Below are 72,089 nucleotides of genomic sequence, written 5' to 3' on the forward strand. Positions count from 1 at the left end.
CCACGTCAGCTCAAAGTCCATAATCTAGACCAAGCCCTTCCACACACACCTACCCGCACACACATAGTACACACATACAATACTGAGTAGTGAGCAATATTGATACTAAGCAATAGTTTGTGTCACCTATACGATGTGTCGATGGAGACACAACTTGCCTCTCTCTCTCTCTCTCTCTCTCTCTCTCTCTCTCTCTCTCTCTCTCTCTCTCTCTCTCTCTCTCTCTCTCTCTCTCTCTCTCTCTCTCTCTCTCTCTCTTCTCTCTCTCTCTCTCTCTCTCTCTCTCTCTCTCTCTCTCTCTCTCTCTCTCTCTCTCTCTCTCTCGGGTTGGAGCCATATTAGGCATTGAATTAGAGCACATTCGCATGGTGAAGAAGCAACATTTTGTTGATGCAATCAATTTTTTTGTGTGCCCATTAAATTCATTGTGAGCTTTGTCTTCTTCTTCTTTGTTGCATGGCAAAGGATGAGAGAAGGTAGAGAGAGTGGGGCAACATTTTTCCCACTCTGTCAAAATTGGCAGAGTTGAGGACTTTCTCCCATTGTTTCCATAAGGCAACAAGAAATGCTCATGTCAACAAAATGCTACCCATGGTAGTGTGCAAATCTGCCCTTTTTAGAGTTAGATACCCACCAATTTAGGTGGCGGGGGTGGCTCTTTGCAATTACCAAAGTGCAAAAACAAAATTTAGAGTTTAAATTTACACAAATACTTTACTTTGTTGAAAATTGCAACATGTGGAAAGGCTATTGTTATATGTGAAGTTGAGATTACCTTCACCTTGTGTGAACAAGGCAAGCAGAGGTAGCAAAAAGTACATGCAATTTTATTGGGCTCGTTGGAACCAACCTTAGCTATCTCCAATAGCTTAGTTTGAGTATGCTGATGTTGCAAGAAAACTTCTTGTCATTCTCGAAAGCCCTTTGTAAGGGCCACTTTGTCTGCCTTCTAAGCCGCTTCTCTAGTTGTTTTTCATCTTGTATGGTCATTTCTCTTGCCACTTTAGGCTCATGATTTTATCATTGATAAGTTCGCTATGCAACTGGCTTCTTTATCTCTTTGGTTTCTGTTGTTTAAATGCAATACCTGTCACTACTATTCACAAAAAATGGGTTGTTAGTTTAATCGGCCAAAATCGTAAAATCTAATGAGTTTTCCTTGAAGAAAACTGGTAAAATTTTAGTGTAAAAACCAACAAACCCATCAAATTTTGACCTAAAAATTGGAAGAGTTTTAAGTATGCTCTTTTTCTCTTTAGTTTTTATGAGAAAAGTTTTTGTTGAGCTCTAATCCATATTAATGCAACCTCAAAGGCGATGTTGTATGCTTTGGGTGCATCTTCTTAGCGTGTGACTGGCTTTGGGTGCCTTGGTGTGCTTGAAGCCAAATATGCTAGATGATAGGTGTTCCTCCTATCACAAAAGGATGTATCATGCCTTGACCTTGATGTGTGTCTCATGACCATGAGCTGTAGATTTTGTGCATAATTTGCATGCTCTCGTTGTCTTTTCACCAGTGATTGTTCTTTGCTTTCTCCATTTCAATCTTTTCATCTACTAGATCCTATCTATCCTTTGGCACTTGTAATCGCGAGGTAGTTTTTCTAGTAAAATAAATTCTTTGCCTTGTATCTCTACTCTTGCATCAAATGGCTTTGGAGAGTCCTTGTTTCCCTCCTCTTAACTCACAGAATCTTGCTTGTGGTTGAGAGATTGCGTTGATCAATTGGGAGAGCTAGGTTTCTTGTGTATTTTTCTTCCATACCTTGACTTGTGTGGATTTGATAGCTATAGGAGGTTGCAAAACTAAGGTAGCAATTCATGGTCTTTCTCCAAACATGGTCATTTTCACCCCCCCTTGCCACCATAGGTTTGTATCTTTAGACATTGAGCCTCTTGTAGTGATGTTGTTATTCCATCTTGAATGAGTTAGTCCTCTGCTTCTAAATGCTTGCAGAATTCACTTTAGACAAACCAATCTCTAGGTTGAGGCTTGAGCACTAGACCTTTCTCTAACTTGTCAGCCACTTTTCCTTGTACAAAGATTTCTTGCTTGGTGCACAGGTCTAGTTCCTTTTTCATTTTTAGCGCTTCTTGATCTCTAAGTTTTGCCACCTCATTCGATCATATACTAGTAGTGCCTTGCCCTTATCTTAGGAGGGGCCATGCTCTCCATCAATGTACTCCAAATAATCTTTACTCATAAGGAAACTGATCATTCTAAATTTCCAATCATGGAAGTTGTTCTTGTCCAACTTCTCATTGACAATCTGGTTAAGTCCATTATTGTTGGACGACATGCTTTCAATCCTTCACCAAGTCCCTAAGTAGCCTACTAAAAATAAGAAATTACCACTTGTAACCACAATATGCGTATACACTCCTCTTCCATAATATCAAACAACATTTGTGAACATTGTAGACAAGTTGGAGCCTTCTGCACCACCAAAAGTTAGAGTTGTAGAATCTTGAACCTTAGCCTTTCTACATACAAACACACTCTAACTTCATAACGGGTCAAAACGCACCCAAAATAGAGATTTGGGTGCAAAAAATCACCCCAAAGGGCTATATAGAAACATGAGATGCACAATCTCCAAAAGGAAGCCCCTTAACAATTTTATCACCAAAATTAAGACCATGAACTATACATTTGTTATCCACAAATTTGGCAATAAGACCAAGTATTGTAAGTGCAAATATAAACAAAAGGTTCTTCTGATTTGTGGTACATAAACTGCATCAAAAAGTGTGAAAGAACCACCACTTGTAGCAATTAGCACAATCTTTCCAAATCCTTCAATCGGATAAGAGGCATTGTTGCCACGTGACCGTATTCCCATGAAAGACGGCCTCAAGAGATGCAATCAAATCATGATGTGCAGTAATGTGCTTTGTAGCACCACTATCAAATTACCAAACATGTGACTCTACAACAATGACATACATGCATCATGTATAGAAGGATCATAAGTACACTCTACCCCTCTACATCTACATCAACATCATAATGTCCATTTATAGTAGAATATTCCACAACAGTTGTAATGTTAGTAGATCCAAACTCTTTTTTCTTGGTTTCTTTTTCCTTCACCTTCTTAGGACATTGTTGTATGAAGTGATCATTAGTCTTGCAATAATGGAAATGCATCTTCTTCTTGCCTTCTTCACTAGAACTTCTAGACGAGTTGCTCCCAACAGAAGCACTAGATACATGTGATTTGCTACTCATAGAAGAACCATGAGAAGTGATTGCATTTCTATCACCAAATTTTCTTTGATCAACAAAAAAGGTTTGTTCAACAACATGCTATTGAGCCCTACTTTTTCTTGGAAGTGACTCCTATAAAAGAAAAGTGCATAATCCATCAAACATGATAGCTTGAGGGTTTCCTTCGATCATAAGTCTCCAAAGTAGTGGCAAAAATATGGTAGTAAGAGTTTGCCAAAGCACCCCAGGACAATCTACACAAGTGAACTGCCAAAAATAACTTCACTTAAAAAAATGAGTTGTTCATTGATATCCTTGATACCAGTAAGAAAAGTGTCCATGTTATCTTCCTCTTGCATAATCTTTGACTCCAGATCTTTATACAAAAATTCAATACTAGCCTCATTGCGACTTGCATAAAGACCAGCCAAACCTATTTTGTTGATTTTTTTCAAACAAAAGTGAGGAGTAATAATGTGCTTCAAAAATAATTCAATCAATGCATGAGCTTGTGTGTCTCTAACATCTCAACAAGATTCTTAGCTATAGGCAAAAAAACTCTAGCAGTGGAGATCTGCTAGAACTTACAACATCCTCAATAGAACTTGTATCCACAAAAGGTGGGCACACATCAATGCCTTGCACAACATCCTCAACAGAACTTGTATTCACGAAAGGTGGGCACACGTCAATGCCTTGCACAACATTCTAGACACTCTTTGAGATAAGAAAATGTGTCTTCATGTAAGCCCGCATTGGGTAATTATCCCCATCCATTTTTTCCTTAGCAACAAACATCTTGAAAACATCTCTATTGTTGACAGCCATGGTGAGCGGCTGCATCTGATGTGAAAACTTCTCCAAAGGAGGAAATTCAAAGTAGGACTAATGCGTGCTATGTAGAAAAACCCAAAGAGGAATATAAGGGACCTATTCCGCAAACAAAAAAAATTCACTAATAAAAATACTGCACAAAAGGATGAAATTGCATGCACAATATTGTATGTAGCAAGAACGGAGGTCGAAATGAGCCCAAATCAAAATTTTGAGCACACGAAGCTCTACAAGCCTTTCCAAAGTATTAATTGATGTTCTAGCACTCACCAAAGCTCATTCAATTTGGAGAAAGTGAGCAAAGGGGTACTAGCAATGCCAGCGACTATGTCAAGAGGATGAAACTTTGATATCAATTGTTGGAATTAGGGTTGCACAAAGGCACACAACTTGAGAAGATGAAGAAGCTCAAGAAACACAAGAGAGAGTGGATTTCTTGATGCATAAATAGAAAGATAAGTTAGCCCTAGAATGATGGGTGTATATACAATGGATGGGGGAAACATGTCCTAGTGAGGGAAAAAGTGCTCTGGTGGTCCTAAGTGTTTTCACACACATCATACCACATATAAGGTAACATGGTTGAGCTTTGAGAAAGATTTAGATTTTTTTCTAGCAAACCCAAAGAAGACACCGGAGGTGAAGTCAAAACAAACATATAAAAGAACGATAATAAGAGAAACCATCATTGCACAAGAGGAAGCTATTGGCCCACGAAGCTGAGCAAGTCCAGACCTCGGTCTAGATGCACTCCAAACCACATATACGCCTAGCTTGGACTCACATGGAAATATAGAAGATTCCAAAGAGGATCTCTATCAGCCTAAAACCATTAAAAGCTCAGGAATAAGTGTCATGGGTTGTACAATCTCATCTTGTATGTGAAAAATGTGTAATGAATTTTGCAAATGTAGTTGTGGATCTAGAGGCTTTTCTAGATGCTAAATTTTGGCATGCATGTTTTGGGCATCCAATTTTTTTCAATTTGTTGCATTTACAAGAATATGAAATGGTTGCTTCTTTGCCGCCTATTGAAGTACCTTCTAAGGATGTTTCTGAAGGTTGTTTTTTGGATAAGATGCAGCGTTCAAAGCTTCAAAATATGGTTCAGTAAATGCTACATGAAAATGGTAATTCTTTTACACTTTTTGATGCACTTTATGTATCAGAGATCAAAAGAACCTTTTTTCTATATATGCACTTACAAGACTTGGTCTTGTTATCGAATTTGTGGATGACAGATGTATAGTTCATGACCCCAGTTGTGGTGATAAAATTGCTGCAATTGACATTTTGTGTCATGGATTGTACAATATCATTTTGTATGTGACAAGTGTGGGAGAAGAAAAATCTCAACCATAAAACCACATCCAAGATGCCAAAGGGGGAGTAGCTCTGGACCACTACAAACTGACAAAAAATTGTCAACTAAAAGTATGGCAAAGTGGGAGTAAACCTCAACCACCATAGCTCCAAAAGTGGACTCTAAACCATAAACCATAACATTACTCAATGCCAATGAGTATAAATGCCCAAATGGATCCACAATCACACATACAATGGCAATTCACACTCAACTCACATCCACAGAGTGACCGCGCATGAACAAGTGCCAAAAGAGTTGCAATCCAAAACCTTGATCAATGCAAAAACAATGCTCTCAAAAGAGCTCACCAGCACTCAAAAGTGCTTGCAAAAATGCATGTATAATGGGAATCAACCATGCACCATAACCATATGAAATCCATTTGAAAACCCAAAGCACAAAATCACTGCCAAAGTATCTTGTGAAAGAAGATCCACCTATATGCTGCAAAGAACCCGCGTCTCTCAAGAGGCTGCTTCGATAGTGTGTAAATGCCTCCATGCTTTGTTGCCCAAATATACCAAAAAATCCTCAAACCACAAGCTTTGCACAAGCTAAAATTTCATCTTCAGCTCGAATTTATGCATCCAACTTTGAGCACCTGTCGTGCTTCCAAAAGTGCATCAAATTCACACACTGTGCAAAAACTAAAAACCTAAAAATTTTGTATACAGTCAGTTTGAGCTAAATATCAGTAAAACGGTGAGGAGTTTGCATAACCTTTCTTCTACAAAGTTGTAGACCACATCAAAAGAGAGGGAGTTCATGGGAGAAATCTTCAAACCTGCATTCTACAAGGAGAAATACAAATCTTAAAATAATGTTGTTGTGCACACAGTTTTATGGCAACACTTTCACCTACACACAATCTTTTGCACTATCTTTTGATCTTCCATAAGGATATGCATCACTCTCAGTTGAGCTCACAAGATCCCGTTGCATTCTCACAAAGCTTCCAAGATTTCTTGATCTCTCCACCACTCAAAGCGAGCAAGCTATTGCCTCAAAGCTCTCAAAATTGGCATCGACAAGCCATAGCTCTGATACCTATTAGGGTTAAGGTGGATAGGTTAGTGTGTCATTCATGGCATAATAATGCTTGGAGAGGTTAGTGTAGATCTTGAGAGAGAAAATATTGCACAACACAATATGGTATATTGCAAATGATAAAGGGTTACAAATATTCAGCAGAATGTGCGTCTATATAGGCTTTTACAAATAGACATCCTTTTGACACATGAGCATAAGAGGTGGCTGTCTATGCACAAATACAAGTGGTGGTGCTTTACACAAAGTTTGTAAGAGGTTCTTCACATGGCTTGAAACATAATATGGAAGAGTTTGTTCACACAAGAGATGCAACAAAACTTCGCATCCCAACAATCCTCCCCTATGTGGGTTTTGGTTGCATATCACTCACACAATCCTTCCCTCAAAACACACTAGGGCGAGGCACATAATGCACAAGCTCCCCTTGAACGCAAAGTCGCCTACCCTAGACACGAAGTGTGTAGGCATACAAAACATCCGGGTGTAGGCACACACAAGCCTCCCTTGGCACAAATAGAGGGTAAGGTACACAAGAGAGAATGCTTATCGACATTTTGGTTGTTGTTTGTTGAAGGATTTTCTCCCCTGCACAAATCTGCAAAAGGTGTTGTGCTTTGTTGTCGATATTCTTCCCATATTGTGATGTTGTTGTTGTCGATATTTTGATCCAATGCAGAATGCAAGGGAAGATACAATGCACATATGTGTACAATGGAGGAAAAAACCACGTGGGAAAAAGCCCCCGAATTATTTATGCTATGCAAAAGGATTATTTTGAATATGTTGGTGGAGAAATTTCTCCAACTTCTATCCCTTCATCTTGATGTTGTGAGCTTTGTCGTGTGTCGAGGCTTTCCTCATCAATTTTATGTTGATGTTGATCTTCTTCATGCATGTTGTTGGTCCGTTTTGACAAAGATGTAATGTCCATGGAGAATGGAGTAAAATACACATAGATAGCATTTTGTGCACTTGTGTGTGTGCTCAAGATGATTGTGTACAAGGAGCTTTGATCCATCAAAGAAGATTTTGATCTTTGTAGAGTCAAAGTGAAGCACCTCTTCACCAAATACTCTTCACGTGGTTTGAGGTTCAGTGGCTATCTATTTTCTTTACTTTGTGTTATTGTGCTTGGTATGTTGGAGCCAATACTCGGAGTTTCTTGACTTTTGTCTATGTGTAAACTACCCCTTGTTGGCAGAGCATTAGAGCTTTAAAGCTAAGGGCGTGTGAAGGGAGTCCTAAATGGTGGGAGGTTCGAGAACAAGCTTGGGCCAGCGTGGGAGCAAGGTAGATTGTGCAATTGGCTACGCTCAGCTCGAGCATCGAGGTCACTAGGGTGTTGATTCCGGGGCAGGGTAGCAGACTATGGTGGTGAAGTCAGCACAGTCGGGTTGGGCTGCAGCTGTCAAGTGCAAGTTGAGGGTAATCGGGTAGAGAAGGGGAAGACCTTAGATGACAAGCTTGCAGGAGGCACCAGGTGGCGGGGGGTGAGCAATTGAGGGCCCATTGCACAGGGTGAGCAGTAGGCTTAGGGGCTCAATGGCAGGAGCGGCAGCAGATCTTGATGTGTGATGTAGCGACTCATGAGGTGCCGAGCTAAGATTTGCTTGTATTTCAGTGCCTTGATCGGCTGCAGCTACGGAGTGGAAGCGGGTTCGCAGGGGTATCAGGCAGCACAAGCTCCCTGACGTGGCTTGATGAGAGCAGTAGCTATACACACACACACACACACAAAGGCAACGATGCACTTAATCATTAAAAAAATTGTCTGACTAATTGCTTGCACTAACAAAGCCCACTTAGAACAAGGTGATGCTAAACGAAAAGCTTTCAACGAACACCTCCTTCGCACAAAAGTAATGCAAGCATGTTGTGATTTCAAAAGAGCTAATTTGAAAATCGAGAGTATGTAAAAACTGACACTAGAATGCAAAAATATTTGATAGATTATGCAAAACGTGCGGAATTAACTCCCTCTCTTGCATCCTCATATCCCGGGTGATAATTAGAGAGTGAGATTTATTTTAAGAGTGAAAGAGAATAAGTGCAACCAATTGAGGTACTGATGATGATCAAAAGGAAGAGTTCAGTAGGCTTAGGTGTGGAACCATCGCACTCCGATACCAGTTGTTAGAGTTAAGGTGGATAGGTTAGTGTGCCATTCATGGCATAAGAATGCTTCGAGAGGTTAGTGTAGAGCTTGACAGAGAAATTATTGCACAGTACAATATGGTTATTGCAAATGATAAAGGGTTACAAATATTTAACAAAATGTGTCTCTATATAAGCTTTTACAAATAGACAGTCTTTTGACACATGAGCACAAGAGGTGGATGCCTATGCACAAATACAAGTGGTGGTGCTTTACACGAAGGTTGTAAGAGGTTCTTCACATGGCTTGACACATGAGTTGGAAGAGTTTGTTCACACAAGAGATGCAGCAAAAAACCTCGCATCTCAACAATACCAATTGTGAGTGCACAAATATGGTGCGTACAAAGAGAGAGAAGGAGAGAGACAGAGAGAGAGAGAGAGAGAGAGAGAGAGAGAAAACAAAAGATTTGGGTGGAGCAGCTCAACACTATGTGTCTGAGAGAGTCCCATATTTCTTTACCTAGTAAAGAATAAGGTGTGTACAAGTAATGGGAAGTCAATGGTCTTTGACGTATCCGATTAGTCTAGCCTCTTGCATAAACCACCGCTTCCCCATATGACACAAGTCTATCCTCTTTGATTTTATCACAAACATCCTCATACGGGTGATCCTTAAACTTGCTCAACTTCAAAAATTAAGCATTGTTTGCAACAGTTACCTAGATTAGATATCCCCAAAGGGCTTCAAATTCCCTTTTGAACTCTCAAAAGTTGCCATCCAATCTCTTCATTTGACTTTCTAGCTTGCACTTTACTTCATCCAATTGTGGCCCATTTGCAACCATTTGCCTGCCCTTGAACTTCATATCTGCTTTACCACTTTGGCATGCACTTGTAGATGCCCATAGTCCTGCTTTGGCCTCTTTATGGCATTGACTGACATTGGCTCCACCGCCTTTGTCCAACCCCCTTTTTGAACATTTTTGTTCAACCAGAAGCATGTTTATTGAACTCCAAAACGAGGAAACACTATGAGCACACATAGAAACATACAACCATATGTACAATTTTTAATTCTATTGCTTGTCGTCTCCTCTCAAGCGGGTTGGCCAGCCCCCTTCTTAGTCAAACCACCTGGATCAAACACCTCGCATTTAGCATATCCATCCATCTGCGATGACTTCACATAGTGTTGCATCCCAACACGTAGTCATTCATGCATATAAGAGGCACACAACATACCTTCACCTTTATGAGCATCACCCTACATCCAATCTGTTTCAAACAAAGCACCACAATTCACATCATCCTACTTCATATACATACATGACCCTCCCTCCCAACCATGTAAAGTAAAGATCTCCTCAAGAAAGCCATGTACCTAACAATCGGATGACCCACTACATAGCTTCTTACAAGCATACCCTTCAACCACGAAGCACATACTTATTCAAAAAGCTTGTATAAATCTACATCCTTGGTCTCTCCTCCATGCACAATAGGACACAACTATGGCATTGATAACTCCTCTACCGTAGGCTCCTTGTCATAATAACTAATATCTAATTCTCCTAAATGATTTTCTCATGTTAAACTGATCATTTAATATGGGGAAGTACCAAGGGAGAAAAAGCTAGAATATTGGTTAAGCTGGCAAACCGGCCATAGTAGACATCCAAAGGAGGGAAAATAGGGATCCAAAGGGGGGGGGCATCTGCAAAAGAGCAATATGCAACAATGGGCTCCAAAGACTTTAGGGTTCAGCCCATTAATACTTCCAAAATGGTAAGGTTCCAAAATTCAAAGGTAAGTCCAAATGGTCAAGCTTAGTGGAATTGGATGCTTTATGTGTGTACAAAAAAGTCTTAAAGACTCCTACATAGGAGGGGGCAAGCCCTGTAAGTAGGGGATAAGAGAGAAACACACACACACACACACACACACACACACACACACAAGCTTCCTTTACACAAAGGGAATAGGGAACACATGTCAGCTCCCTAGTCCAGTTGCCCACAAGGTGCACTCAAATCCTATTGGATGGCCATAGAGGTGGACCAATGAGAATTAGGCTAGCATACATTTAGTTTAATTTATTTTAAAACACTTGATAAAAGAAACAATAAGAATTAATCTCTATAGAAGACTATTGGACAGTCTCCCAAGGGATCCAATGAGCACTTAGCAACCCAATGGGTTGCCTACTTTCTATTGGCCAAAATAAAAGGCCAGAAGACAAAGGGTTCCAATGAGAGTTTAGTTGCATTATTTAATTACTTAAAGTTCTGACAAAAGGGGAAATGGGAACACATGTCACAAGGCTATCACTTATGCTTTCTAATTTTCATTGGCTTAGCTTTGCAGGGTCCAATAGGGTGTCAGCATGAGTATTTTGCAAGAGGGCTCAACCAAGAGAGACAGGGGACTTGATTTTGGCAAGCTATTATCACACACACACTTAACAATCTCATGTGTGAATCAAGAAGACTCTCTCTCTCCTTCTCAAGCTTTAATGGAAAGCTCATCACCTACTTACAAATTGTGAGAAGGGAGGCCTACACCAACAACTCTTGGCTTTGTGATGCAACTCCAACCAAGAACCAAGCTTCAATGCATGTTCATCTCCTCTACCATGCTAGTTACTAATCTATGCTATGCTAATATGAGTGATTATGTGAGGAGATATACATCTTTCTCGTAAGACTACTCCTTCTGCCTCTCAATCTACTTTCATACCCCGCTAGCTCTCACCATCTTTGAAGGTGTGTTAGGTCTTGGGTCTGAGACCGTGAGGGAATTGATGTTGTGTTTTATAAGTGTTTGCTTAGTGCTTGAAGTTTCCATCGTCATTGCACTGGCTAGTTATTGAAGGAACACAAAGAATTGTATTGTAAAATGTCTCCCTTGATGGGGGAAGCCTATAATACAAAGCCTTTTGGAGGGGGGACCGGCTCCATGAAATAGCTTAATTTCTCTCTCTTTTGAAGTATTGTTCATGCCTATCTAACTAGGTGTTATGCTTTTTGTTGCTCTCTCCACCCAAGCACTCTTACTATGCTCATTAGGAATCTATTCTAATGAAATGCTCACTATGTCTATGCTATTTTCTGCTACACACAAGTTACTAATCCAATAAATGTTACATTGGTATTAGAGCACAAGGTTTCTCTTTCTCTTGCTCAAGAAGGGAGGTCCTCAAGCTAGCTATAAATGGTTGGTATTATTAATTGCAATTGAGTAAGTAGAATAGGGATTTTTCAGCATTTTTTGCAACAGGTTTTTTTGCAACAAATATGGTGCGTACAAAGAGAGAGAAGGACAGAGATAGAGAGAGAGAGAGAGAACACAAGATTTGGGTGGAGCAGCTCCACACTATGTGTGTGAGAGAGTCCCATATTTCTTTACCTAGTAAAGAATAAGGTGTGTACAAGTAATGGGAAGTCAATGGTCTTTGGTGTATCCGATTAGTCTAGCCTCTTGCATAAACCACCGCTTCCCCATATGACACAAGTCTATCCTCTTTGATTTTATCACAAAAATCCTCATGCGGGTGATCCTTCAACTTGCTCAACTTCAAAAATTAAGCATTTTTTGCAACAGTTACCTAGATTAGATACCCCCAAAGGGATTCAAATTCCCTTTTGAACTCTCAAAAGTTGCCATCCAATCTCTGCATTTGACCTTCTAGCTTGCACTTTACTTCATCCAATTGCGGCACATTTGCAACCATTTGCCTGCCCTTGACCTTCATATCTGCTTTACCACTTTGGCATGCACTTGTAGATGCCCATAGTCCTGCTTTGGCCTCTTTATGGCATTGACTGACATTGGCTCCACCGCCTTTGTCCAACCCCCTTTTTGAACATTTTTGTTCAACCAGAAGCATGTTTATTGAACTCCAAAGCTAGGAAACACTATGAGCACACATAGAAACATACAACCATATGTACAATTTTTATTTCTATTGCTTGTCGTCTTCTCTCAAGCGGGTTGGCCAGCCCCCTTCTTAGTCAAACCACCTGGATCAAACACCTCGCATTTAGCATATCCATCCATCTGCGATGACTTCACATAGTGTTGCATCCCAACACATAGTCAATCATGCATATAAAAGGCACACAACATACCTTCACCTTTATGAGCATCACCCTACATCCAATATATTTCAAACAAAGCACCACAATTCACATCATCCTACTTCATATACATACATGACCCTCCCTCCCAACCATGTAAAGTAAAGATCTTCTCAAGAAAGCCATGTACCTGACGATCGGATGACCCACTACATAGCTTCTTACAAGCATACCCTTCAACCATGAAGCACATACCTATTGAAAAAGATTGTATAAATCTACATCCTTGGTCTCTCCTCCATGCACAATAGGACACAACTATTGCATTGATAACTCCTCTACCATAGGCTCCTTGCCATAATAACTAATATCTAATTCTCCTAAATGATTTTCTCATGTTAAACTGATCTTTTAATATGGGGAAGTACCAGGGGAGAAAAGCTAGAATATTGGTTAAGTTAGCAGACCGGCCACAGTAGACATCCAAAGGAGGGAAAATAGGGATCCAAAGTGGGGTGCATCTGCAAAAGAAAAATTTGCAACAATGGGCTCCAAAGACATTAGGGTTCAGCCCATTAATACTTCCAAAATGCTAAGGTTCCAAAATTCAAAGGTAAGTCCAAATGGTCAAGCTTAGTGGAATTGGATGCTTTGTGTGTTTACAAAAAAGTCTTTAAGACTCCTACATAGGAGGGGGCAAGCCTTGTAAGTAGGGGATAAGAGAGAAACACACACACACACACTCACAATCTTCCTTTACACAAAGGGAATAGGGAACACATGTCAGCTCCCTAGTCCAGTTACCCACAAGGTGCACTCAAATCCTATTGGATGGCCATAGAGGTGGACCAATGAGAATTAGGCTAGAATACATTTAGTTTAAACACTTGATAAAAGAAACAATAAGAATTAAGCTCTATAGAAGACTATTGGATAGTCTTCCAAGGGGTCCAATGAGCACTCAGCAGCCCAATGGGTTGTCTGCTTCCTATTGGCCAGAAGACAAGGCCAGAAGACAAAGGGTCCAATGAGAGTTTAGTTGCATTATTAAATTACCTAAAGTTCTCACAAAAGGGGAAAGGGGAACACACGTGACAAGGCTGTCACTTATTCTTCTTAATTTTCATTGTCTTAGCTTTGCAGGGTCCAATGGGGTGTCAGCATGAGTATTTTGCAAGAGGGGTTGACCAAGAGAGAGGGGGGGCTGATTTTGGCAAGCCATTATGACACAAACACTCACACAATCTCATGTGTGAAGCAAAAAGAATCTCTCTCTCTCTCTCTCCTTATCAAGCTTTAATGGAAAGCTCATCACCTACTCCAAGCTTGTGAGAAGGGAGGCCTACACCAACAACTCTTGGCTTTGTGATGCAATTCTAACCAAGAACTAAGCTTCAATGCATGCTCATATCCTCTGCCATGCTAATTACTAAGCTATCGTATGCTAGTATGAGTGATTATGTGAGGAGATATACATCTTTCTTGTAAGACTACTCCTTCTTCCTCTCAATCTACTCTCATACCCCGCTAGCTCTCACCATCTTTGAAGGTGTGTGAGGTCTTGGGTCTGAGACCGTGAGGGAATTGATGTTGTGTTTTATAAGTGTTTTCTTAGCGCTTGAAGTTTCCATCTTCATTACACTAGCTAGTTATTGAAGGAACACAAAGAATTGTATTTTAAAATGTCTCCCTTGATGGGGGAAGCCTATAATACAAAGCCTTTTGGAGGGGGGACCGGCTCCATGAAAATCCGGTCCTTTACTGTTATCAATAGCTTAATTTCTCTCTCTTTTGAAGTATTGTTCATGCCTATCTAACTAGGTGTTATGCTTTTTGTTTCTCTCTCCACCCAAGCACTCTTGCTATGCTCATTAGGAATCTATTCTAATGAAATGCTCACTATGTCTATGCTATTTTCTGCTACACACAAGTTACTAAGCCATTAAATGTTACATTGGTATTAGAGCACAAGGTTTCTCTTTTCTTGCTCAAGAAGGGAGGTCCTCAAGCTAGCTATTAATGGCTCGTATTATTAATTGCAATTGAGTAAGTAGAGTAGGGATTTTTCAGCCTTGCAGTGTGTCTGCCTTCGTGCAGATAACCGGGCATCACCATTGAGGTCTATGGTCTTAATAGTGGAGTCCTATGGGGCTTGCCTACGGCTTTACCACTATTGAGCTGTTAGAATCTTTACAGGAGCCGCTACTGTTTTGGTGTTGAACAACCCTCTCTTCTATTCCTTGTAATTAATGATATTCGAGCCATAGGTACAGTAGCTTGAGTGTTTTTCTAAAGGGGTAAAGAGGAGCAGGAACTAGGGCTTGAAGTACCAAAGAGCACATAAAAAAATTGTTAGAATGGCTAAAAATAGTAAAGAGAGTGAAATTAATGTTGATAGCTTTGATTTGGTAATGAGCAAGCTACTAATGATGCCCCTATGCTTGTTAACTACCTTGTTTTTAGGCTTCAACAAGCCATGGGCAATCCATCCCTCTAAAGTTAAGTGCAATGGCAGCTACGTGCTCATGGGATTCTCCAAAATTCCCATCATGAAGGGAGAGTACCTAGGAAGCCTCCTTGTGAGACTTCCAAAAGAGGCCTCTCTCCGATTTAGGAAGAAGAAGAGGATCCGTACGAAGGGCTCAAAAATCTACTACTTGACGACACATCTCCTTCCCAAAGGAGAACTCAAGAGCCCCCACCAAAGGAATAAGAAAGAAGTGAGTCTCCTACCACCTCGGTGGAGATGGCTCCACAAAGACGGCAGGCAAAACACTCTCCATTACCTCCTAAACGGAGAAGACCATCACACACTTCTCCAAACCATAATTGAAAGAGGGATGACAAGAAAAAAAGAGAAGAAAAATAAGAGAAAGAGGTCACCCTCTTCTCCATCTTCTTCAGCATCTTCCTCTTATGAAGAAAGTGATGGTGCAGACAAGGAGGAACAAGGGAAGAAAAAGGCAAGAAAGAGGTCACCCTCTTCCCCATCTTCCTCAAATTCTTCATCTTTTGAAGAAAACGATGGTGCAACTTTTGAACCATCAAAGGGAAGAGGCCATAGGAAATCCTATGCCTGTGGAAGAGATCGTCCAAGCTCAAGAACTTCAAAGAGGGAGGAAATAGCATCTCTTTCCTTAACTACGATGGCACCTTTGGTGCTACAGACAAAGTCTTGGCTTTCATCCAACAATTTGATGCAGCGTTTTGAGATGAGGGCTTCATGGAGTCCTCTAAGCTATGCCATGTAGCTATGCATTTTCAAAAGTCCACCCGGCAATGGTGGTCTAGCCTACGGGCCAACGGTGAAGCTCCATGAACATGGAAAGCTTTAAGAGCTTCCATTATGAAGCAGTTTTAGCCACCGATGCCAAAGACAAAGTACTCATTGAATGGCAAAGCTTGAAGCTCTCTCCCTACAAATGAATTCACAAATATGTAGACAAGTTTTGAGACTTACATCTCAAAGCCACTGTCTTCAAAAAGATGGATTTTGGAGAGCAAAAACAAAAATTTGTGTGATCTTAACTGAAGAAATGGCGGAGTATGTTAACTCCCAAAGGCCACACACCATATATGTGTCCATACACCATACTATAGTGGCTTCACAAATCAATTTCCAAACAGGGGCTAAGAGAAATCATAAGCCCACAGAAAACAAGGGTTCCAATGAGCCTAAGGGGAAGGACAATGTCCAAAAGTCTCCTAAGGGCAATTCCAATAACAACAAAGCTAAGGAGAAGGGAGTTTACAAAGGAAAAAAACAAACTCTCTCTCCTAAAGATCTTGAGCGTTATCACAAGAATAACCGTTGTTTCAAATGCGGCAAGCAAGGACATGCCTACCGTGCTTGCCCCCAAAAGAACACCCGCCATGAGCTTCCTAGAGCTACCTTGGTTGAAATCCAAGAAGAGAAAGCTCACCACAAAGGATCCCCTCTATGCCATGCTTGGGGAAAGGTAAGAGAACATGATGCTTTTATTCTCTTTGACCCTAGTTCTACTCACAAAATCATATCCACGGAGTTGGCCACCAAGCTAGGCATCCAAGCCTATGAGATGGGAGATGTCCTACCCGCAGATGGTGCTTTCATGGGGCAAGAAGCTTCAGTCACTTCCTTAATTGGGAAATTGAGGCTCCATGTCCAAAGCTATGTGGACAAAGAGGACTTCTTTATCTCTCCTCGCAAGCACGAGGATGTAATCCTAAGGGCACCATGGTTTGATCACATGGCTGCCAATGTTAAATTCCCTGAAAGGAAAATCTACTTTAGGTTCAGGGAAAAATATATGTACATAGATGCCAAGGAGATGGGTAACACCATACCCATTGTACATACGCAAGCTTTCAATAATTCAATAAAGAGCTCTATTTTTGTGTACATGATTTTTGTTCAAGACTCTCAAAATGAACCTAATGCTTTAGCAAAAGAAAACATAAACAATTAAAAGTAATTAGAGTTATCCAATTTTCTCAAGGGATTTCAAGATGTTTTTATTGAGGACATCCCTTGTGAACTACCTCCTGAACGAGGCAATGATGACCATGCAATTGAACTCCTTCCAGGAAGTTCACCACCTAATAAACCTCCTTAGAGAGTTTATCAATCTCAACAAGAGGAGATTATGTGGCAAGTGCATGATTTAGTTGACAAGGGCATGGTTAGGCCTAGCTCATCTCCATTTTTTTCGTCCGTGCTATTAGTGCAAAAGAAGGACGGCACATATCGTATGTGTGTCGACTATAGAGCACTAAATAGGATCACTATCAAAAAAAGGTTTCCCATTCCACGGGTAGAAGACCTATTTGATAAGCTACAAGGGTTGACTAATTCAGTAGAATTGACCTAAAAAGTGGCTACCATCAAATAAGGATAGTTGATCAAGACATTGTAAAGACCGCATTTTGCACTACATTTGGTCTTTACAATACATTGTCATGCCTTTTGGCTTAACCAATGCACCAGCCCCATTCAATCGCTTGATGGAGAAGCTATTCATGCCTCACATAACCTATACTGGAGTGTTCTTTGATTATATCATCATCTACTCTAATTCACTAAACGAACACAAGAAACACCTCCAGGTAACATTTCAAGTTCTACGAGAGAATAAACTTTATATTAATCAAAAGAAAAGTGAGTTTTTCTTACAAGAGATTCAGTTTTTAGGTCACATTATCCGTCAAGATGGCATCCAAATGGATCCATCAAAGCTAGAGGTAATAAAAGGATGGCCTAATTTAAGGAATCTTCATGAACTAAGAAGCTTTATAGGTATGTGTGCATACTATAGACGCTTCATATAAAAGTTCTCAATAATAGCAGGACCATTACATTACCTAACAAAGAAAAATGTTATGTATACATGGACTGCCAAGGAGAACAATGCTTTTGAAAAGCTTAAAGAAAATCTTATCTTTCAACATGTGCTTACATTGTCGGATCTCTCCAAGCCATTTGAGGCCCAATGTGACACTTGTGGTGATTGCCTTGGAGCTGTTTTGCTCTAAGAAGGGCATGCCATAGCCTATGAAAGTCGAAGGCTTGACCCTATTGAGCAATCTCTAGGCATATATGAAAAGGAACTTCTCACAGTTCTACATGCCTTAGACTCATGGAAGCATTACTTGTTGGGGACTCCTTTCATTCTACAAACGGATCACCAAATTCTTTAGTACTTCATGACGCGGACCAAGCTTTCCGGCAAACAAATGAGGTGGACAAATTTTCTTTTGCAATTTCATTTTCATATTGTTCATGTTGTTGGCAAGCATAATCAAGTAGCCAATGCACTCTCAAGATAGCCGAGAGTGAATGCGGTTTCCATAGCAACTCACAATGATCTATCTTCTATGATAGATGATATGTTGTTGATCTAGATTTTAGAGATGTGATTTCAGCCCTTGCATTAGGGAAGAAAGAAGAACCATTTACTTTACATTATCTTCTCTATGGAAATATACTATGCGTTACTAACTCACTACATGAGAAAGTGATGTATGAATCTCATGCTCCTCCTTATGCGGGGCATAGAGGGATTCAGTTTACCCTAAACGGGATTGAAACATATTTATATTGGCGTGCCATGAAAGCAAACATACAAGAGTATGTTTCTAAATGTGTGGTATGCCGAAAGGCAAAGTTTCATAAGAGAAGCAACCTGGATTGCTTCAACCTTTGTGAATCTCTAATTCACCATGGGAGAGCATATCCATGGATTTTATCTTTGCATTGCATAAGTCTCATGGGAATATGGGAATATGGACGATAGTTGACAGGTTTAGCAAACAAGCTCGTTTTATGCCTATCAAAAAGACTATCAAAGCCCATCAAATGGCAACCCTCTTCATATCACAAATCTTCAAGTACCATGGCTTGCCGATGTAGTGTTGGATAGAGATTCTAGAATGACCAGTAATTTTTGAAAGGGTCTCTTTGAGAATTTAGGGACAATGCTAAACTTCTCTTCGGCCTATCACCAGCAAACGGATGACCAAAGTGAAATAGCTAACCTAACAATTCTTGATCTACTAAAAGCCTACGTAACGGAAGTAGATCAAAGTTCCTAATGGGAGAAGTACTTACCCTTAGTGGAGTATGCCTACAATAACACTATACATACTTCCACGGGAAAAGCACCTTTCAAGGTAATTGAGGGAATATCCAAAAGTCCGTTGATACTTAAAGTGCACGGGAAGATATTTGCTACAGATGAGTATAGCCAAGACCTACAAGAATCTTTCCAAAAGATTAAGGATGCTATCTCTATTTCACAACAAAGGCAAAAGGCTGCTACTGATAAGCACAGAAGAGCCCAAGTCTTTAAATAAAATGATTGGGTCTTACTTAAATTTCCCAACTCTCGATTAAGGCACACAACGGGAAAGAATCCTACGGGACACCAAAAGTGCTATGCTAAGTTATCAAAAAGGTACTATGGTCCCTTCCAGATTCTTTGACCAATCAAGGAATGGCCTATCAACTCAAGTTGCCTAGCCAATGGCTCATGCACAATGCTTTCCATGTGAGCCTACTAAAGCCTTACAAAGGAGAGCCACCTAAAGAACCAACTATTGAGGACCCACCAAAGATCAAGGACCAAGAAGAGGTGCTGCATCCCGAGTCCATTCTCCGACATGAAGACAAGGTATTAAGAGGCGATAAGACTATCCGACGGTATCTTATAAATTTTAAGAATTATCCTTTTGAAGATGCTAGATGGATGTAAGGCATACAATAAAAGGATAACTTAAACCTTGTCAATGCTTACAATGCTTCCCTAGAGTAAGAAAATGTACAAATGTTTAAAATGAACAAAGTTTTTGTCTTATTGAAGACTCTCTTTTTCTTTATTGTGCACAAATGTTCAGTAGTATGCATGCTTAGAATCAAGTTTGTGGAGACGACATCTTCCAAACACCAAGTAGAGCTTGTCACTCTACTATAGAAGATTGATAGGACTAATGCGCAGACATGCTTGCAACCTTAGGCTCTCAAGTGCCAAATGGATTAGTCATCCATTCTAGAACGATGTCGTAGGGTAAGATAGGTATCCTCTATCCACTAGAAAAAGGACTAATGAATAGGCTTTGTCTTCTCACCCCATAGTCAAGGAAGAGTATGATTTCAAGAGAGAGGTAATGTCATAATAACTAATATCTAATTCTCCTAAATGATTTTCTCATGTTAAACTGATCATTTAATATGGAAAAGTACCAGGGGAGATAAAGCTAGAATATTGGTTAAGCTGGCAGATTGGCCATAGTAGGGATCCAAAGGAGTGAAAATAGGGATTCAAAGGGGGGGGCATTTGCAAAAGAACGGTGTGCAACAATGGGCTCCAAATACCTTAGGGTTCAGCCCATTAAGACTTCCAAAATGCTAAGGTTTCAAAATTCAAAGGTAAGTCCAAATGGTCAAGCTTAGTGGAATTGGATGCTTTGTGTGTGTACAAAAAAGTCTTCAAGACTCCTACATAAGAGGGGGTGAACCCTGTAAGTAGGGGATGAGAGACAAACACACACTCACACTCACAGGCTCCCTTTACACAAAGGGAATAAGGGATCCTATTGGATGGCCATAGGTTATAGCTTGTCTCATCTTCCTCATCCTCTACAAGATCTAGAACCTCATCTATATCTATCGCTTCTATCTCATCTACAAACCTTAATTTTTGACATTTAGCACAAATGATAGGAGCTTGACCAACCATACATAAGCTTGATCGCACATCCTTTGTCTCATTTGGCATCACTTGAACCTCTTCCATAGATGGAGCCTCTCTAACCAATAACCTAGGTATAGGAACAACTCCATCCTTTGACAACCAAAGAATCCTCCACTCCTCCTACACAGGTAGACTTATTTGCATTGGCTTTGTCTTTCCTTCCACCACATCAATTGGCCTTGGCACCACCGGATTTGACAAACCTTTCCTTTCTTGACGGTTCTCAAAATCTTCTTAGTTTGGCCTCTTTCATAATCCATTGCTTCCCCATATGACACTAGTCTATCCACTTTGACTTTATCAAAAACATCCTAATGCATGCAATCCTTAAGCTTATTCAACTTCAAAAATCAACATTTTTTGCATTAGCTACCCAAAGGGCTTTGAATTCTCTCTCGAACTCTCAAAAGCCACCTTCCAAGCTCTGTTTCAAATCGTCTAGCTTATGCTCTACTTCATCAATCGTGCATCCACCACAAAATTGCATCCAAAGGCTGCTTCCAAGGCCACCCAATTTGGTTTTCTTCATCACATAACCCGTTGTCATGTTGTGGCACATACATAGTGGGACGAATGCTTAGAGATTTATTTTGTGACTTTTTAGATGCATGAGTATATTTCCCATAATGTACATATGCATGTCTAAGTATAAGAATAAGCTTTCTATCTCATCCTTGTATTTATATGAAGGATAGCATATTTTTACTTAACCGTTATAATGTATAATGGGGAAAAAAGTCAACAATTGTGCCTCTTTGACATAGGGAAAGAAGCATTAGTGTTATCTTTCTACTATCCCATTGGTGTATAGCACTCTAGCTAGGTCCTACAAATAGTGTGATTCCAAATAGATATATTTTCTATGTGGTTTTCATTTTTTTTCATATTCTATTTTAATATCTACTAGGAAAATATCAAATACTAGTGGAATACTAACTTGCATAATTTTCAAAGATGCACCTATTTTAATTCATTATTGAAAGGATTCTTTCAAAACTTTGTTAAGGAAAAATTTCATGCTTTCATATTGCATGAGGTGTCCATTGGAATCAAATAGAAATCTAGGCTAAGGGGACCACGAGTAGGCTTTTGCTGCTAAAAAGATACCCTATTAAGATGATTTTTTTACACATAGTTTCCAACCGATTTGCAAAAAACATATAATATGAGATTGTAGCCCATGAGCTGAGATTTTTGGACCTAATTTTTTATTTTATTTTTGGAGCCATGATTGAGGAGATATGTTCAAGACGGTGGACTTTAGTTTGCCCACATCATGTAGGAACAAATAATTTCAAACTTTGCTAGCTCTTATTCACACTAGCTCCTCTCTTGGGGGTTTTCTCTACCTATAAAAAGGGAGCTCTTCTTCTTTGAAAACCACTCAATAGAGGATGAAAGGATTAATGCATAATTGTACTTAGCCATCAACATAAACTTAAGCCCTTACACTTGCCCCTTGTGAAAGACTAGCCGATCTTATAATCATTCCTTGCAAGATCAACTTTAATCAAAGAAGGACTTGAATTTGGTGCATCAATCAAGGCTTAAGTATTCCTTGTCCTTATCTTTCCATCAAACTAGAAAATAACTCCCAAAGGGTTTGTCAAATAAGGTGTGCTTTGCTTGTAATTTTGTTGGTTTTTTGTTGTTTTTTTTTCATCTTATATCTCTATCTTTATCCCCAAATATAATTATTATCCACTTAAAATTCTATACCCACCCTTACCTCTATCTCTACTTCTACTTCTATCTCTATCTCTATCTCCATCTCCATCTCCATTTCTCTTATGTCCAAATTCTTTTTATTGAAGGCATTCAAGCAACGACACTCTGTCAAAGCAACAAGCAGCCTTCGTGGGAAGCTGTGCTAATGCACAAGATAAGCAGCCATATCTTCACATATAAACACTCTCACAAATCTCTCCATGAGCTCTAGGTTCTCCTTGCTATAGGTACAACTCTCCCCACAATATCTTTATTGCCCAAGGGTAAGAATAGGGTTTGGGAGTGAAACTTCTCTTCATTTCACTTCTCTTGCATCTACATTTTGCACATACTCAAGATATTTTAGATGAATAATGGTAATCCACATGATGTGAATTTCTTTCACTTCCACTCCGTGCGATCTTCTCTAACAATAACATATGGATTAATCATAAGATCCACTTCCAGCAACCCCTAGGGATTCACTTATATTTGGGGGAGATGTCACATGTGTGCAACCATATGCAAAAAAACCCTCTATCTACGGACCCCATAGCACTAACCCAACCCCCTATCTAATATTATAAAGAATCCATATACCCCTCTTTCCCTTTGTAATATATATATCGGTTGTAAAATTTGTCGTTTTTGAAAATTTTGATAGTTTCTTTTGTACATTGACACTAATTTTAAAATTTTAATAGTTTGCTTTATACATTGACACTAACTTCAAAATTTTGATAATTTCCTTTGTACACTAACACTAATTTCAAAATATTGTTATTTTTAGAATATGTGATAGTTTCCTTTGTACATTTTAGAAACCCTTTGTAGATTGACACTACTTTCAAAATCTCATGCATCAATGATGGGGAGCAAAAACAAGAGAGAGGGGAAGAGTGACATTTCCAAGGAGATTCCAAGTTTTCTATGCCTCCCTAAACAGCTAAAATATTGAAATGGTCCCCCTGTGGCTAGAAAAAAATTCTTTTTTGTAAGTCTCTGCCTATTTCTCTCAAGGCTTGTCTCAAATGTTCTCTATAGATAACATTGCAATAATTTTTGAAATCTGATCATTAAAACCAGAAACCATGCTAGAAAAATTGTTCTCCCTTTTTGCTAGTTTGTGCCTACTTCTCTCAAGGCTTGTAGCAAATGTTTTCTATAGATAACATTGCAATAATTTTTAAAATCTCATCATTGCAACCAAAATCCACACTAGCAAGTAACATTATTGATAAAAGAGGCTCCAAAGGAACATCGATAATCTTCATTGCCTACTTACCCTGGAGCAATGCAACAAGCAACGGCAACCCTAGCATTATATGATTGTTGGCTAGGCTAGGAAGCCAAGGAAGGCACATTTGTGCTGATAGATTGATGATCATTGGATGAAGACCTACCTCCCTCCCTCTTGTGGAGTTTTCAACATGGCCCATAGCAAAGCCAAAGTTATGGCACTTAGACAAATAAGAAGATAGTAACAACTAGTATGTTGACTTTTTTTGAAATTTTTCATGTCCATGATGATGAGGGGATGCCCCTTGCCAAGCGTTGGGTTTAAAACTTGCTTTTTTTGCGTTTTTTTCTATTGATTCTTCTAAGTACACTTATAATTGCACAAACAAACTACCTTAAATTTTAGTATAGCTAGAAAGCATTCTCAACTCTATTCATTCTATTCACGCAAGAGTTTAAATTCAAATAAACCTCATACTTTGTGCAACTTATGAATCTTACTTTCCTCTTCCTCGAACTCCTCTAGAAATCAAAGAGTTTTGAACGTTTTCTTTGAAGAGTTTGATAACATCTAAGTTTCAAATTGTAATGTCTATTGCCCGCAGAGGAGCAATCAGCATTACGGGAATGATTACCCGCACACTGTCTTACATTATATGAACAGCAAAACACAGGAAGGCAGAACATAAGATAGATTACAGCCAATAGAACATTGCCTTCTTCATTGATATATAATTGAACACAAACTACAAGAGAGAAGATGTATTTGATAACATGAACATTAGAGATATTCCCAAAGATAGGTATGCCCCCCCATATACAACCGCTGCTCCAGCGTAGATTAGGAACGGTGCAAAACCCTCGTCCTGTCTTATGATATCCTGTGAATAACTCCCCTAAAGCCGCATGACTCCTAGTCCGCAATGTCCATACCTCCGCAGGACCACAGGACCGCACTGTGCGGCTTATGCCGTAACACCTAGCACGCATGGTGGATTGCGCAAACCCACACCTTAGCCCCTCCGTGTGGAAGGTTCCGGTTGTTGTTCTTCGACCTGCTCTGGTGAGGAAGAGATGTCCATATAGCCAAATCCTCAAAAATCTTCACGATGAGCCCGATACACCTCGGCCAATAGATGTGGATCTATCTCAGTGTGCTCCATTCCAAGGATCCCTTGAAATAAATTGTGTTGGAAAAGAAATAGACTGAGGTGCCTGCGGCAAAGGAGCAAGAGGCATATGCAGAGGATAATATCGAGACAGGTATCTATTTAGTGCAGTCCAAAAATGAGGACATGGTGGAAGACTGAGGGAGAAGGAATGAGACAAAGTCTCCACCCAGAAACATAACCTGCGCCGCTCCTTACAAAGGCGATGAATCACTCGCTGCAAACAAGGGACGTGAGCCTGGGCCTCAGCACAATCTTTTGTAGCTTGCACCCAATCAACAATATGAAAACGTTCTGGGACAACATTCTTACCTCTATCAATATTCGATGGCTCAGGTTGCCTCATCACCACCTGCTAAGTTGGTCGATGCGCTATCACCTCAGCAGACAGCCTTGTTCTCCAACTCAGTATTTGATTCTCCAAAAAATCGTGAAGGTCCTGCTGCATCTCCACTGCTAAGGCATCCAGATCATTCATGTTGATCATCACATCACCAGGATGAGATGCTAAGTAAGTGGCAAGGCTATTCTGCATTCGCAATTGGAGCAATTCATCTTGAATAGGAAGCCACAAATGCAGAATTAGCCTCCCTGAGTACTTGTATTTCTTCAGTTTGCCGCCGAGCTGCCGTAATTAATTCAAGATTTTGATTTGTTAAATCGGCAATGCTAGCCTGCAAAGCCGTTACCTGCGTTTCCAGCTCTGTGACTTGTGCCTCAGTTGCGGGAGCTAGCCAGACCGAACGAATAGACTCCGCAAGACGCTACAAAAATGTGCCGCATGCCTGGAGTTGGTCAGAGGGGTTTGCGGTCGTCGCCTCCCAAGGCAAAACTGCAAGAAGGGTGCCTTCTGTCGAAGCAGCTGTGTTAGTGACTCCAAAATTTCCTAGTTACGAGGAAATGTCCATCCCCACAGAGACAGTCCCAACGGGAGTGGAGGTTGCTGCCCTTTCCTGCATTCTACATCTTCAGCGTGCAACAACAGAATCCTCTGGCACGGTGGATGTCGAAGTGGGAGGTGGTGTGGAGAACAAGTTCTCCTCCCGACCTCGCTTCCGATTCCGGTTCGATGTTCGTGCAGTGGCCATCTCCTATGCACTAAGGGCTACCACTGTAGTCGATTGTCCCGAGCATATCCACAATACGAGAGGGGTTTGAGTCACCCAAACATCAGGCACTTCTTGACTCTGATTTTGTGGCAAGGGTGTTGCAGTACCACGTACTACAAATCTATCATCTTCAAAATGACACAGAGGGCACAGGGTGAGCTGGAAAACTTCTAATCTTTTGATCCCGTCAATTAGAGCTATGTTGAAGAAGTTATGACAGTTTGAAGTTGAGTGGATTGCATATCCGTACCAAATTGGATAACTATAGATGAAGGGTTAGGGTTGAAGTGAATGCATTGCCTTGAAGTGCTCATCTAGAGCGCGTCGATCTTTTGAGATCGGAAATCAGAGTTTTGGTTTCCAAGATATTGCCAGTTAAAGTTTCATCAGGGGCTAGTGCTGTGCTAGGTTGGTCACCTCGATCAGTGTGCCATCTCAGAGTTTTTGGATTGTCAACCAGGTTTTGGAATGCGGTGCACTTACTAGATCAATAAGTGCTCAAGGAGCATCTTGTCCAAAATGTCATCTCCTATAGTGCATTGATAACTGGGTATGCTCAGTTGTAATTGAGTTCGGCACTCGTTTAGTCAAGATTATGCCAAATAGGGCAATGTCATGGGAGGTGCAGATTGTTTTACACCAATGCTAGAAGTTCTTGGAGCCAAATGATATGCTTAGCATTGCCTTGGTCATTATGTATGTTAAATGAGGTGCCCTTAAGAAAGCACATAAAGTTATTGATGAGCTTTCAGTGCAAAAAGTTTTCTATTGGGAAGCGTGTTGCACCTAGTTATGCTTCATCAAAGGCAAGGGAGGAATTGAAGCCCGTGGGTTAACAAGCAAGGCTCGAGGCCAAGAAGGGAGGCTCGAGGGCAAGAGAGGAGGATCGAAGGCATGGGAGAGGGAGATCTGTCTTTATCTCTCTCGACTAAGCCTTGTGAGGAGCAAGGGGAGGTAAACCCACGAGGTTAAGCAAGGCCCATGAAGAAGCTCAAGGCTTGGTGGGTTCTGCAAGGACATGAACGTGATGAACGAAGAAACGTGAAGGCTTGAAGGAAAAAAGAACAAGAGCCTGGGTTGAAGAGGGAACAAGGAGGATGGAGGACAAGGTGAGGAGATCTCTCCCCCTCTCTCGACTAAGGCGGACTCTCGCTCTCTCTATCTCTTTTTCACTCAACCTTGGGAAGAGAGAAGGATCTTGTTCTCTCTCTCTCTCTCTCAGCAAGCTATCTTAGGACTTCAAGGCAAATCCCTTTCTTGACATCGAGACTGAGGGAAGTACCAACATCAAATAGGGCATGAGGGTAAAGAGGGAAGAACGAAGGAGAGAGGCGAAGCTCTTTAAAACCTGCAAGGTATAGCAGGGGAGAATCTTTTCTCTATCTCTTTCTCGGCATGAAGAAAGCACAAGCTCTCTCTCTCTCTCTAACTCGGAATTTCAAGACAAATTCAAGGGCTACATAGGAGGTCTTGAAGCCAACGCGGCGGTGGAGTGTGACAGAGAAACTTTGCCACCATCTTTAACATCATCAAGGGGAAGGGCAATACTAAAAGAAGAGCTTTGAGAATTTTTGAAAGCAAAGAATGCAAGAGATTTGAGAAGCTTAAGGGGGATTGAAGCAGGAAAAGAGCAACAAGGCATCATTGTCATCAATTTAAGATGTTAATCATTTTGATAAGTCCTAGAGCTGTTAACCATCCACTTAATCTCGTAAAGGGATCCTAAACTCCTTGTTTTTAGTTTATTCAAATGATGGTGTTGTTAACATCCACCTTGGTTAATGATTAAGTTGCACTTAAGGCACTACTCAAATTAATATTGATTATGGTAATTGCCCAGGATTTCAGTGTCGGTTGATCTCTTTCTCCCGCGCTTCCCACAACAAGGGGCCCTACGCCTTCTCGGTTCACGTTGCAACTCTATATTGTCGAGGAAGACGTCCATGGGCTCTTTTGTAGGGCTACATCAGCTCTTTCACAATGACTCCTACATCACCATTTCTTTATTAAAGGGCACCACATAAAAGAAAAAGCACACACGCTTTTACCATAAAGTGATCCAGCTTGGGGTACGCTTCCATATTGGTTGTTGGTGAAGAGGCTATGAATTGAAAATATGGTACTTCCTACTAACCTCGTCCAAACTTGTCACCAACTTTGTCTGCCGGCTTCTAGAGTCCGACCTGGTGCAGCCCACACACCCTTGCCCATGTCATTACCATGCTGAGCAACCATCCTCAAGACCCTTCTCTCTCTCTCTCTCTCTCTCTCTCTCTCTCTCTCTCTCTCTCTCTCTCTCTCTCTCTCTCTCTCTCTCTCTCTCTCTCTCTCTCTCTCTCTCTCTCTCTCTCTCTCTCTATCTATCTATATATCTATCTATTTAGCCCTCCCGAGTCCCAACTAGACAGCAAATTGTGAAATAGCCTTGCAAGGTAGGCTTTGCCAAGACATTCAGCTCCCACTAAAGGCTTCGATATCAGACCCTTGTCACACTCGGATAGGGAATGAGCGGCCAATTGAAATGTTGAATTCTAATTTTGCAATTATTTCAAACATGGCTTTACAGTAGGTACATTGACTACATTCATCTAACTTGTGATCCCTAGATTTTCACTTTGAACACTAGGTCTCAAGTTTGTTGATTGGGGTTCTAGCCTTCTCCATTTTAGCAAGTTGCTTGGACATCTCCTCGAGTTTCTTTGTCCAAGATCCTTTCTTTTTTCTCTTGCCCTTATCATATCAATTGCTATCAAATAAATTGGAGCTAGAGGTGCAATCAAACTCCTCAGTTTTCATTGTCAATGTCCTTGAGCTCAGCATATTGTTCAAAGGCTTGAATATGGACATCTGGCTCGCCTTTCTTTCCTCCTTTGAGCACATGAAAGACAATCTTTGAATCAGAGGATCTTTCATGGTGCCTAGACTTTGCTTTTGATATTGACTTGTGTTTTCTAGTCCTTCTCTTGATGTAGTGATCAGTATCTACATCCCACTTGTCATTATCATCCGTTTTAGTTACAATATTTGGGTCTGGTTTCTGCTCTGTCTTCGTGTGTCCTAACTTGTGACTCTTTCTGCTTCCATCACTCTCATCTATATGTTTTTTGCTTTTTCCCTTTTCTTTCCTCTGAGACTCACCAAATTGAGAGTATCTCTCTACTCTTTCCGACCACCGATACCTCGATCTTGTAGAGTACTGGGATTCATCCTGTTTCTCCGCCTCTAGCTAATCCAAGGTTGGATCGATTTCATTGCCACCCTATGTGTTAGTGTCAAAGTCTCGCTCTCACTCCTTTGGGATTGGAATAACATGATTTGGATTGTCTACAAATATGGTTGATGGTCTTCTGCCATAGCCAACTCTTTTGGGCAGCATGACTGAATTTGGCTAACTCGGAAATCCGATTGGGAGAGAGATTCCTTATCAAGAGCAGTTCATCTCACCACCGTGATTGTTAAAATGGAATGAGTTGGTCACTTCTGACATTTATTCGAGGTTGAGTTAGTAGAGTTAGCTAAACCAGTTCAAAACAAAGACAAGACAAAACTAAAATGGAAATTGAAAAATGATATTGAAACTAGAATATATTCAAATAAGTACAATTGGTAATGAGTACAATAGCATGAGCCAAAAGGATGCTCTGAGATTAATGATAAAAGAGAAGAGTACAAGAGCACAATGTCCTGATGTTGTGCATCCAAAGGGGGAAACTCAGAGAAGATGCCGCTTGCTAGGTGTTGTCAGCTTGAGACAAATTGTTGGTACTTCCGTTGAATTGGCATGCTAATAGAGTGGAGCTCGGCAGTGGTTTGGTCGATATCATGCCAAATATGGTGCACTTAAGAGAGCAATAAGTGCTCCAGGAGAATCTTGTCTGAAATACGCATTTGTGTCGTATTGACAACAAGCTAAACAAATTAGGGAGCAACATGTTTAAATTTGTCCTTGGCTTTTAAATTTCACAAATTCTTCTACTCATTCTACATTCTACATCAGTATCTGTATTATAAACATCAAACAGTTTCACTAGTATATATAGTTCCATTCTCAATTCACTTATGTTCTTTCATGTTGTTAAATGAAATGGTCGTCAAATTGTGTCAACGTAGCTAACGAAGCACTCTAGTTTTCTTGGTGCCCTAGGCGAGCGCTTTTACAGAGGCGGGCTTGAAAATGCTCCTTTTTGCAATCGTGAAGTGCTGCTTTCTAAAACGCTTACATGTTGTAGCTTGTTTTGTGTAGCAATTGAGAGGCAACCAATCGGAGCTAGCCCTAGTGTCTCGAGACAGAGCTTCAAAGGGTGTTTAAAACGCTAGGACCCAAGGGAACCCCAATCGCCGGCATTTTGATGGCATCTTGATATGTCATCCCAACAGTGCTACTGCATGGGTAGGAGAACTTTTCCATGACCTTGGTGGTGTTTAGAAGTGCTCCAGCAGAGTGAGCATCTTGAAACACTGCGAGCTTGAGCTACGATACTGGACCTTTGACAGTTTCGATGGTAAATCTTGTACCAAGTTTTGAGGGCCATTACCGAGGGCCTCGACGAAGAAGAACCAGAATAACATCAACAATCAACTACGGAAAGTGGATCTGCCACCAACACCACTAGCAGTCTATGCATGACTGAAGTTCTTAAGGGAGATGAAGATGTTTGTTTGGCTTCAGAATGTGAAGCCAAAGGCAAATGCATGAGTTCTCTAGAGGACAGAGGCAGAGGCAAATTTGACAAGAACGGCAGGGCGAGTGTTCAGTTAGTTGCCTCGGTACCCATGAGGTCCGAGTCGCTGTAATAAATGAGAGAAGACACTTTTTTTGCTCGAGAATACAAAAACAAAGGCAAAAGCAAGAAGTCACAAGCGGTGGAAGGCAAAGGCAAGCTTGACAAAGATATCGGTTGATAAAGATTTGACAAAGGAGATCGGCATGGCGTACATGGTGGGGCCACAGTGGCCACGACACCAGATTTCTAGTCAGGTGGTCATCGTCGCAAGTAGCTTCAACCAGGGAGAGGCTTGTGAGCGGCAGAGAGGGGCAAAAAAAGCTCCCCTACAAATGATGTGGACCTATGTGTGTTGGGAGTTCAAGTTATTGGTGTTTGAACCCGTGGATCGAAGTTCAAGGCACATGCATTTGGCAAGTAACCATCACGACGTATAAAAACACAATAGATGTGCATGCCAATCCATTGTTATTGGTGGGACTATGGACAAGATGTGTTTTCAAATTTCATTGTCTAGGAAAGTTTGGACGAGATGCGTTCACAATTCACGAATGGAAATTTTTGGACATAATGTGGTCTACATTTCAATTTTTTATGAGGCAAATTGTGCTCAAACTGGTATTTTTCCAAGGTAAAAATTTGGTCAAAATTACCGAGGTGTATCCAATAGTCCAAGGCCTGTGCTAGGGTGTCCATGGTAGCTTCTTCATCGACTTGGTCTTCATGCATATGTCGATTGAGGTAGAGGGGCCAGTACAATGGCATCATATCAAAAGCAAGCGGATTCTTCCATGTCAAAGGAACGAGTCAGGTCACCTATATTTTTTATTTTCGCTCCAATGTGATGAATCGCCCATGTAAAGATACGCTCTCAACTGCGTTGCAAGCAGCTACTTGCTTTGTAAAATTAGCACAACAAAATAGTGTGGCAGTCGGGGTCCGGTAGAAGAATGATTTCGAACTCACGAACTCACAGCAACAAGGCGAACACCTCAACAGTTAGCTATCTGCAACCACGTGATGCAGAATCGAGATGTGTTAATACTTGCTGTCTAATACTTGCTCCCTTACCTTATGACGTCCAAACAAGGTGTTAAAGTTATAGCATTTAAAGTGAATAGCCCAATATTTATTTTGGCTTTATGTATTGATTTTACTTATTTGTCAAAGTCTTGGGTAAGGAGATTTGAGAAGGTGAGTATAGAAGCACTGCCTTCTAATCAAATTTGTAGAGGTAAATTTCACATTTTAAAACCATGGTTTTTCTTAGCACACTAGTGTAAGGGTCTTACCATAGCACTAGGTATCACAATTGCTACCTGGTTGGTTGACTGGAGGCTAAGGGTTTGTTTCAACATGAGGAATTGATCTTACAGGGGTGGGTGGGTGTGTGTGTGTGTGTGTGTGTGTGAGAGAGAGAGAGAGAGCCCTTTTTCTTATATTTGGTGATGGATTTGTCATGTAATTATGTATGTCCTGCATTTAATCCACTCACAAGATATCAAACTTAATAACTTGCACCTTTTACAATGCTGTTGTCACCTTTGTTCATCGGTTGCCCACCAGCTTGCAATCACATTCCTCCAAATGAGCTACTACTACATATGCAAGAAACAGAGCCCCTTCTATGCTTGATGCTTACTGACACCAGAGCTAAATAGGCCCAATGCTGCAGCTTTCACTTGGCGCCGAGCGGCTGCCAAGCAATGTTGCTAATTGATCCTAATGACAAGATCAGTCTGTATACAAAGTGATGCCATTCCCCAAATGGACCTCCCCTCTTGGAGGCTGCAAATCGTCCCATTCAGACATCATGAAGTCTGTTGACACAGAACTACTTCTGCGATGCCCACCACGGGGGCTCTCAAATGGAGAATATCCATGCTCTGAGGTAGGAGAAGGTGGGAATTGTACGATTGGCGCATGGCTGCATGACCGCCATATGTCGCGTTGAAACTCAGGAGGAAGTTGCTCACCAGAATCCCCATGGAGATACCCTCTCTTAAGCCAAGCATCCACTGCCATCGGTGTAGGAGGTCCCATAAGTTCGTCTCCTTGCACATGCTGCCTTGCTGTATCATTTGCCATTAGAATACCTCCAAGTCTCCCATTTCTCTCATCCATGACTGAAGCAGCTTCATCGTTATATGAAGAACAGTCCTTCAATTGTTGCCATGGCACAGCTCTAATCATAGAATTTCTTGGATCTCTTTCTTGGTGAGAATGTAGTATGCTATGAGGAAACCGACCTTGAAGATACATATTCTGATGATTGTAACCCTGTTCCATGAGGCCCTCATTGGTGATGTCATTAAGTGTATAGCCATTTGGGAGCATAGCCCTAGATTGTCTGTCTAAACTAGCTGGAAACCATGCATTCTGCCCCTCAAAGCCTGATAATGCTCTTGCTGGAGACCAGACATCATCATTGTGTCGCCCATGTTTGGGCCGCAACTTATCCCCAACAGAGAGCACATCAGAGCTCTTCGGACTCGGAACTTCTACCAAATATGAAGACTCAAATCCCATGTGACTGTTGCTTCTTGAGATAGAACCCCAATCAGCCATGGATGGCGGATATGTTATCTGCAAATGTGGATTGTCATATTGAAACACGTGTGGAGCCAATGGCCCCCTATCCATGGCCCAACATATGCATCCCTGTTGGCTCCATTCAGCAAGTCACAAGATGGTTTTCACTCATAGAACGCATTGCTCTCCAGAAAAGTGTTTTCCATAGAGGGTGTAGAGAGTGTGCTTGTCGAGGACATTAAAGGCCTACGTTGCAGCTGAGCTTTGGGGCTTGAGAATAACCTCTTAGCCAACCTTTCTCTTCTGTCTATCCCTTCCTCCATGTGGGTACAGTTTTTGGCCTCCGGGGCAGTGACCCTTTCCGATGAGCTATTGATAATCTCAGGCTGGTTGCTGCTCTCTACGTGATAACTCTCCAAACCTGCTTCTTGGCCCCTATCTAGCATATTTGCTAAGTGACCCGCAACCCCCTGGAGCTTAGCACGTAGTGGCTGCTCCTCAGGAAGAGCACCCACCTCTTCTTCTATCTGCTGTAGCAATGCTTTTAATTTTGTTGTGATACAAAGCCTGCAAAAAAGTAAACATTAGGAATGATAATAAGACAATTTGGCATACAGAACAGAAGCTTCAGCCTTGAAAAATTGTAAATCTAAAGCCTAATTGGAACCATCTAAGCATGAAAAAGGATCGTCAACAATAAGATTGACAAGTATACCCTTGTTGGATGCTTTGCCCTGTCCCTATATCACCCTTTACAATAGGGGTGCCATCAAGCATACGATGATCTTGGCAAACTTCTTTCTTATCATGGTCATGCTCCATCAAGCATCGGTGCGGGTGCTCAGCAATGTCCCTCAAAGGGACACGTGCTTTCCTCTCAACTGGATTAGCACCAGGAGCATCGCTGGTGCCATTTGTATCTTCAGTACCCTCCACAACGGATAAGCTCCCATGCAGCTCAGTCACACATTCCAAAATGCCCATGCTCTGGGTGCTGCTTTCATCTCTTTCCCCTTTTCCATGTTGAATGGGGGAACAAGGAACCTCTCCAGACAACTCTTTTGCGCCTTCGCCGTAATCTGATGGTGAAGCGTCACCCGTTGAATTCCCATTCAAATCTGTAGGGAACAACAAGACTCTGTCCATAAGAACGCCCTTTGCTTTCAACGCCAAAAACACCTTTACCATTGCAGCTTCAGCTTCTTTCCTGTGCTTAATCTCTGTCTCGAGGCGGATATGCAGGTTATTGACCTGCATAACAAAAGAGGTTACTCCTCGCAAGCACTTTGTGCACTTCACAAACCAAAGCTGGTGTACATAGATGCTGAGTATCCTTTCTCATCAAGGTCAAGCTTGCCCAGGGAATGAGGTGAATGCAAAGAAAAGGGATCCGTTGGAACCCAAGATACATGGATTCAAATGATGCAGAAAGAGGTAACCAAGTTCTAAAGGTTATCATTTGTCTACACTGGTATGTCATTATAGAAGACATTTCTTAAACTATTACTTCTTTAGTCCCTGCATCTGTTTTGCAAGCCACTTGTTTACCCCACCTCTGGCATAGCTACAAATGATACAAAAGCTTGGTACAAATCAGCGAAAGGTAGAGAATCAGAACATAGTGATGCCTCTTGATCACATTAAGTTAACACTTACAACAATGGAGCCCGTAGCAGACAAATTAGCCACTCCTTACAGCCACCGTCAACGGGGATTCTACAGTACCGCTGGCATTCATGCAATTCTCTAGGATTAAGTGTAATTGCTAATAAGATGTCATTGTTGAGATACCACCATTCCTCATGCAATTCTCTTATAGGTTTAGTGAAATTGCTCATAAGATGTCGCTGTTGTCTACGGGGATTCTACAGTATCATCACTCCTCATGCAATTACTTACATTGAAATACTTACCTAAAAACACTTAAGGAAGCTGTCAAGCATTTAACACTGCTTCAAAAGAATCTAACAATCAAACGTGTAGATGTGCTTTCAAGACTTAGCATACCTTCTCGGACATTTCCTGAGCTTGTTGTCTAGCATTTCGATGTGGCTCGATCTGCCAGCAACCTTGCCCTGAGAAATTCTATGGTCTTAGCTGATAAATCATCCATCGTAGCCATATTACTGCCCAAGTTGAGAAAACTAATTTACACAGCATATCTGCTGCCGATTGAGCTACAGCACAGCAAAAGAAGCACAAACAAGAGAACCCCGTGCACCGACAGGGGTTTTGATAGACACCCACATTAAGAAAGTTACCTTTCAACAGTTTGTGGATTGAAGACATTGTCTGCCACAGCTTCATGCTTGACTTTCATTATTGCCATTCACTGTTCTCCACTGAAGTGCAGAATAATAAAATGGCTACATGGTGCAAGAGAAAAACTATCTCTGTTGCCTGAAAACTGAAAGAACATGAATTGGACAAAGCTAAGCTAGTTTTAGTCAGTCACACCTGTGTGTGTGTGTTTTTTTAAATATGAAAAATCCCCTCATAATTGAATCATACTTAAACAATTGAGTTAGATAATATATTAAATAACAATATTTTTAAAACCAAGATGTCATAAATCATTTCATATACACCAATACAACATTCTGTATCTAATGGATAATACAATCATTTAAATCAAAAATATGATCTTGGATCACTACAATATAATATTCGTATCATATGTGCCCATCCTTTGGGATGAGCTTCCACTACATCCACATGTAGAAGAATCCAGCTGGTACATTTGTTGGTACATTGGACGATCTTCCATTACTGCTGTAGTTTTTGTTGTAATCCCAAGGAAAGAATCTCTTACCTACCACCATCCAAGAAACACAAGTCTTTCAGAACTAGCATTACTTGGGAAGACAGGTGTCAACGACTCCCTCCCCTTGTTATTGGTGTCAAAAATTACAACACAAACTACCACCATAACAAAGATCTAATATCAAGTTTGAGCCATTTATTTATGCTATTGTTTACATCTTTTAATTCTAGAAAAAATTGGGCAACATCTCCTTTGTAAATTGGATCAATTTTCAAAAGTCCAGTCTACTACCATCTCTTGCGAGACCCCCACTTAAGGATTAAGGCTCTTTTAATTTGAATGAATTTCAAAGTAAAACATTTGTGTTAAAAATTATGTACTTATCCAAGAGCATCAAAAAGTACTTTGTAACTGTGAAGTCACCACTATATACTTACCTTCATCAGAAGTGATTTCCTGCATACAAATATAGAAGTACATATCTATAAGGCCATTTTGCTAGGTGGATGTTTAAAGTTGGACAGCATATTACTTACATACAGATTGTATTTCAAAAGTTTGAGTCATTACCACTTCCTCAAAAATCTTTACCAGAGGCATAAGCCTATTTATATAATTTGCTTGAGCTCGAAAGATCGATAATATCTTAAACGATTAAGTAAAAATCCAAAAATAACTTAATCTGTGTAAACTAGATCTGAGTGTCGAGCTAGAATCCATGGAGGTAGCGCAATGGAAGTTGTATGCACCAATAAGGCTAATGCTTAATTTCTTCTGTAAAGTCAACCTAAAAAGTCTGCAATCATTATTCTATACTATGTATGCAATTTCGACAGCATTTCCTTTGTATATGCTCAATCATTTCAAAAATCCAGTCCATGCCATCTCCCATGAGACCCTCACATGAGGTTGTATGCAACAAATAGTGATACTCATTTTCCCATACAAAAAAGGGGATTTAAGAACTTCTGTCACAATGGATTAAGAACTCGCATTTGTTACCATTACCAGTTCAGCACCCATCATAGTACATACTGAAATTCTTCCTTGCAAAGAACATCATGCAAAAAATTCAAACGATAAGCCTGCAAAGTCTGTAAAAGTCATTGTGCATCTGTCTATGTACAATGCTATAGTATGCCAAAAAACTGAACCAAATCAAAACCGAAGTAGAGATCGTATCAATAAAGTGTTAAGTAGGTGCAATAGGTTTAATTAAAAGACCAGAATTTCCATTTATTAAAAAACCAAAAATCCTGAGTAGGTGCGAGGTTCGTAAATCTGATGTCAATTCTAACATCCCAAAGGTATTATGTATAACCCAATTTTTATTAAGTATTAGCTGAGCATGAGCATTGCCACCATTTGACCGTTTTTCCCAAAAAAAACCATAGATCATCTTTAAAAGACATTAAAATCTACAACCAGTTCAAGTTATACATAATCCAAGCCCAAAAAACGAGTAGGTAGGTTTAATGCACAACATGATGCGCATCCATAAGGAAGCCATAACCATGTAGCCTTTTTTCAGTGTATAGATTAAGAAGAAACAACCCAGATTTTACATATAATATAAGCTTCCACACAGCTACTAGTTCAGCTTTCCAATCATTAGTGTACTTTATTCATGTGTTATGCATATAGAAAAAACTGATGAAAGGATATCTTATGATCACATTATCAATCTGTACTACACAAGCATTGTGAGTATGTCCATAAGACCCCAAGTTATTGATGTGTCAATGATGTGTCAATCTGATCTATGTAGAGGTAGGTGGTCAGATAAACGCCCTCAAACAAAGGGAAAAGGTCTTCAAGCATCTTAAACAAATTTTACGTGAATAACTACGCATAGGTAGAAAATTGAAGGAGAACGATACTTTAGCAGAAAGATAAATTCTAAATGAGCTGAGTAGGTGAAGATGCACCTACCTGAATGTTGTTCTTCCATTTTCTCATATATGGCTCTGTAGCAGTTGGGTTCTATTCATCGCAAGGGTTGCAACCTCATGTTGGTGAGCGGATATGCTTCCATCATAGAATGTCAACTGGGGACTGCATGTACATATCGGAGGTTCATCTCAGTCCATCACACCAAAGATAAACCATACCAAAACGTTTTTATGCAGGATCTACACACGATTCTTGTGGGCAAGACGTAGCAGTATATCAACGTCAGATAGAGGGTCTCCATGAGTGTGTGTGTGTGTGTGTGTGTGTGTGTGTGTGTGTGTGTGTGTGTGTGTGTGTGTGTGTGTGTGTGTGTGTGTATAGGCAAAAAAACGGATTACCAATATCAACAAGCCAGGAATGCCTTCACCACGCAGTAGCAAATCTTCAGCCAACGTGAGTGTATGCATACTCGATAGAGCAAGGGAGAGAGAGAGAATGAGCACTCTTGTTGTCTGTGAGCACGAGAGAGATATCTCGGAATTCCCTTCGATTGGGTAAGCAAGGAGAGAGTGAAATGCATCCACAGCTTACGTGTCATGCAGGATACATTTATGTATATGTAACATGTTAGGGTATCCACAGAAACTCGGTACTTAATGCCCATGTGCAAGCAATGAAGGCATCCACATGTCCTTAATTAGAGGTGGGTTATGCATATCTAACAAGATAGGGTATCCACATGTTCACAGCTCCAGCTAAGCCAAAGGACACATCATCCCAAAGCCCAAGTTCCGTAAAAAAATATGTAATGCATTCAGTAAACCAAGCTATTATCAATAGTGCATGTACGTGGGGAAAGAGAAGGGGCTCGAAAGCAGTTCCAAGAGGGATAATGCCCACTAATTCAGTAAATTATAGCTACTATTCGCTTTATCGATCGTGCATGTGTGTGGGGAGAGATAAGGGGCTCGAAAGCAGTTCCAAGACAGATAGTGCCCATTAATTGTCATTGAGACCTATAAATCAAAATATCTATTTATTAAGGGTGAAGTGGGAAGCACTAATACACACCAACACACCCATTATTATAAACTAGGTAGTGATTGGAGCAGGGCCGAAATAGAGAATAGTATCTTTATCTAATAAGCAAGGGTGTGTGTGGGTGTGGTAGAGATTTGGTACCATGCACCATTACCTGTGGTCTTCTATAGAGACACAGTGGAACTTTTCTAGAGAATAGCGGCTCTAGGTTAGCACACCAGAAAGGGAAGCTGTCAGCCAAGGGTTGGCCAAATACTTGCCAGGTAGATAAGTGTATGTGTGTGTGTGTGTGTGTGTGTGTGTTTTACCTGGCGCCTGTGTGTGTGTGTGTGTTTTTAACCTAGCGAGGCGCCATAGCCGATAGAGGTTGGCTTGGTGTCGGTACTCGGTAGGTCGAGTCGAGAAGAGGAAACCGTTTTGGAGTGGAGCGGGGGAGAAGCTGGAGAGGCATGCCACAAGAAAAGTATGTTCTCACTGTGCTCTGATAAATGAAGCTCAGACGGTAAACCCTCCTGATTGAATGCTTAAAATTGATGGGCTTTGGACCAAAAGTGGTCAGATTTGTTCTAACGCTACTGGGAAATGCCAAAGCTACAGTTTCTCTTAACAACTCCTCTCTGACCCGTTTTCCCTTAATCGATCGGTCACACAAGGATGCCCACTGGCCCCTCTCCTCTTCGCCACAACAACTGACTCACTAAACTAGCTAATCAAAGCCAAAGTGGTTGAGGGCAGCATCAAGGGCATCTCCCTTCCCAATGGCAGGCGCAGATGACACCAATTGCTTTCTACACAATGATGAACAATCACTTCGGAATTTTTGGGAATGTTATCAACCACTCCGAAACTGGCATCAGAGCTTCACACTCCCCCCTCCCTAGCTGGATCATCAAGCAAGGCTGCTCCGTTCTACGAGACGGAGTTATCTTCCATCTGCTAGGAATTCCATTTGGGTTCAAAGTCACCATGAAGCAAAGGTGGAACTGGGTCCTGGAGAAATTCGCAGCCAAAATGAATCGATGGCTCGGATTCCAAGCTAACCTAGCAGTCAAGGCTCTAGTTATCAAGAATTACATTACTAGCTATGTGCTTTACTTCCTTTCCTGTTGGAGACCCCCCGATAATCACTTAAAAGACTTTATCAGGATCTGCAAGAACTTCCGATGGACAAGTGACCCTCTCAGGAAAGGGATAGCTAGAGTTAAGTGGGAGTTTTGTTGTCTCCCTAAGGAGCAAGGAGGGCTAGGATTAACCAACGTCATCGACTGGGCAGACAAACTAGCAGTAAAACTCGTTCTTAGAGCCCTCGACCAACCTGAAGAGGAATGGGCCTCCCTACTTTTTCGGCACATAGATAAGTTTCAACTCAAAGGAATCCAAGGGGTCGACAACATCCCATGGTGTACCCTTTTCTTTGGTCCAATCGAAGTAATAGCAAAAGGCTCTTACCTCCTCAAATCTATTTGGAAGGCCTGGAACAGATATAGACCCAAGCCTGAAAGTAAATTGGGAATCAAAGCACAACCTCGATATCAGAGCCCAAGAATATTTATGGTGGTCGTTCCCCCAATCCCCCCCCTTACCCAATCTCAGGGTAGGACAGCATACGTATCCACAACAAAGGATTAACCTCCTAGAAGGACCTTTGACACACAGTGAAATCAAGATGGCTTACGCACTATGAACTCCTCAAGCACCATCAACTGCAATCGTGGGAGCTAACACTACTAGATGCAAGAAAAACTCTCTTCCCGAAAGGTATGGAGTGGTCCCTCTCACCCGCACACGACCCTTCCCCCAAGGCTCTCTACTGGGGCAACGGCAGTTCTCTCCACCACCCCCCAAATCTCCCCCCCATCTTGCAGGCCCCTGTGCACACCACCCTCAACAAAAAATGGAAGGTAAGTTTAACAAAAAAACAATGGATTTTCAAGTTCCAGAACATCTGGAGTAAAGAAATCTCGGCGAAACACTCAGTACTCCTTTGGCTCATCCTGCACAAAGCAGTATGGACAGGAAGCAGACTGAGGGTTGTTGGAATGGGCCCAGAAACATGCAAAAGGTGCTCCCAAACTGAGGAAGACATCCCCCATCTGTTCTTGAACTGTCCAGCCAACACTAATGTATTGCTCCCCTTATGTAATGCCCTGGGCTCCACCCCCAACCGAAAATAATTTCTGCTTGGTGACTCAGTTTCAATATTTTCTGTTATTTAAAACAGGATCAGAGGAGCATTTTTCTGGTTAATCTGGCTTGAAAGGAATGATAGCATATTTAACAATGCTTACCAGACTAAAAGTCTGAGGATACTCTTTTCTCACTTCTCTTTGCATGCCAACCAACTCAAACTTGACCAGTGCAAAATTTATGAGGCTAATCAGAAAGTCCTAACTGACTGCATGGGATTCTACAACAGTGAAAACATAAACAAACAACATGAGGTCTTGCTTGACGGCTCCTACACTCACCTGTAGCGGATGATAGATGACTGCAGAGCAGAAGAAGAAAAGCTAAGGCAACATCACTTCAATGGACTGCGGCTCATAGCACACCTCCAGGAAGTCCTTAGCTCACTGCCTAATAGAAATAGCTAGTGAATGAGAGTGTTTGATTGTACTAAGCAACTAGAATATGCCAAATGTAATTTTGATCAAAGGAGTATCTCCCGATGTGTACCGAACAGTATATCCCTACTTGTACCTCGTTGTTTTTGTAATCTCCCCCAGGATATTGTAACCTTGTTACTTATCTAATATACACTCCCACCACTTTTTATGGGGGGGGGGAAAAACGCGATCTGCCACCGAGCCTATCTCGGAGAATATCTTGTAATTTTGACTATCATGTAATTTTGCCCCTCTAATTTAATTCACAAGCGCCCCTCTTTATGGTTTTTAAAAAAACGTGATCTGCCAAACTAGGAGTGGTTTAGGCCCCAGGGGCTCTGTCAGGACTCAGTGTTGCCACACCAGGGCGGACGGAGAATTTTGCTTAGGCCGGGTTCAGACGAGCCCGGTGGCAAAGAGCTCGCTTTACATTTTCTTCCTCCCCCCTCGTTCACAAGAGGCAGTGGCAAGATATATGAACCAAGCCTAGTGGTGGTGCTGAAGCCTTTGCACGCACTCGCGCCGATTCAATCTCTGTGGAGCGCATTTCACGTTGAAAAGTAGGCGGTAGCAAAGGCCTTTCAAGGGAGGAGGGGGGTTGCCAGATTTTAAGTGGGTCCAAAAACGAGCCATAATCTTTCTTCCGAATAAGAATTCTCCACACATGACTCACGCCACTTTGGTTTTAGTTGTCGCCGCCTCACCTAAACCCGCCCTTAGTGACTTGGGCCAATGAATATGCGCACTCTTCACAAAGCCAGTCACTCATGTCCGGCGGATTACCATGGATTCTGGATAGCTCGCTTGGAAGATCGAGGGACCCTCCAAAGAAATGTTCAAGCTGCTAAACTAGTGTGCCGGGTGCTTCAGTTCAACTCATGGGCAATCATGAAGTGTAAGTACGATGTAAAAGTGAGATACAAATTCCTACGTGCTCCTATAATTGTGATGATGTATATACACTAAGCAATTATTGTAAGTCATTCAAGTAGCTCATGCCTCTTCTACGATGTGTAATGACACAATTGTAATTGATGTTTTCTCAAGATACATGAGGTACCCAACGATCATTACACGAGAATTTTTTTTTTGAGTTTAGTGATGTACATGTCTTTTGTGTCAAAGGTAGATCCCAAATGCACATATTGAGTTTATTAAATGTCCAAACCTCATTAGATTGTAAAATTTGGGAGTTAGCACATGTCAATAGTAATTAATATTTGGTTACTTGGTTTCTATAATATCATAAAAAATGCAATTGGTGCACACGTGCTTCTGCACACACAAAAAGGAAGAAACCCTACATGTGTATGGCGGTGGCGTGGCATCGTCCTCTCCCAATTTATGAACCGTAGGGAACATGCCCTTCCCTCGTATACTTCTTTTCTCCTCCAAGTGTTGGAGGGTCATAAAATACTTCTCCTCCCATGTGGAAGGGATCAATATTCTCTCTTCAAGTCTTGAGGGTCTTCTTTATAGGATTTGTGATCTATGGGGATAGAGGAGGCAACCCCATCGGCATGGACTTGGTGTTTACAGCTGAGGGTAGGAAAAGAGTGAATGAATGCGATGACAACGTCTTCGGTTTGAAGAAAATCTTAAAGTCGTCTCCCTTCAGAGTATGTATCCTGACATCGGAGATCTTACACACAGGGTGAACATGCGCAATCAGAATAAGGTTGAGGATGGGTATGTGATGCAAGAAGACGTCAATCATGATCTAGCGCTGCAAGGATTAGAGATTGGTTGTGTTCGCTCAGTGGTCGTGTACTTTATGGGCCGGCGGATGTCTTCCCATAGCTTATGGGACTGGGTGGCAGCGGAGACAAGCAACAAAAACTTGTCATTTTATAGCTGTTGGCAAAGGATTTTATGTAGCAAAGTGCTCTTTCGAGAACACAGTCCAAGATCTGGTTATCATAGGTGCTAAATATGCCTATTTCAACTAGAAATCCAAGATGTGTTGCTCCTATGGTGATTTTCACAATTTCTAATGTATCTTGGAATCTATAACCTATTCCAATTCCAAAGGCTCATTTGTCAAAGCTAGTAGAATTATTGAATTAGAAAATTAAAATGGGGATTGATGAGCCTTCTTGTGCTTCATAATCAAATAGGTGGTTCATAGTCCCAAAGAAAAATGGTGCTTTATGCTTCATCCAAGACATGAAACCTGTAAACAAGGTCATAATAATCAAGAATGTGGGTACAGGTCCAATTGTGGATGACTTTGCAGAAGGGTTTGTAGGAAAGGCCATCTATTCAATGGTGAACATCTACTCAGGGTATGAATTGAAAGCAGGGTCTTAACAACCATGAGGACACCTTTGGGCTTGGTAAGGATGTGTACCTTACCTCAGGGAGCAACTGACTCGGTTGCACATATGATGAATGGTATCAACAAGGTCTTATGAGACTTTATTCCTCAAATCACAATGCCTTTCATTGATGATTTGCCTATCAAAGGATGTGAAGAAGGTGAGAAAGATGAAACACTAGATTTGAAAGAGTGTCGTAAGTTTGTAACAAATCACAAAGATGATTGTGATAGGATATTCTCTAGGTTGGTGGAGGAAGTGAACCTCACATTGTCAGTAGGTAAAATGTGTATGGTTGGTGTCAACGAAGTGCTTATTGTTGGACACATGTGTGGGCCATATGGTAGAAAACCATGTCCAGAAAAAGTGGATGCAATCCAAAGAATAAAAGAGACATACACAAATGTCACTGAGGTTAGGAGGTTCTTGGGCGCATGTGAGGTTCCCAATCTCAAAAAAATGGGCCAACTTGATAGATGGCCTACTACAGACGGAGGCGTGGTTGCCCTGCAAAATACTTGAAACAACATACTGCTAATCATAAATGAACAAATCAGCATACCTGACGCCTCGCATAACACATAATCAATGATGTAGGCGAATAGTGGTTAGTATTCTGTGTTAGGAATAGCACGTTGTAAAATGAAAAATTTATGAAACGAAACAACATTGCTTATGCATGTCGACATCCACATACTACCTATCCTAGTGTCCCATACCACTAGAATAAGCAATATATGTCATGCCTTGATGAATCAAGATATCATTGGTCACACTCATCATTCAATAATCAATTCTCATCAATCTCAAGTACAACACTATCGCGATAGAAAATCATCATATATCCATTCCAAATCCAAATCCAAACATCTGCCAACATGTACCCATTTCAAATCCAAATCCAAATATCCTTCATTTTGTATACGCAGGCAACAAAATCATACCAGTTACAGTGGTGGCCAGCCACTGTAGCATGATTTTGTAATTGGTGTTGCTTAAATCGACAAATCTACACCAATAAGACGTGCAGTCTAAATTGGCGAATTTGCATTTGGTGCAAGTTTAAAAATCATGAATCTGCAATTTATCAATGTGCTGCCTAAATCGGCGGATCTGCACCAGGTTGAGTATCTACACATTGCCTAAATCGGCGAATCTATGTGTCCGTGACCAATGGACTAGGCATGGCATAAAAGAAGTGAAAAATAAATGACGTGTTTGATATGAAATTCGAATAGATTGGAATGTGGAAGCATGTACCAAATCTTAGAAATCCTCGCACACCAACTCAGCTCATGTAAGTAGTGGTATGACAAGTCATCTCAGTACTAAGAGTCCAATCAAAGAAAGTAGAAGCCATGACATTAGAAACAATGGATTTAGCAACATAAGGAAGTTCTGTCTTCTTAAAAGCATTTGGAAAAATTCTTGCATGCTGCAAGGTTCTTGGGTATTCATAGGGGTGTGATAATGTCTACAAAAAGACTCACTTAAAAGAATTTAACATTAATTTATTAAACCACTATTAAACTAAACGATTTGTGCATAAGCAAATGTGGTGAAGGGTGGGAGAATTTGGAGGGGCCAAGAGAAGAGAAGAGATGGGATAAGCACTTGTGGTGAAGTAGATAATGTTACTTTTAGGTCTAAAGATACATAGATAGAACTTACTTATCAGGGATAATTGAAATGATGTTTCAAGAGGGGTATTATCAGAATGCATTAAGAAATGTCATTCCCGGAGCTTGATATGGGAACATTGTATTTAGATTTATCTACAAAACTTTTCTATTAAAAAAAGCACTAAAAACGACTTTGTGTTAAATTCAATAGCAATCTAACCATACACTAAAATAATGTGACCAAAGGTGGAATATCTTGAGTCTATTGATTTTAAAATTGATAATTTGGGAGAGAATCTGTACGAAATGGGAACAATCATAGTAATAGACATATAGGGGACATGCCATGTTAACATTGAGAAGTCGACATGAATGTGTGATATCTGCTATTGGCATTAAAAGTGGAAATATAATGCACAAAGAGTAAAAACTAGTAGGGATGACATACAATATCAAGTAATACCATAAGATGGAGCATTAAAAAGATGCTTAGAGAAACCTGATTGTAAATCCAATTCCATTACACCATTGCCAATGAATATAACCGGACATAATTAAGGTAATAGCTGATACAAGAAGCACTGAGAGAGCAAGTTTGTTTCTTTTAGTAGAGAGTTGCGAGCATAGTTATAGTTGCATTACTATAATCGGGAGAACAGTCAATTCGGGTGGTGGTTGCTACAAATGTATTAGGTCAGACAATCTCGCTTGCCACGGATCTATAGCGGGTCGTGTCGACTCAATTAAACTGAGAGTAAGGGTGGAATATTTAGAAGTGATTCTCTCACACCAACGTGGAAAGCTTTAAGAGCTTCCATCATGAAGCAGTTTTTGGCCACCGATGCCAAAGACAAAGTACTCACCAAATGGCGAAGCTTGAAGTTCTCTCCCTACGAATCCATTCATAGATAAGTAGACAAGTTTTGGGACTTACATCTCAAAGCCACTGTCTTCAAAAAGATGGATTTTGGAGAGCAAAGACAACAATTTTGTGTGGGCTTAACTGAAGAAATGGCGGAGTATGTCAACTCCCAAAGGCCACACACCATATCTGCGGTTATACACCATACTATGGTGGCTTCTCAAATCAATTTCCAAACAGGGGCTAAGAGAAATCTTAAGCCGACGGAAAACGAGGGTTCCAATGAACCTAAGGGGAAGGACAATGTCCAAAAGTCTCCTAAGGGCAATTCAAGACAGTTTCTTAACGTGAGGTGACCAAATTTGTGACTATGACCATGTGTCTAAGACCCTCACTCAGTGACCTTCTTTTATAAAAACAAAAGTTATCTCGCACATTTACATAAGACTATCCTCAAGAAAAAGGAAGAAAATAGGTGTGTTATCATCAACGTGCCATGTGGCACTAATCGATTAGGTCTATCCAACAATCCGCAATTGCTCCCAATAATCCCATGTTTTATGAAGGCCTTACATCTTTAGCTTCTACATAAGAGTTAGGCCTTACAATCTTATGCAATCGTCAACAGTCGTAGAAAGCATGAAAGAAAACTCAATAAATGGGGTTAGAGAGCCATTATGTCACTCTTTGATGATAGAGTGGAATTTCATGTGTGAAAAAAGATAAAAGGTGCATAGAAAAATTATATATATATATTAAATGGAATAATAAAAAAAGTGTACAACCCTACACCCCTGATGGGGTTCTTTGAGCTATGGAAAGCAATGCAAACTCATGAGACAAGATGATGCCCATCACTGGACGTGTGTGCTCAAATTAGCACTAACATATGACAAAGATGATCATTTAAGATGTATTAAACCCTACAACACCATGAATGTATTGAACATGCTTGTGTCGAGATACGACCGTCGGAACAATTAGCTTTTTTTTTTTTGCGCTAAGCAACATAACTACACGATCTGAAAAATTTGAGCAATAACAAAATTAAAGTGGAACCATCGGTCTGAGGGAAAAGTATGTTGATTCCTATAATGATCAGGAAAAAAGAGTAGGATGAATAATATATGAAAATATAAACTAAGGTTATGAATGTGTGCGAGTTATAATTACTTATTGTAGACCTAGAATAGCTACAACAATATGGTTACTAACGTGTGAGCAAGCTGGCCAAACTCTGAAAGCTCAAAGCTTAAGGGGACTGTAGATTTTCAACGTGGTATATCACAATTAAGATTGGCCTATCGTAATCACTGGGGAGCAGCAGATGCATCATCAATGGTTGGAATCTCCCTATTGATTCTTGGGACATGAGGGACTGAGTCCCTTGGTTGGTAGCCCTACCTTTAGATGGCTTTTTCCACCTTTCGTCCTTTCCTGCAATAACCAAAGGTACCGATGCTTCCAATCCACTTGGCAATCTTCAATCGATTCTTTACTCCCACCTTCAAACTCCACCATCTTTTGGTGCTTCACCTCCTTCTCCCTTGTAGCGCCAACCCTTTCCTTGTTGTTTTTTCATCCCAGAACACCTACCCGGAGCCGCTCAAACTGTGCAATCATCGACAACCGGATCCCCTTATTGTACTCAGGGTCGTCACAGGTTGCATCCTCCCCCTCTAAATCCAGCCTCACGAACCTACTTTCAACACCTGCAAAGGCCACCTTGGCCTTACTCTCAAGCACCTCGATTGTAGCTTTTGACACACATCAATATGCAACCTTTGGCCTTGCATACACCACCCCCTTCCAGTCCCTCTTGGCAACCCCACAGAATCTGTGTACGGGTTTTCCTTCTATAGCGCCATCATCTGGCCCTTCCAACCATAGTCTCCTCAATCCAGCACTGCCAAAGTCGTCTACCTGCTCCACTCAGCCTTTGTTTTTATATCAGTTGACCATTATCCCCTTCATGCTTGTAGTCATGCCCTCTATGCATTCCTTGGCTTTGTGTGTGTGTGTGTGTGTGTGTGTGTGTGTGTGTGTGTGTGTGTGTGTGTGTGTGTGTGTGTGTGTGTGTGTGTGTGTGTGTGTGTGTGTGTGAGAGAGAGAGAGAGAGAGAGAGAGAGAGAGAGAGAGAGAGCAGTGCATCCCGACCTTTGAGCGAGAGGGGGAGAAAGAATGTTGCTCTGTAGATGTGGGGGGATGGAGGAGAGAAAGAGGGAGAGTTACATGGCCATTGAGTGGGAGTGGTCGGAGGTGTATGGTTCTAGCATGCACATTTTCTTGATATTGTTGCCTCTTATATCTCTTACTCTTCTTGTCTAAATTTCAGTTACGGCCGATCTTTAGTGAAGAGTCACTAGATGAATCGCTACTTGTGTCTTTTGCTCCCTTGGATAGATTGTCATCTAGGGTACCACTGGGCCTTAAATGGTTTGTCCCCACATTTGCACTAAGATTGAACTCAGATTCTTCATCCTCAGAGTCAATTTCAATTGATGATTCTGACCCCAAATAGTGTGGGCTATAGTCTTGTGAGACGCTACTAGCTCCAATGCCAGTCAAACCTTCATCTTATAGGTCATCAGAAGCTATATGCATTGCTTCCGGCATATTTAAGGGTACAAGTGGTGGCATTTCACCCTCCTCAGGTGTTACCCAGGTCATCCCCCTGTTTCCCCAAGTGTCTGTTGTTGCTGCTAAGTGGACCCAATCCACATTGTTCGACTCCGTCATCCCAGGTAGTACATCCATATAAGGAGAATCTTCCCCAACATCAGTGTCCATTTTACATGTGTAATGATACTGCAATGGGGCTGAGTGAACTGTGGTGTCAGATCTATGATCAATTATAAACCTGTTTCCTAGAGGATGTGCTTGATCAGTTACAAGATCCACTCGAATGACAGAATCTTGGAACTCCAAGTAGACATGGTTTTTAGACTAGTCATGCACCATTTTTGCTTCCCTCATGAAAGGACGTCCTAAGATCATCTCAGATGCCATAGTGTGCTTGGAGAAATCCATAACAATGAAAGTATTTCTTATTTTATGTCCAAAGACCTTGATCTTGAGATCTTCTAGCATCCCAATAGGTTTAACGATAGACCCATTGGCCATCTTTACTACTATGGTTGTGGTCCCAAGGTGAGGTATTCCCATAGTTTCCCATCAATTTTTAGTCACAATGCTAACCCTAGCGCCACCATCAAGGATTCCGTTCACATCTTCACAGTTAATCCCTTAGTAGTGATTGGTATGGTTGCATTGGATTCATCGCCCTCAAAGTATTGTCCCAACTTGTTAACAGGTATTTCTACAACATGGTTCTCATATAGGTTGGGTTGTGGATCTAAGTGTTCTCCTCTATTGGCATCTCCCTAACTCCATCCATTTGTGAAAATTGTGGTAGCTCGACCTTCAATTCTCCATTGAGGAAAGCTCGAAGAGCTAAGAATAGCTCAGGGTCTCCATATAGTTTGGACATGATGGTGGTTCTAACTTCTGAAGCCATGAAATCCATCGATTTGGCAATGTTTAACGACATTGTTTGGGCTTCAATCCCTTGACGTGGGAAAGATGGGATCTCCATTTCTTCGATACGGTCAGGTAGTCCCTCTGAGGTACTTTGGGCCATGGAATTGCCTATGGCATTGGCACAAATACTCTTAGTGGGTATTGTGATTCTGATTGCAGGAGATTGTGACTCTAGAAAGTCAGTTTCTAGATTTTGTTTCTCACTTTTGGTTCTGGAGTATTTTCTTGGATCAACAAGAAGCAACCGACCGTTGCTCTTTCTTCAACGGAAGCAGAGTATAAAGCTGCTTGTTTTGCAACTTGTGAAGTAGCTAAGGCGAGTCCTCATGGACTTAGGTGTTTCTCTTCATTCAACAATAACACTTAAATGCGACAGCCAGAGTTGCATGGCGATTTCCAAGAACCCCGTCTTCCATGCACGCACAAAGCATATTGAGGTTCAGTATCATTATGTTTGAGGATGAAATTGTAGAGCTAGAGTATTGTCCTATTGAAAATAATTGTGCAGATATCTTCACCAAAGCTCTAGGGAAAGACCAACTACTTCGACATCTTCATCAACTTGGAGTTGGCACATGGCCAACATAGAACATCTTCGGGTGTTCATTGAGGGGGGGTGTTGGTATACTTGCAATGCCCACCTCTCTCAGTTTTTCCACCACAATATATGCTGCACAGTTTGTAAGGCCCCCATATGAGGAGAAGACAATGGTGTACATATATTTGGTGGATTCCAACTTTGCACGCTGATGAGATTTCTATTTGTGATCGTGGATGGTATGGAGAAAATTTAGGGCCAACTTTGGGGGCCTCGGGGGACGACGATCGGAAGACAATCGAAAAATGGCCGTCTGATGCTCGATGGTCGGCAGGCGGTGGTCTTTGGCCGGTGGCCGGATTTCCTTGGCCGGCGGCTGAGTTCTAGGAGGACTTGTCCACCCAAAAGTGGCTACACATGGGCGCATGGGAGAGTCCTACTTGGACTTGGCTATCTAAGGGCAGCAATACATGGGTGTTTAGAGGCTCCCTTACATCTATATAAGGAGGCCTTCTCATGAGTAATTCGGTAGACTGGAGTGCACACTTGACGCACACAACACATCCTTGTGTAAGGATTGTTAGTCCCTTGTATTCCTACTTGATGTAATTGTCTAAATCGCCATCTAAGTTGTACCTTGAGAGCGCATGGGTGGATGACGCCATCACTTTGTAATAGTGTGCTAATCTAAAGTTTTTAATTTTCCAATAATCTACTTTGCATCGTATCTCTCTCTACTCTCCTTGCGACTAGATCCTTATCGTATTCCGCATTTCTTACACTTAGGTGCTGGTCAAATCCATTTTATGGACCGTTTTCAGCACAGTGTGTCATGAACAATTTCAGTGGCCAAAAATTGTTGGATAGAAAGACTTGTTAAGGTACAAGTGTTGCTAAGTAACATTAACGGATGGTTGTTTATGCCTATAGCAAGGCTATGAGTTGTTAATGAAAAAGTTTCATTGTTTTTACCTAGAAGTGATTCATGTTTCACCTTTTATTACAGTTCAAACGTTTTAGGAAGGCTTGCAAATGATTGCAACAAACAATATTTAATTTCTTTTCAAAATTGTTTCCACTCCTCTCTAACGTGTACTAGGAGTATCACATTTGCCATAAGTATTGGCAACAATAATCATGTATATACAAGTTCGGATGTGTTTTTTGCTAATTGCATGCTCACTAGGTGTTATGGGCCCTCGTGTTTAGCAAAGGCTGATTTGGAGCGACATGCATATTCATCACATTAGTTGCTTATGAAGAATTTTGCACTCTAAGTGTAGTATCTCTATGAGATTCCTTTTGGGATCTACCAATCACCAATAGAGGTCATGGTTCGGTTTGGGTGCTTGTGGATCTTTCAAGTTAACCATGATGGTTATTTAGGACATTGTTGGTTCCTCAACAATGTTGTACGATATTGTGATCCCCATTTACCAGTCATCTGGGAAGATTGTCTGTAAACCGTGGGGTGAAACACACCTCAGTACTGTCAGTTATCCAAGGGGATAGGCATATTACAAAGTGTAATCTTGTGTTAAAGGATATGCAAAGTGCGTACATTAGCACCAAGCAATCCAATTAATAAGCATTTATTGCTCTACTCGGAATTTTGCTTACCATAAGTTAAAGCATGTTTGCGACTAGGTTTAGTCTCTTCATGTATAAGTAAGGTTCTCAATCTTGAACACTAGCTATGGTGGGGTTGTTTACTAATGAAATTTGAGAACAAGTCAAGGACTTATACTTGGCTGATGAGTTATGTCAGCAAGTTACTTTCATGGAAAGTGAAAGAGGTACTCTTTCGGGTACATCTTAGTAATTTGTTTAGCATGCTCATGTGCGTTCTAAATGGAGTCTACACACTATGAATGGATAAGAACCGGTAACACAAGATAGTTGCAAATGAACAACAATGTGGAAAAATCAAGATGTTGCTCTTGGTTTCATTGAACCTCCTACTGAATCGTGTTTCAGTCAAGCAAACAGCTGGATCCATGAAGGATGCCACTATGGAAAACATTAGTGTATCATCACTCTTGTTTTTGAGGACAAAAACACTTCTCCAAGGGGGGAGTAATGTCAGGCCAAGGGTAGGACCGGGCAGCAGGCCAAGGGCCAGGGATTGAGTGGCTCAGTGCGTCTAAGAGCTGAGGGCCATGCATAAGTTAAAGGGTCCTTCTTGCAAGGGCCCAGGGCTATAAGTGGGGAAGTTGGGAGGAGAACGTTATGCCAGTCCATCCTTTGGCCTTTCAGGTGCACCTTTAAGAAATTGTTCATATAGTGTGCGTTCAAAGGGTATTGAAAAAACTCCTTTACTTATATGTTTAAGGTAATAAAATGATCCCTTTTTCTTCAAAAACTTACATTTTTTTTTCTAAAATCAATTTAAAAACCCCTTTTGTTAATATAATCCCGTTTAAATTTTAAAATTTGTGCAATCAAAAAGACCATTCATTTGAACTCACGTGGTAACTTACATGTCTAAGAAGTGAACTCTTGGAGATAATACCATACATAAGTAGCTAGAATTAGGAGAAACTCGACCATATTCAAACTTTGAAGACGAGAACCAGACCTTGGTTGCCACCATAGAAGAGGGCATGCCACTACCATCCATTGTGCCTAAGGGCAGCTGCTTACTGCATAGAGACCAAGCAAAAAATGAGGTAAACCTACAAAAACATTGTCCCACACCATCATGATGCCTCTGTGGAGAAGGACGATGTTGCAGGCTCTAGGGGAGCCAAGGCGCTTCTGATGGAAACCTTTGAAGTCATTTATGGGCATGACTTTGCCACATACAAGTTACAGCCCCACCTTTGGGGACATTAAAGTCAATCTTGGCCACCAATTGCTCCTTTCTTAGAAGTAGCACTACACAATCCTTAAAGATTCAACATTCCTTTTTGTGTTAATTTTCATTTTTTTGCAAAAATAGATTTTCCAAAGCTGGCCCATATTTTCAAAACTTGAGTTTCAACGTTTCACAAACTTAAGTCTCCCTATTTATTTTCTCCTAAAACTAATCCTCCTTTTTCCCTGCACAAAAATAAATCTACAAACATAAAAATTAAGAGTCTTTAGCACAAGCACCCCTCACATCCATTCTTGCTTAGGATGTGTGTGTGTGTGTGTGTGTGTGTGTGTGTGTGTGTGTGTGTGTGTGTGTGTGCTCCTGCGTGCGCCATTTTTAGTAGGCCATCATGAGACTTCACTTTGTTACTTTATATCCACCTTAAATATCTCAACATGATAAATATGATCTACTGTTTCATTGATATGTGTTGGTAGATGAGTAGACATAGATTACAAGAAGTACTCATTCACTTTGGGTGGCCTCTACTTCTATAATAAAGCGCAAAGTCTATTTAAATCATGGAAGTATGTCATTTCCTCATTGGGCTACTAAATTAAAACAAACAATGCACGAGAGTATTGGATGGCAAAGATGATGTAAAGATTGTGTGCCTACTTAGTGGGGTGTAGCTAGCATAGCTGGTATTGTATGTAAGATGGTTAATGGAGCGTAGTGGAATGGCATACTGGTCTACCATCAAAGCTTGCTATCACACCTGAGGTAGGTGTGGAGGGGTGTTGTGGGGAGATAACATTAACTAATTCTATATGGCCGCCTATGAATCACCACACTACCTACAAGGAGCTACATGTGTTGTGGTTGGTGTTTTCCTCTCACTGATTGTGATCCCTCCCATGGATTGGCTTTAATCTTTTGAGTTTTTGAGTTGTTGTCAATATCAACAAGTCCTTGTGAGAGTGGGACCACTCACTTAGGGTGATTTCTACACTGCCGGTGTTTTCCTAAGACAAGCCCTCCAATGGATCGCAATCCATCATATGATAGATTTCAATCCATTCACAAAGAAGCTAGCATTTGGACTACAAATCAAAGGTTACTTAAAACCATTTTGGTGACTCATTGTATGGACAGGTCACATCGTTTTTTGCTAGATACGGTCATGGAAAAAACGCACAAGCCAACCTTTGCAAAGGGTAGAGAATACATTCCACAGGGGGAATCCACCAATGCCAACACTAAGTTTTCAATGTGTTGATAGGTTTGTCCACACAAGTCACAGGCCTCCAAGCCACTGATCAGGATCCATTTTTCCGGTGTGAGAGGGGGACCCACCAAACGATGGATCACTCAGAGGCTCCTGTAATGTATAAGATCATGTGTAAGAAGACTAAATGAGTGTCCAACGACTTCAAAATATAAATTAGATACCAAAGCATCATAAACTCACTCAAAATTGAATTTTGGATTCATAAGCACCTTCTATAGATGGTCTATATTAGCAAGTACTGTAAGATGTACGGGAACCACTCCAACACTCACAATTTTTGCCATTTTTGCATGCGATTTAGTCAAAAATGTCTCACATTCAAAATGTGATCAATTGTTGGGAACTATTTTAATTTAGACACCACCCAATGGCTTGAAGTTGCGGCTTTAACCTAGTGGGAAGGAAGCAAGTGTTTCCATAGGCTGGACTCGACCTCAGTGATTCCAAATGTCACTCCGAGTCACCCTGCTCAGAATCTAACCTACCACCTTATTGTTCATTCCTTTCAACTTGTTTCTCTTCTAAAAATTCCGTGAATTCTTTAATGACTAGTCATCCTCTCTTCTTACCACGTGCAGGTCCCCAACTATAGTTTTTGGGCTTGGATGTCCCCTGCTAGGAGAAATGGCATCAGGAGATTGATTGATGGTGACACTTCCGCTTTTGCCCTTTTCCCTAGCCTTTTTCTGTAATGTTGCAAGTCCAAAAAAATGAGGACACTATATAAAACCAAATACCATATTCTTTGCTTAAGAAATAGAACTTGTCATTTTATGCTTTGGGTTTGTTTTTTGGGAACTCGCCATCCACATAGTCCAAGGGCCAGAAAAGCCATGTGTGCTAGAAGTGTCCTCAACAAATCAAAGGTAGGACTGGGCGATCATGCATGGTATATGACTGACAAAGTGGAGCTCCACCCACAATGAGGCCCATGGAAGGAGGCTAAAGTACATGAGAAAATTCTAGCTCCGAGCTGGTCTTTTTTGAAACTAGGGGGTTGCATGGGGGAGGTTCTAAGAAAGTGCAACAAGGTGACAATATCATTGGACCTGGAAGAGACCTTTTGATACTCCAAATGATCCATCTTATAATGGTTCCCCTGGCTCTCCAATCTAGGAAAAGGATCCTTGAATTTTCTAGAAAGGTGATAACAAAGGGATCTCTAAACTGGCACATTTTTTAGATGACCTTAACTTTTTCTAGAAGGATGTGGACTTCTTGATGTTGCAACATAGTTTGAATTGGAATGAAAGGCTCTTGATCTCAGTAGAGTATCTAAAGTGCTGTGTAGTGGCCCAATGCCTGCCATCAATTGAAAAGCTTTGTATTATCCCAAAGATAGAATTTTTGGACTTTGAAAAATTGTGGAAACTTATAACAAGCTGATCAATAGAGCAGATTGATTCATTTTGCTTACCCAAATTGTAAAGGGTGAATTGGTCAGACAGAAGTGGTTGAAGTGTGCAATCAACATTTGGGAGGTAAAATGGTCAAAATCAATGCATATATTCACACGGAAGGTATTGTGGGGGGCTATCCCAACTGGAAAAGATTCTTGATAGAGGGCTTGTCTTTAACACTTTCTTTGGGTGCAAAGCAGCTTTGGAGGCTCCCTAGCTTCTGTTTAAAGGATACCCTTCCTCATGGAATCTTACTGCCAAAATCTACAAATGGGTGTTGAGGACGTGGAAGGTGCTCAACACCTTGGTTGTGGAAGGTGCTCTTCTTTAGGAATGACTTGATTCTAGGATGGAGAAGATACACAACCAAGCCATTCTAGTGTGCACTCAAATTACTAGATACTACTACCTAAAGCAGATTTGGAAAGCCCAAAACCCACCCGGTTTGGGTCTTTGAGAGCAACTATGTGGTAGCTCAATTCAAGGATGTTTCCTGTGAAAGCATTGATCTTATATATATAATAGGGTCAAGATTTGAGAAAATTGTGCAAGCCAAAGAATGAAAACATGCATTAATTTGCATGGGTTGCTCGGGTGGTGCCCACTAGGGGAGAGCATACCACTGGTTACGAGAGAAGCTATTGGATGAGGAAAGAATAGGCTCTCTTGATGGTGAACTGTTCAGCCCCTTTTGTGGAAATGTTTTCCTCTCAAGGCACATGTAGTGCTTAAGGTTCATTGTACATTATTTGTTGAGTTAATATAACATCTCCGCTCATAATTATATGGCAAAAAACAAAAAGAGTGGAGGCCTATCAAGTTGGTAAACTTTGGGTACTAGATAAATTTTTTGACCCTGGCTGAATCAGCTTTTGGAGAGAGTATGCCCAAAAAAAAGGCATACTCACAATTGTGAGTGGATGTGTTACATTAGATCAGAAAGAAATGTACAATTACCTCAAGCACATTGGGTGCCTTGAGGGATCACATCACTCATTTTAGAGCTACATGTCCCCTTAATGATGAGAGCTACGAAATAGATACAATCTGTGGACTGGTTGATACCAAAACTGTAATGACTTTGATTGCTTGAGTCAATTCTTCTTAGTTCTTGTGGTTCTTTATAAATATGACCACTTCCTTGATTTCTTGAATTTTCTCTTTGAGCATTGTGAGTGGATGTGTTATATTAGACCAAAAAGAAATGTACAATTACCTCAAGCACATCCGCTGCCTTGAGGGATCACATCACTCATTTCAGAGCTACACATCCCCTCACTGATGAGAGCTACAAAATAGATATAATCTATGGACTGGTTGATTCCAAAATTATAATGACTTTGATTGCTTGAGTCGATTCTCCTTAGTTCTTGTGGTTTTCTATAGAGATGACCCCTTCCCTGATTTCTTGAATTATCTCTTTCAAATTGACCATCATGTGGTTGTTTTTGAAGATGTGCCGGTTCATAGATTTCTAAACTTGACCATCATGTGGTTGTTTTTGAAGAGGTGCCGGTTCCTAGATTTCTAAACTTGCTTGAAGTAGCAAAAGCAGACAATTTGTGTGCAAATAAGGATGGCTTTAATTTTCCAAGTCTTTCCTCCTATGAGTAAATCATTCTTGAAGAATAGGATATTACAGGTCTTTTGTATCCATTTAATTATTTTACCCACGAGGCCTCTTGTAACTGGATAGTGGAGGAATAAGTGAAGGGGATCCTCACTAGCCACTTTGCACCCTGAGCATCTATCAAAGTATGCCAAATTTACGACACCAATATTGTTCGCAAAAAATCATTTTCCTAACCATACGGCATTCCTCTTTATACATTTTCAAGGATGAATAATTGGAAGTTTAAAGTTTATTTCACATTTTTTAGTATTTATTTTCAAATTCAAAGAGAATTCTTCCATTTTCTCTTGCTCCCAAACGGCATTATTAAATTTTGCCCCCCACCTCTTTCATTTCCTTGAAACAAAAAAAACTACAATATCCCCAAAGAGTAAAGTTGCACTTCTCTTCCTTCTAAAATAAAGACTATGCATTCTTTTACTAGCGAGCCATCGATAGTCATCACCTTGATTTTCAAATGTCTATATTGTAGTATCGTATAATTTGATTCTTGTACTCTAAAGTGGCTTCTCTACCCTTGTACTAAGAACTTGACTCCGTTCACAAAGATTCTCTTTTCGAATGGTCGTGAATATGTATGCACTTTTGAATAATAAGTGATCACTTTCACAATTCTCAATTCTCTCCTGCGATAGGTAATGAAGGGGTGGGTTGGCTCAATTGTTGTTCTCTTCACCTTCAAAAGTTCACATGGCTCTCACACATGGGTCACCTTTTTATGGTAAAGAGCTAAAACATTGTGAAGACCAAGAAAAGTAAATAGTGACCTAATGGATAGCACAATATGGACATCGAGCAAGCATCCCATTTCATCAAAGCTTCTTACGTAAAAGGTATGTAAGGAGGGTTCGAACGAGATGAAGGCAAAGCTTTGTTGCTCAATATGGAGGACAAGCATTCACTACAAAAAAGTATGTGAGCTTACATGGGCCCAACATTTATATGTTGATACTCCCTAGAAAGAAAACTTTGCCGCGCACATAGGGAGAAACGAGTGCCCACATAGTGTGCCCATGAGGCTCCCACATTGATATAGGCCAATCAAAAAGTGAGCTCCTCGTTGAAGCTCACTTTGATTATTGCCTTTTGCCTCCACCTCATGCAAATGTGACACGAAGAGGGGGGTTGGAACCCCCTCTTCTGGTGCATCATTCGAATCCATGCTAAGGCACCTTCATAATTTGGGAGAAGCCCGATCTATTTTCTTATTTTGAGTAGGGAGACAGGGAGAGACAAATGGGAAAGGAGAGACAAAGAGAAGGGCATTGGTAGCTATCATTGGGAAATTATAGAATGCTCTTGATTTCAAAAACCATACTCACAATTGTGAGTAGAGATCTTATATTAACTCAGCAAAGAATATACAAAGAACCTCAAGCACTATATGTTCCTTTAGGGGACAACTTTTCCAAAAAGATGGGTATGTACAATTCATAAGCGGAAGACTATGATTTTTCCTTACCCAATAGCTCCTACCATAGACTAGCGGTTTGTTCTCCCCTAGAGGGCATAACTTGAGTAGTGAATTAACTTGAGCAATCAATGCAACTTAATACATGTTTCCATTCTTTGGATTATGCAATCAACCCTACTCTAGAACGTATGAAGTAAATAAGCTCAGTGCTTTCTCACACGATATCCTTGAATTGCGCTACCACAAAATGTCTCTCAAAGACTCGTAGGTTTTGATCTTTCCAAATTTGTTTCAGATAGTAATACTTACTTAGTTGTTTGAACACTAGAATTGCTTGGTTCTGAAACGTTCTCCCTCCCAAAACCAAGTCATTCTTAAAGAAGAGCACCTTCCATGTCTTTTGCACCCATTTGCAAACTTTGCTAGCGTTACCCCAAAAGGAAGGGTAGTCTTTAAATAGATGCAAGGGGTCCTTTAAAGTATCTTAGCATCTAGTGCAAATGTTTGTGCCAAGCCCTCTCACAAGAATCTTATTCCTAGTTGGGATTGCCTCCCACAATACCTTACAAGTGAGGATTATCATTGAGCTTGGCTAGTTTACCTCCCAAATGGTGATTGCACACTTCAACCAATTCTTTTTTTATCAGTTCACTCTCTACGATTTGGTGAGTGGAGTGAATTAATCTGCTTTATACATCTTCTTTTTATAAGCTCCTATGGTTTTGGGAAGTGCAAAAATTATATCTTTGGGCGAACGCCAAGCTTTTCAATCGCCGACTCCATGCATTGGACTATCGCATAGAACTTTTGAGACTCTCTTATGATCAATAGCCTTTGCATTCAGATTGAGACTATGCTGCACCACCAACTGGTCGACATCCTTCTAAAAAAAAAAAATCCATCCGAGAAATGTGCCAGCTTGGAGATCCCTTTGCTATTCACCTTTTTAGCAGCTTTCCTTAAAAATGTATTTAAGGATTCCCCTCCAAGCTTGAAGAGACAAGGGAACTAGTGTAAGATGAAGCACTTGAAGTATTTGAAAATTTTGTCCATTCCAATGATGATGTCAATTTAATATCTCCCATGTAGCACCTAGCTTTAGAAAATCCCAACTTGGATCTATAACTTTTTTTTTTTTTAAAATTTTGGGGGGGGGGGGGGGGGGGGGGGGTCCACCTTTCAAAAATACCTATAGCACGTGCATTCAAGAGGTACTTTTAAAACCCCTCTACACACACACTTCATCATGAATTAAAATACCCCTCTTCCCTCACAAACCTATAACATTTTTTCAATTTTCCATTTTTAAACCCCTCTTGTACATGTAATTTTGTAACTCTTTGGTATATAAAAAACCCCTCTGGGTGAACTCACGTGCTACACTTACATATTTTGTGGTGGACCCCTCGATGAATTTTTTTCATGCACTTTAGCCTCCTTCCAAGGGCCTCCTTGAGAGAAGAGGTCTACTTTGTCAATCACATCCCTAGAGGCTAGCCATGACCACCCAGTCCTACCTTTGATTTGTTAAGGAGACTACTAACTTTACACACATGGCTTTTGCATGTATCACTGGTCCAAGATCCCAATGCAACCTTGGGCCTTGCCACACATTCCCATTTCCCCCACTTCCATGGAATCATGTCCTTTGTGTTACTCTTCCATAGGATTCATAAACCATTTGATAGGTTTTATAAATTCTTTCCAATGGCCATTTTCATATAGGAGAGACAAAGGAAATGTGTGAAATCATGAAGGAGTTGCTCTGAGACACTTAGTTGTGGAAGGGAAGAAGAGTGTACTAGCACCTTCTCATCTTACTAATAAAATGAGAGAGTGTACTACCACCTCATAAAGTAGTTACTCTTAGTCACTCTATTGTGGAAGGGGAGGAGAGTGTAATGCCACCTTCTCATCTTGCTGATAGTTTTGCTCAAGACCCAACACTCCTACTGGTGCACCAAGGTGTGTAAAAACTTTCCTTTTGACAACAAATTTCCCCGACCACTTGGTAGGGTCAACAAGTTGTTTTCAATAAGTAAAATTAATCTAGACTTTTGATGTTGCATTTAAAAGTTGGACAACATGTCTGTTGCACCATCATTATTGTATCAATTGTGCCTCAGCAACGGTCGTTTCTTTTTATGGTGCCATTCACCACTTTTCACATGTTATTTTGTGCTCTTGTTGAGAATGGCCTAGAACATACCTAGAGTGAAGCTGCACGCTATGTTTCCAATGCCACTCACAATACATTTCTCTTCTGTGCATCACATTTGTTTTCCTCCATTGTACACCTCTCAAGCAACATTCCAATTCGCTTGGGCCTTGTTTGCCATGAAACCTTGGAAGTTTTTTGGCTCACAAATGTGCTTCATCATTACCATTACTTTGTTCAAAGATATCCAAAAGAGACAGTGTGCATACATGTCCTCCTCTTTCATCTTGCAAGTGGCCATTGTAAGTAGTTCTTGCATACTATGATATCAACTTGGCTCACACAACGTGCCATGGTATTTAATATAAGAAGCTACTACAATGCTACCACAAATAGCCGTAGCCATAGATAGAATAGATATGAAACAACAAACGTTTGTGAGCATGGGTTTCCTAACAGAATTTTGCAAGGCATAGCTAATTGCGAGAAGCTATTTTGGAATGGTGTATGTGTTGTTTGATGGTGGCATGAATGATGCTATGCACTTTAGGGAGTGCCATTGGTTCTCCACAAAAAATAAGGTCTATGGAGGGCTGGAGACCTAGCAGGACATAAAAGTATCCTTTCAGGGTTTTGAAAAAAACATCCATAACCATAGTAGATCCATGCATTTTGGAAAATCCTTTCATGAGCTTATGGTTCAAGGACTACTACTTATGGAAAAAATAAGAAATTTGTAAAATTTCTCATCTCTTAGTCACAATAAACCTCCAAAGTTGATGGACCAGTACATTTTGCCCAAAACAGCCATTTCTTACAGTTGATTGCATGTAAATGATACTAGGAATTTTTGTAGGACATGAGATAGAATTCCTCGTTAACTTCAATATGTTGGTGATAAAATCATATGGTTGCTTTTGCCTCACTATTTTTCTTTTAGGAAAAAAAATTTGGTACAAAAAAGTTGCATTTTTGCCATTCTCTGGACCTATCATCAAAGTTTCTATGGTCACGCTGTCGGGGGATATGTGTTTATTGAAACGTGAGTCCGGACAGCGCCGAGCTGCTGGCTGTGGGAAAAGTGAGAGTCAAGAGTTTGTCGCACTGCATGAAATAGTAGTTATTAGTTACTTGGTAATGCTACCGGCGCACAAAAATCTTTGGAAACTGGTAACACTGGTGAAATTGACGCATAATTATTGAAGCAATGTCGTTGACGACATCATTAATTAATTCAAGTGATGGTTTAGGAGTTTAAGCTCCCTTTATAGTTTTCCTCGAGCCGATAACGGCTCCGTGATTCATCAAAAAGATTAACTAAACCTAAGATGTCACCGGTGAAAAAAAAACCTTTTGTGTCGGTTTTCCAAAATCGATTGTCGTTCACTTTACGTGTTCGGTTATCGTCGTCGACTCCCTTCTTTTGTTGCTTATTCAGCTCAACTCCCTTCTTGCCTCGTCGTCTACTTATCAAACTTCTCCACTTGCTCGAATACTTCCTCTTGCCTGCAAGCTCCCTTGTCTCTTTTATCGAGCGATTCTCCTTCAAGTTTCTCAAAGCTGAGAGAGAGTGAAAGAGAGAGAGAGAGCTCCTCCTTCCCTTTGATCTCCCAAGCTCTACCTCTTTTCCCTGCTCGTCTTCACCTCTTTCTTTTCTTTCGATCTCTCCCGTTTTCACCCCCTTTGCAACTTGTTTGCGGGTCGCCGCGATGGACATCCATAGCATAGCTCTCACATATCAACATAAAATATCAATACAAGGGAAGCGCCAGGATGAGGCATGGAAACTCACTAGGCTGTCAATCCTAATGAAGTGAACTCAAAGAGATGCAACTACTAACTCTACAAGCAAATCAAACGCACTAAAGCTAAGTAATCTGCCTATGTCCTTCTACAGAGCTCTACAGTCATCACACCCGTTTACTATGCAAACCACATCGGATTCGCATGAAACTTGAAGCAAAGCTACAGGGGACTATCAGGAACATATCCTATCACCGTCACAACATTCTGGAGAGGTACAAAGATCGCAATCGTTCATCCCAAAGTCAGCAAAAACAGTGAACAGGTGATCCTAAAGGGTCGTTTTGGGGTCCCTTTATGCCCCAACAGGTTCTTGGTTTGCCATCAAGGTTGTTCAAGTGCTTTTGACAGTGAGGTATGAACTGTTAACCCTCTGGAACCTTGCACTTTCATAATCAAGCTGCTCCGTCGCTTTCTTTATCCCTCTTGACAAAGCTTGGCATTCCGTTTCCTTGGCTATCAATTCCGTCCTGACATCCACCAGGTCTCTGATCAGAGACTGAGCCTGCTGTCGCTCAGTGTCTCTTTCCTTCGTTGCAAGATCCAGTTGTGCCCGCAGGCTCTCTAACTCCTCTTGCCCAATTTTTTGCTTTTGTTGAGCCTTCTGTACTTGCTTTTCTTTTTCTCTCAGCACCACGTGCTGGCATTGGAATTGTTTTTCTAGATCTTGCAAGGTTTTTCTATAGTCAAATTCAACCATAGCCTAATAGTCTTCTTGGTATCCTATTGCTTTCGTAGGAGGCATAAACTCTTTTTGTGAGGATGAAGGAGGAGGAGGTGGTGGTTTTTTGGTTGATGGAGAAGGAGGGGGAGGAGGATATTTCGGCGAGGGAGGAGGTGGTGATATAGGCGAGGGAGGAGGTGGTGATTTCTCCACTTGTTGTACATGCCTCTTTTTCGATGCATCTTCCCTTGGTTGTGAAGCAGACGCGTCCGCTTTTCTTTTCTTTAAAATCTTTATTATTCTTTGGCGAGTCAAATCCGCCGCCCGTCGTGCTTCTACATTCCTCTCTCTTTGAGTTTTCTTTAATTGCTCTGCTTGGTTCGTATCTCCAACCGCTTCTTTCTCCTTTGTTCCTTCAGTGGACTGAGAAGAAATTTCCACTTCTGCAACCTTTTGTTCCGCTTCTAACCTTTGTTTTTCAGCCCGTATGCGAGCTGCATTTTCTATTCTTGCTTGTCTTTCCTTCTCGAACCTTCGTTTTTCTGTTTGTTGTGTTGCAGCAGCTATTTCTTTTTTGTCAGTCCGCAACTTGGTCCTTCTTTCCTTAATTCTTTGTTGGGCCTCTGCATATGCTTTGTGAAGGTCAGACTGCGGCACTGTACTTCTTTCCCTTTTTCTTCTCTCAAGCGGTGTGGTGCAGTCTTCCTCCTCGCTTTCTTCAAATTCCAATGGTACTTTGTCTTTTGACCCTTGAGAGTTTCCCTCGTCTTCAGTCTTTGTCTTTTCTTCATCGCTTGAGCTTTTGTTGGATGCCTTGGCCGAGCGCGATGATGTTGCGCTAGTGGTCATCCTTATTGAGTGAGCAACCAGCTTTGCTTTCTGAATCAAGGCCGTTTGAGAACTGGCTGCCGGTAGGTCTTCAATCATGCCCAAAGCTTGGTATGCTATTCTTGTTAGCATTGGCCCTACACTAATGTAGCTCTTGTTCTTTGCCGAGATTTTCAAATTGGCTTTGATCAAGTTCTCCAAGATGTAAGAACCATAATCTCATCGGATGGTTCTGTTTTCAACTGTTGCTAGAGCCATGACCACTGCAATGTGCAGGATCGGCTCGGTGTAGCGAGGAGGCTTTTGTACCCTGAAATGTTGAGAGATCAATCTCATTGGTAACTCCAGCTCATTGTATATCATGTCACTGTACTTGTACTTGTTTCATTTTGCTTTGATAAATGCCTTCTCGTTATCCAGTGACTTGGTCTTTGCCAGCAAGTCGTGTTGCCCTGGAAGGAAGTGCAAAGCTTCGTTGATGATTTCTTTGGTGATCTTTACTTTTACCTTTGAACCATCCTTGTCGGTGAGCATTGCTTGCCCATCATATTATATTGAGCTCATGAGCTCGTGGGCCCTCATGTAGTCTGTTCCCCATGGCTGCAATCTAAAAAACTGATCCAAATGCACAGCCCGCACGGCTTCTGTGACCTCCGGCCTTCAGTGGAGATTCCATATTTCCCGTGGCATGATTTTCGTCTTTACCATATCACCATCAGCATCCCTAAACTTCGCAATGAAAATGTGAGCAGGGATCTGAGCTAGTGTTTCATCCGAGATGTGAGCTTTTTCGTTTGTAGAGAGCTCATCCACTTCATATGGTGCTGCTGTCCACTGCCTTTCTTGCTTTTGGCGAGGCATTCTGTGTCATTCGAATCACAAGCTGTCAGGATTTTCCTTTCACAACCAGTAGCATTTAGACTTTTAGTAAAAAGCAGTTCAAAAGTTAAAACTGATCATAACTTGAACAAATCTCATCCATTCTTGTCCATATTTCACCAGTGGGACTAGGAAGACTAGAGCTATGACTGATTGAAATCTAAGCCAAATCTGGGCCTGAGGTACACCGATCGCCATCGTAGTGCAGTGCCCAAATTTGGATGAAACTTCACCAGATTGTTCACTAGGACATTTTAAGGCTACTCACCTGATACTTTTGTATTCAAACCCCAAAAAGTCAAGCTTTTACCAGTTCTTGGTTTGAAGTACCTGATTTCCCAATTTTATCAGGTTTGATTGATTTTGATGATTGAAATCTAAGCCAAATCTGGGCCTGAGGTACACCGATCGCGATCGTAGTGCAGTGCCCAAATTTGATGAAACTTCACTAGATTGTTCACTAGGCCATTTTAAGGCTACCCACCTAATACTTTTGTATTCAAACCCCAAAAAGTCAAGCTTTTACCACTTCTTGGTTTGAAGTACCTGATTTCCCAATTTTATCAGGTTTGATTGATTTTGATGTTTGATTTGGGATTTGAGAGATACCTAGGCTTTTCCTATGCATAGGCTATCCCCCTGCATGGTTTCTTCCCAGTTTTGATGTGTTTTGGTCTACAGAAAGTCAATTTCTATGCCACTTTAGCAGTTTTTGACTTGCATCTGTATTCAGATGATTTGACAGGTATTTTGAGGTTTCTGGCTCTTGGTCCTCTATACTTTTATGTTCATATACGTCGGAGGATCTCACAGATGAAATCTGGTCAAAATCTGGCACTTAGGTACACCGATCGCGATCGTATTTCTGAGCCCAAATTAGACCAAATTTGGCATGCTTGTAGACACTAATGTTTTAAGGCTATCCCCCAAGTCTTTTTGCATTTGGATCACCAAAAGTCAAGATTTTACAGTTTCTAGGTTTGTCAGGCTAGTTTTACCCAAGTGGCCTGATTTCCTTGATTTTTGATGTTTTTGGGTGTGGTTGCTTTAAACAAACTTGTTTAGAATCTTATCAGGAAGGCACATGTCAAATCTTGTACAATTTTGACACTGAGGTACACCGATCGCGATCGTAGTACCTGGGCCAAATTTGATGAAATTTAGTCTGCTCCCTCTGTCAAGTGTTTTACAGTGTTTTGTGCTACCACTTGGTGATTTGAATCAATATCAACCCTGTTTGGTCACATTTTCTAAATTTCAGAGTCTTATGGCCTTTTTGCCAAGGTTATGGTTTTCTGGCTTCTCGACTCTAACTTTTGCCCCAAATCTGACTGGAATGTGATTTACTTATCCTACTCCTAAGTACAGAAATGAAAGAACATAAAGAAATGAATCAAACAAAACAAACAAGACAGATTTCGGGTGAGATTTCAGTACTCAATCGAATTAGAGAAATTGAAGAGCAAAAATGCTTTGAACACTCTCACTCACAGCTCCCTAAATCTCCTAAGAGAGGATCTAGCCGGTCCACTGACTCTAGACTCCACTAAGCTCTAAACCCCTGTCTAGCAGCCTAACTGAGGTGTAAAATGGATTTGTGGATTGATCTTCTTTTAAGGAAGCTAACTGCGCACTTGATCACTCATCAGCTAAGGTGCATTCCCCGGCTACGGCGCCAATGTTTGCGGGTCGCCGCGATGGACGTCCATAACATAGCTCTCACACATCAACACAAGGGAAGCGATCAGGATGAGGCATGGAAACTCACTAGGGTGTCAATCCTAATGAAGTGAACTCGAAGAGATGCAACTACTAACTCTACATGCAAATCAAACGCACTAAAGCCAAGTAATCTGCCTATGTCCTTCTACACAGCTCTACAGTCATCACGCCCGTTTACTATGCAAATCAACAGTGAACAAGTGATCCTAAAGGGTCATTTTAGGGTCCCTAAAGCCTCTCCTAGGGTCAAAACAACATAAAATACGCATATAAGCACTCAAAACAGCGATTTAAGGCTCCAAACACGTAGTTGAAAACCTACACCAAATCTTGAATGATTACACTTGAATGGAAGAGTAAAGTAAGAGGAACACAATGCAATAAAGGAATCTGAATTTGGATTACCGTAGCCACAGTAGCAAAGATTACAAGTTGGAGCAAGATAGAGCTCTCAAACGTACGCTATCTTCTTCAATTTCTCATGAAAGAAGATGATGTTCAAAATTACAAAACTTGACCTTTATAGTTTAGGTCTTTACAAATGGCTTGTTCGGCCAAAAGCTCCTAAACTTCTAACTGGCTCTCCACTATACAATTGCTCCCAGAAAAATAATCAAAAAATTCTTTACAAGTTCTCGGCTTAGAGAAGCTTTTTTACAAAAGGTCAAGATTTTCGCAAAAATGTAGATTCCCTGAAAAATGTGACTCTTTCTTTGGAGACCATTGCTTCGTTGCTTCATCCGCCAAACACAACTCACTGATATCTCTTAAAATAGCCGTCCCTTTTCTCGTGCATGCAACGCCCCTTGCTACCCACCGATGGCACCATCGATGATGTGGCGCATAAAACTTCCCCTATTGACGTGGTTGGCCGAGGTTGGGTCTTCTCTGTTTGCGGTGCAGGCGATACCGAATGGGGTGCCATGGCACCGCGTGCACTTCATGCTTCTTGCTCGACTTCACTGGAGGAAAGTGCAGTGTGCTGCGAACGCATTCGTCACCGCACCTTCCCTTGCTTGCTGATGCCATGCCATGGCCATACTCTTTCTTCCCCTTTTCCCACTTCTTTCCCATTTTACCCAATGGGTGGCCATTTCCTCTTTAATTTGGGTGGCCACATCCTTGACGATTGGGCGGCCACCCCTTGGGTGACCATTGAACCTTCTTGTAGTGGCACCACATTTGGTATACATATCGGGCAAGGCATTTTTCCCTACACCATGTACACTGACAAAGCATTGACTCGCACCGCATTTACTTGCAGCAATATCATCGTAAATTTTGTTGCCCATTTCAATTTCTCGGATACGGTGCCACTCGCCTTCATGATACAATTATAAGTGATTGCATTTGAGGAATGGACTTCCCTTCCCATTTGGTTAAGGACACCATCATGGCTTGGAATGAGGAGCAACAGATTGGCACAAAAGCTAGCACGCAGTCGCAATTGGCATGCACTTTAACTTGTTACATCTTTTTGACCCAGGTTCTGATTGATGTACAATCACTTCTTGCTAACCCCATATACTGAGTACTACCCTTTCAAATTGTGTCAATCTCCAAAAACACCAAATGGCACTTGGATCGAGGCAATCGACCTGGAATAGAATTGGCCCCCGAGGAAATTTAATCTGGTGATATCTTGGTAACCGTAACTCCGATTGCTGATCTAAAAAGACCAACGTGCTCCACAAAGTGAGCACTTGAGGAGCATCTGTTGGCCCTTTAAAGCCGGATTTGGCATACATTAACTGTAAAAATAGCTTGTTACCAAGCCTTGAACACTGATCATTAAGCAGGTAAGATTCAAATAAGCTCGACGTGCATCTTTCTAATATCTTTCTTAGCATGCGAGCGGAGTTGCACGACATCCACCCCCTCTGAACCTGCAGAGCCTTCAGTCTGTGCCAACTGCACTTCAATCTACATCTGCTATAGGTACCTTAAGCTCTTTGCCATCATCAGACTCACGTAATTGGCAAACATATGAAAAATAAAATAAGGTTTATACCCTATCATCAACGTTCTAGCTTAATCATTAGGTAACTGCCCATCAAAAATCTTTGAACTTTATATGCCGTATCTCCAAAGCATTTAGTTATGGAAAACCTGTTTAGTGAACCAGTGCTCTAGTTAATGATGTACACCGGTTGACCATCAAGCTCGCTTTAGGGAAACTTGCCAAGCTCAAGTATGTCTTACTCTATGTGCACACGGAATGGCCATCAAGTCCTTTACTTCAAGTTCTGGTAGCAAAACCAACTCAAAAGATGTGAAAATACTTCATCAATTGTCCAAAGAAGTCAACTGGAAGCCAGCCATGTAATCTTATTAAACGCATAACCAAAAACTCTTTTGACTTAGCATAATCTAGAAACCAAAACCTTGTACCATGCAACCTGCTACAACAGATAACTGGTACTCTTCAAATCTACAACTTGCACTTTAGTAGCCCCCAGGATCAAATGGAATAATAAGAAATTTCCCAAATATTGGAGCAACATAATATCCACATGAGCATACATCTCCTGTATCAATAAACTTCAAGCATTTCTGGTGCAAATATGCTACCCTTGGTTCAAATAGCACGCAATTACTATGCATACTTTACAGTATCTATCCATATTGAATCTATTTATGAATATCCTTAGAATCTCCTGGATCAAACACCATTGAGATCACATAGCATTGATGGGCTCCACAATATACTAGAGGTTCTCTTGAAGTATAATCCAACACCCACATCCCGTAAGCTATTGGCAACTTAAGCTCATTACCAGTAAGCATTAAAGAATTCTAACTCCCTTTTACTAGCATCGAGGACATCACTGACATAAGCATCAATAAGAATAACATCCAAATCTACCCACATTTGGCACATTGTCTAAGGAAATGAAAAACCATGTGCACTTTTTGTAGTATCAAGGATGATTTAGCATCATCACCCCCTCTAGCTTCATAGCCATCACAAAAAACCTTGGGAGTCTTTGGACCTGTATCATCAGAGGAATTTTTACATGTTGGGGTTTCAGCTTGATCATAAAAATCAACTTTATCCTGTAGATCTTCATCTATAGCATCCTCAAGAAAATCACTCTTCAAAATGTCAACCTTCATCAAAATTGTAGGAGTTATCTCCTCATGCAGTCCATGTACAAGCATAGATGTAAAATCCTTGTCGGTAACTTGTTCACAATGAGCATGATCTAGCAACCTTCATACTCATCCATGGCATCCTCTGCTTCCTCATCTGCATCCATGTTACTTAGAAATCCATCATAGCACTGCAAAGGTTCATCTGGCACCCCTTCTGAAGGGGTACATGCGTCAGAAAGCTCTTCTATATTGTTATAATCATCTCCTTTAGATCTAGTCAAGAAATCATCAATTATGGAATCTTCTTCCATGATAACAACATCTGCAAACATGTTTTTGGTAGCAATCATAAGTTCATTGGCATTCTTAGGCTCATCCTGTGCTAGGTACACAATCTTGATCACTTCATCAGCTACTGTGTATATAATAGCTTTATTTATGCAATCATCTGTAGCAAACATGTTGTCCTGCTTGGCTATGGTGCAGATAGTTTCAATAATATCCTGTAGAGGCTCATCTGCTTGATGAAATCCTTCAGAATCACCCATGTCAAGGTCAGCATCTTGTGAACCACTTGCTTTACAGTTTACGTTGGTGCAGCTAAAGTGTGTCGACTCTAGAAGGTGGCATGGACAGATGTGTATAGGCAAGCAAAAGCATGGCAAAGGGCTGGAGCAGCTAAGAGAATCACTGGATGGCAGGTGGTAGCGGAAGTGTATCCATGATGCGGCTTATAGGCCAGGGAAGGGTCCATCAGGGGCTAATTGGGATGGCAAGTGAAGGAGATGCAAAGTGCAGCCTTTGGGTCCAGAAATGAAGAGCTTGAAGTGCTGAAGGAGCAAGTCCAGACGGTTCATCAAACCGAGCTACAGAGCCCAAGTTATTGAAGGTTGAAGTTTTAGTGGTTTGCAGATTCTTGCTGGACAGGTCAACTCGGGACAGGTGGTCCAAGTGGATCTTGGGGTATAGATGTGTAGAGCTCAATTCATGGAGCCTACCCGTCTTTTTGGATTGCGGATCGAAGCCCTGGTTTGCAAGATATGGTCAGTTGAAGTTTTTTCGGGGGTCGATTCCGAACCCACTTGGCCGCATTGGAGAATGTGCTATCTGGCATTTTTTGAGCCTCGACAAAGTTCTAGAGCAGGGTGTACATCATAAGGAGCTAACAGGAGGAGAGTACATGCCAAACGAAGTCCGGAGCCGAAAAAAATGGCAGTCGAAAGTTTGGGTGTCTTTGTCCAAAGCAGGTTGCAGATGATTTTTTCCATTTTTGAAAGCCTTGGTTCGAGGATGCCGAGGGATCGAAGTGCGGATACAGAGAGTGTGGTTGTAGCTGGGAAAATAAAGTTTCAGAAGGGCTTTACAGCTTGGCAGCAGGAGGTTGGAGCACAAAATGGGAGCCAGGCAAAGGCAGGCAAAAAAGGGTTTGGGTTGAAACTTAATGGGGTTTTTGTTCTTTTGAAGCCTTAAGGCTTGGGGCTTGAGCAGTTTCCACGTGGCGTGTCCATTAACACACATGCGCAATGGGGGGCAGGACGACTGCGGTATTTAGGGCGGACCATGACTCCCTCAATGGTATGCAAGAGGGTAGGGGAGCTCCCCTCCCTGTGGTGTATGAGTGTGGAAGGCTGTGAATTGAGCGAAGCGGAGTGATTGAGTTTTTCTGGTGCATTGCAAGGCGTATGGTTGTGTGAAAGCGGTGGTTTGTTTGCGGGTAGTGTTGAGTTTTGAAGGTGAACTCTAGTGGATTGGGGCGCTGTGTATACCCTGGGCTATAGTGAAGCATTGTGTTGTGTGCTGGGTGTGTCCCCCTTTCCCACTCTCCAACGTCTTCACTGTGACCATTATTGGAGGTAGCGTCCATGCGATCAATCTTTG

General features: G+C 41.1%; 1 pseudogene across 1 annotated transcript; it reads right to left on the reverse strand.

Moving 5' to 3' along the window:
- Positions 1 to 32,353: 32,353 nt before the first annotated feature.
- Positions 32,354 to 36,039, reverse strand: LOC147427204 (uncharacterized; annotated as a pseudogene). Its single transcript, XR_015186285.1, has 4 exons — positions 35,604 to 36,039; positions 35,350 to 35,468; positions 34,058 to 34,593; positions 32,354 to 33,909 (listed from the first exon to the last, which is right to left on the reverse strand). The product of XR_015186285.1 is annotated as an uncharacterized LOC147427204 (transcript).
- Between the last annotated feature and the right edge of the window lie 36,050 nt (positions 36,040 to 72,089).

This window comes from Adiantum capillus-veneris, chromosome 24 (genome assembly GCF_014529385.1).
Source record: "Adiantum capillus-veneris isolate H3 chromosome 24, ASM1452938v2, whole genome shotgun sequence".
Taxonomy (NCBI): domain Eukaryota; kingdom Viridiplantae; phylum Streptophyta; class Polypodiopsida; order Polypodiales; family Pteridaceae; genus Adiantum; species Adiantum capillus-veneris.